We start from the raw sequence: 60,948 nt of genomic DNA, 5'->3' as shown, positions 1-60,948 counted from the left end.
TTTGAAAGAGAACACCAAGATTGGCAAATTCGCCACTGGCGCCCAGTGCTCTTCACAGATGAAAGCAGGTTCACACTGAGCACATGTGACAGATGTGACCCACCGCATGACCGGTTTGGCGGTGGGTCAGTCATGGTGTGGGGTGGCATTTCTTTGGGGGGCCGCACAGCCCTCCATGTGCTCGCCAGAGGTAGCCTGACTGCCATTAGGTACCGAGATGAGATCCTCAGACCCCTTGTGAGACCATATGCTGGTGCGGTTGGCCCTGGGTTCCTCCTAATGCAAGACAATGCTAGACCTCATGTGGCCGGAGTGTGTCAGCAGTTCCTGCAAGAGGAAGGCATTGATGCTATGGACTGGCCCGCCCGTTCCCCAGACCTGAATCCAATTGAGCACATCTGGGACATCATGTCTCGCTCCATCCACCAACGTCACGTTGCACCACAGACTGTCCAGGAGTTGGCGGATGCTTTAGTCCAGGTCTGGGAGGAGATCCCTCAGGAGACCATCCGCCACCTCATCAGGACCATGCCCAGGCGTTGTACGGAGGTCATACAGGCACGTGGAGGCCACACACACACTACTGAGCCTCATTTGACTTGTTTTAAGGACATTACATCAAAGTTTTGAGGGTGACTCCAAATCCAGACCTCCATGGGTTGATAAATTTGATTTCCATTGATAATTTGTGTGATTTTGTTGTCAGCACATTCAACTATGTAAAGAAAAAAGTATTTAATAAGATTATTTCATTCATTCAGATCTAGGATGTGTTGTTTAAGTGTTCCCTTTATTTTTTTGAGCAGTGTACGTTCTTCAGGGTGGAGATTTATTTCTCGCACATTGCTTTTGATCATGTTTCAGTGCCAACGGCACAGTCACATTGCTAACAAAGGCCCGCCGGCGTATCTTTGAAGAACACTGAGTGGGGTCCATTTGTTGTTGCTGACTGGTTGCGATTTCACTTTCCAAGAATATGCTAGCCACAATAAACTCTGCTTCCACTGGTTCAGTTTTGGTTAGATTCAACAGGTCGTCAGGTGCTAGTGGCTGGGTTAACAGAGGTTCAGGTGCTTGTTGTGATGTTACCCTCGTGCTGTTGGTGCTTGTTGGTCAGCAGGAGGCGTGGGGAATGTGCGGGTATTACAATCGGTGGTCGGGCCTGTATACTAGTCGGTGAGCTTGGCATCGCTCTCGACATGATGGTCCTCCGTTCTTTTGCTCTTTGCAGTGCCCAGCCATTTTCGGATATCCATGCTGATCAAAGCTTAGCCAATTAGCATTCATTATTCAGTGTGCTGCTACCAAAACTTAACAAAGCTAATAGCTACTAGCTAGCCTATTATTAGCTGTAGCTGTCTGCAAAAGTGTGAGAGAAAAAAAAACGCCCTGGGATCCAATGAGCTTCCTAAACAAGGTAATGAAGGTGGTACCTTATGAAATTGCATAGCTAGATGCCCAATCAGAATGCATTTGATTTATTTTAATGACTCGATATTACATTATTACATTTCCCTTCCCTCACCCCTCCTCAGATCAAGAGTTAACACCCGGAATATAGCCTCTGTCCCGGTCTGCTCTACTTGCAGGCCCAGTAGTGCTATATTGGCAAAACCGGGCAGGGTAATTCATTTACCATTTGTTATGTTTATGGGAAAACAAAACTGTGGGGGCACAAATTCTATCTGGGGGTGTCCATGCCCGGCTTTGCCACCCCGTAGAGCCAGCTCTGATTAGACCTACTTAGACCTACCTTTCAACACTAGAGTGGAAGCATTTAATATACACATACACACCCACACATGCCACGTTGGAAGCTTTACACATGCATGAGCCCATGTAAACATGTGCGCGCATGCACACTCACACACACACACCGCTGACAGAAGGCAATTTACATAAAGTAGACCACGTGCACACTGCACACACACACTCTAACGCACAAGCACGCATGCATGCTCACACACACTCACCTGAACAGTAGAGGAAAGGGAGAGTGGTGGGGGGTGACAGTGGCAGATGGGTTATATTGGCGAGGCACTTGACATGGGTGTGTAAACACCAGAAGGCTCATAATGAGTATATATGACCCTGTGTACCACAGAGGACCATAGTGCTCTCTGTCTCTCTCTCTCTCTCTCTCTTTCTCTCTCCTCCACACCTGGGTATGACGTTAGTGTTTTTAAGGGTTTCCTTAACAACAGGTGAATCTCATGATCCCAGACTGCCACAGGATTAGAGAGGATCAAACAGAGGATTGACAGAGAGGGGGAGTGAGAGGGAGATGGAGGTAGTCTGAGATACAGAAAGGTCAGCGGTAGGAGGGGGGAAAGAATAGGTTGATGAAGTGAAATGTGCTGGGAAAGTGAGGGGTGAGAGACGGGAGATAGACAGAGAGATAGAAAGGTTAGTGTGTGGGGGATGCAGGAGGGAATGGGGAAAAAGTAGAAGGGATGGAGAAAGAACAGAGAAAATGAGGTTATCACAGTGGGTGAGATGGAGAGTAGAGAGAGGTGGACAACATGAAAATAGGAGATGGAGGACTATCCTCTCTCTCAGTAACTGTCAATATACTGTTAATATAATGTTTTTATTGAGAGGTCAGACAGTGAAATATTGAACGTCAGATTCAGACCACTGCCTTCCCAACTAGCACATAACGTTCTGAGATCCATATGTTCCTTAGAGCCTTGTGAGAGCGTGGTTTTCCTATGATTCTTTTGCATACAACCTTCCCACACATTTCTTGGAATGGTGCAGGATAGCTGCTTTACTTTGGAACATTCTCTGCACATTTAAGGAACTTTACAAAAAAAACGTTATTAACTTGGTATTTCATTACTTTAACAGAACGTTTCCTAAAAGGTCAAACATAGATCGATTTAATTTACATTTTGGTAATGTTCTAGGAACATTCCCCCACTGGTTTGACATTGGGAATATTCTCAAATAGTTCATAGAACTTAAAGAAACAGTGTTCTTCTGTGGGAAATTCAGTATTTCAGCATAACGTTTCCTACGGGTTTCCTCATGGTTCTATTTAAAGTAATCATCTCAAATTGTTCAAGAACGTTAAGAAACAACATTCTTCTGTGGGAATTTCAGTACTTCAGCATCACGTTTTCTCATGGTTCTATTTAAAGTAATATTCTCAAATTGTTCAAAGAACGTAAAGAAACAACGTTCTTCTGTGGGAATTTCATTACTTCAGCATAATGTTTTCTTATGGTTTCCTCATGGTTCCATCTAAAGTCATGTTCTCAGAACATTAAGAAAACATTCCATAAAATCCACAAGTAAACATTAGTAACGTTCAAAGAATGTTATTTAAAAACATTTGTGCTGAGCGATTAGTGCTTTTTGAGGGAGGTTCGGTTTCGGTTCGATTATAAAAACATAAATCATGTTTTTTCAATTTCGGTTTCGATTATTTGGGTTGAATGCTGTAACAACACAGAATAAAACAATTAATAAAAGTCCCATGATGGTAGTAACTGTCCATGACTGCTTATCACTTATTAAGACCGGAAAAGTAGATGCGCAATGGATTATGTTCATTGTAGTTAATTACCACATTTTATGCACTGAACTACACTACCGGTCAAAAGTTTTAGAACACCTACTTATTCAAGGGTTTTTCTTTATTTTTAAATTGTTCTGCGTTGTAGAATAATAGTGAAGACATCAAAACTATGAAATAACACATATGGAATCATGTAGTAACCAAAAAAGTGTTAAACAAATCAAAATATATTATATGTTTGAGATTCTTCAAAAAGCCACCCTTTGCCTTGATGACCGCTTTGCACACGCTTTGAATTCTCCTAACCAGCTTTATGATGTAGTCACCTGTAATGCATTTAAATTAACAGGTGTGCCTTCTTAAAAGTACATTTATGGAATTTCTTTCCTTCTTAATGCGTTGAGCCAATCAGTTGTGTTGTGACAAGGTGTGTGTGTGTGTGTGTGGGGGGGTATACAGAAGATAGCCCTATTTGGTAAAAGATCAAGTCCATATTATGGGAAGAACAGCTCAAATCAGCAAAGAGAAACGACAGTCCATCATTACTTTAAACATGAAGGTCAGTCAAAACGGAACATTCTGCAGCGATACGCCATCCCATCTGGTTTGGGCTTAGTGGGACTATCATTTGTTTTTCAACAGGACAATGACCCAACACACCTCCAGGCTGTGTAAGGGCTATTTTACCAAGTAGAGTGATGGAGTGCTGCATCAGATGACTTGGCCTCCACAATCCCACGACCTCAACCAAATTGAGATGGTTTGGGATGAGTGGGACGGCAGAGTGAAGGAAAAGCCGCCAAAAAGTGCTCAGCATATGTGGGAACTCCTTCAAGACTGTTGGAAAAGTATTCCAGGTGAAGCTGGTTGAGAGAATGCCAAGAGTGTGCAAAGCTGTCATCAAGGCAAAGGGCGGTTGGAACCAAAAATCTCAAATTTGGACTCCAGACCAAAGGACACATTTCCACCGATCGAATGTCCATTGCTCGTGTTTCTTGGCCCAATCAGGTCTCTTCTTCTTATTGGTGTCCTTTAGTAGTGGTTTCTTGGCAGCAATTCGACCATGAAGGCCTGATTCACACAGTCCCCTCTGAACATTTGATGTTGAGATATGTCTGTGACTTGAACTCTATGAAGCATTTATTTGGGCTGCAATTTCTGAGGCTGGTAACTCTAATGAACTTATCCTCTGCAGCAGAGGTAACTCTGGGTCTTCCATTCCTGTGGCGGTCCTCATGAGAGCCAGTTTCATCATAGAGCTTGGTTTTTGCGACTGCACTTGTAGAAACGTTCAAAGTTCTTGAAATGTTCTGTATTGACTGATCTTCATGTCTTAAAGTAATGATGGACTGTCGTTTCTCTTTGCTTATTTGAGCTGTTCTTGCCATAATATGGACTTGGTCTTTTACCAAATAGGGCTATCTTCTCTATACCCCCCTACCTTGTCACAACACAACTGATTAGCTCAAATGCATTAAGAAGGAAAGAAATTCCACAAATTAACTTTTAAGAAGGCACACCTGTTAATTTAAATGCATTTCTGGTGACTACCTCATGAAGCTGGTTGAGAGAATGCCAAGAGTGTGCAAAGCTGTCATCAGGGTGGCTATTTGAAGAATCTCAAATATAAAATATATTTTGATTTGTTTAACACTTTTTTGGTTACTACATGATTCCATATGTGTTATTTCATAGTTTTGATGTCTTCACTATTATTCTCCAGTGTAGAAAAACCCTTGAATGAGTAGGTGTTCTAAAACCTTTGACCGGTAATGTATGTAGAATACTGGCCTGTTGGAAACTACAACTTCCTATTACATCGCACAGTACAGACTGGATCTGATTTATCTCTAGAGAAACTGTGCAATGTTCACATTGAGCTCACAGAACAAAACCGAACGAAATGGAATTCAAATAATTGAACCGACATTGGTCGAATAGTTGTTTGAAAACCGTAAAATAACTGACATTTCGGTTAATCGCTCAGCACTAAAAAACATATACATTCCGTTCTCAGCATCAACAAAACGTACTCTATCCTCTATTTTGTTAAGTGTTGTCAGGTGTGTTGGCCGCGCCCACTAATTGGCCACACCTTATCTTCACGAGGGCATGTTTCCTTTGAAATGGGGTCTGTTTGAATAGACTAAAATTAACAGTTTTGTATGAGTTAAAAAAACATGGTATGTTAGCTCCATCCTAGTTGTGCAGTTGACTAATTCCATGGATAGAGAACAGAAGATCATAGGTTTATTGTCTGTGCCGCATGATTAATGCCTAAGCAAATGATTTTCCATGTGTCCGATCTGTGTTTGGAGTTCAAAACAGTTAACCCAAACTGATCTAGCAGCGTTAGTAAACGTCTTATTGAAACATTCAGTGTACGTTTTAGGGAAGTTATTCAAAAACCTTCAAATAACCTAGAATGTCTGTTGTCAGAACGTTAATAAAACCTCTCAGGAAAACCATAATAAAACTTTCTCAGAACCTCCCTGCAACCTAACAATTCATGTTCCCAGAACAGGCAACATTTTCGCTTCCATTCTCAGATTATTTATAAAACGTTCTGTTTTACCAGTCAGGAAACTTATGACTTCGTTCCCAGAACCAATGGGAAATCAAAAACGTACATTCCCACAACTTCCAAGAAACCAAATGTGCTAGCTGGGATTGCACTACCAAAGTCCATTACCTCTGAACTACACTGTGTGTGTGTGTGTATCACTGGCATAATGCAGTTTCTCTGGACCCCGCAAGGTCAGAGTCACCCCACCCCCCCCCACACCCACCCCCTCCCTAACATAAAACAAAATAGAATATGTCAGCCAGACAGCCTCTCACAAAGTATTGAGACATGTTTATCGACTCGATGATAGGGTTTCTGTGGTGCCAGGGCATGTATAGCTTTGCTTTAGCTAATGGATAAATGTTTATTGGTAGGCCTATTTGGTCCTCATTTTCTCATGTTAAGCCTAAAATTTCATGAAGCTACATATCGCAGTCTAAATGCTGACATTTAGATTGCTGACTGGTGGCAATAATTGAATTACTTGTTCTGTAATTAAAGTTGGAAATTCAAACATTGCCGATTGTAAAATAAGTGTTAGATGTAACAGAATACTAATCAGCCTCCAATAGATTTGTTTGTATATACAACTGTCCTGTATAGGGTACCTGAATATGCATGACATGAGCCATCCTCGTGCTCTTTCCCAGCTTGGATAGAAAGTTGTTGTGAGAAAAACCAGTCTATTAATGCCAAATAATACAGTCAGTCCACCTTCAAAACACTAGCTTACTAGGGATTGTTTCATTATGCAGTGTAATATCTATAGCTATATACTGTATTTAGCTGCTTTTTAGCTGCTATTTATAAACTTTTATATAAAAATTACACATCAAATAGCCTAACAATGAGAAAAAAAAGTAGTCGGCTTGAGGATCAATTCAGCCACTATTTATTGCTGACCTCAGCGGGTTTTGTCTGGCTAATAGCTTACACAAATGGCCTGCAATATTCAAGGTAAATTAAATGAAATCAAATTAAATCCAACTTGAAAGACTCCCCTGGTCTCCTGAAGGCCTCCTTTTTTTGTGTGCAAATGTTTCACCACGGCCTGCAGGTCCAGTATGTGGGTCCGACTGTTTTCCATACTGAGTATTGCCAAACCAGACAGTCTTTCCTGAGACATTGTGCATTATACTGTATGTCCATTGCGCTGCACACAATTTCAATTTAGTCCTGAATGATGCATGCCAAGATATACCAGAGATAAAGGACTGTTGATATTGCAACCACACAACTCAAACGCTGGTTCACCAGTATGAACGAAATCGCAAACCGCTTTTTTTGGTTCAAGCCCTCAAGAACTGTTGTCCACTAAAGATGATAATCTGTTTGCATCTGCCTATTTATTGGCTGTCCATTATCCAGACGACCTGTCCCCGGAGCTTCCTATACAGTTAATCTCTTTCCGTAACGTGTTGAGGCCGGCAATTAAGGAGAATGAGAGTCTCAATTAAAGATGTTACAGAACTGCTGTATTTGAAGCACCACTCACTTCTGCCCAGTTTCCCTGATGTTGCTACAGCATAAAGCTGTTTTTACCATCCCTGTAACTGTCACTTCTGCGGAGGGATCGTTTTCTAAACTAAAATTCCTAAAGAACTATCTAAGAAGCATTAGACTCTCGTTCAGTTTTGAACATCTGAGTAAGCTCCACTTATTGCACATGCGCCGTCGTACCCTTGACCGATATTTGTTCACCGATATCCCCTTGTACTTTCAATCATTAAAAAAATTATTCAAGGTCCAAGGCACTTTTTCTGACGCCCAAGAAACAAATACTTAGCTTCCTAGTACATATTGAAGTTAAAAAGGTTTATGAATTATTTTAGAGGGTTACTGTCAACATTATGTATTAAATTGAAAATAAAATAGACATCGATTAGAGGTACATGGGCCCCAAGAGCTCTGTGACCCCCCCACCTTGCGGGGCTGCTGGGGTGTCTGGTATGCCAGTGGTGTGTGTGTGTGTGTGTGTGTGTGTGTGTAGAGAGAGAGAGAGAGAGAGAGAGAGAGAGAGAGAGAGAGAGAGAGAGAGAGAGAGAGAGAGAGAGAGAGAGAGAGAGGTGGGAAGCGAGTGAGGGAGGATATAGGGCGGGACGCAGGTGTGTGCCCTCTCTCTCTCCATCTCTTTATGCAGCCACTGATGGTGAAAGGATGACTTCTCCCTGGAGCAGGACCCTGGCCACAGTGAGTGTGACACACACCTTTAAAGAAAGGTTTTCTCTGCTTACTGCTGCTGTCCTTCACTGACCCCTTTTCTGTTTAGCTTTCTTCCTACTGTCATTTCAGTATGCACACTCTTGTCTTTATATTCAATTATGTTTCCAGCTAGGGCGTTATAGTGATTGAAGACATAATTATATAATGTCATGTAATGGTTAGGGAATTGAATAAGAGCCAATTCCCCTTGGATTATTGGTGCAAAGTGTTAAAGAAACAATCCTGGTTAAATGTATGACATTATGAACATGGATACTAAGAGGATTTAATAGCCGACCATAAATTGTTGTAATTCGGTTCAGCTGGAGTTCAATGTGTCTAAAATAATGCACAAGTAGTTTATCCTGTATTTCCCATTAGCTACGTCTATATTGCTCATACGTTCTCAATTGCTGCTGTCGTTGTCCCTCGTTTCACCTCATTCCATGTCTTCCCTCTCCTCTGTCCTATATTTGGCCACTTCCTTCACTCTCTATTTAATATTTGCAGTGCGTTTCACACGTTGGTTGAACAGGGAAAGGTACATTTTAAATATGATATAAACACATTCACAGTATTTTTGTCCGCAGCTACAGTACATGTCAAAAGTTTGGACATACCTACTCATTCAAGGGTTTTTCTCTTGGCATTCTCTCAACCAGCTTCATGAGGTAGTCACCTGGAATGCATTTAAATTAACAGGTGTGCCTTCTTAAAAGTTAATTTGTGGAATTTCTTTCCTTCTTAATGCGTTTGAGTCAATCAGTTGTGTTGTGACAAGGTGGGGGGTATACAGAAGATAGCCCTATTTGGTAAAAGACCAAGTCCATATTATGGCAAGAACAGCTCAAATAAGCAAAGAGAAATGACAGTCCATCATTACTTTAAGACATGAAGGTCAGTCAATACGGAACATTTCAAGAACTTTGAACGTTTCTTCAAGTGCAGTCACAAAAACCAAGCCCTATGATGAAACTGGCTCTCATGAGGACCGCCACAGGAATGGAAGACCCAGAGTTACCTCTGCTGCAGAGGATAAGTTCATTAGAGTTACCAGCCTCAGAAATTGCAGCCCAAATAAATGCTTCACAGAGTTCAAGTCACAGACACATCTCAACATCAAATGTTCAGAGGGAACTGTGTGAATCAGGCCTTCATGGTCAAATTGCTGCCAAGAAACCACTACTAAAGGACACCAATAAGAAGAAGAGACCTGCTTGGGCCAAGAAACACGAGCAATGGACATTCGATCTGTGGAAATTTGTCCTTTGGTCTGGAGTCCAAATGGGAGATTTTTGGTTCCAACCGCTGTGTCTATGTGAGACGCGGTGTGGGTGAACGGATGATCTCCGCATGTGTAGTTCCCACCGTAAAACATGGAGGAGGTGGTGTTATGGTGTGGGGGTGCTTTGCTGGTGACACTGTCTGTGATTTATTTAGAATTCAAGGCACACTTAACCAGCATGGCTACCACAGCATTCTGCAGCGATACGCCATCCCATTTGGTTTGGGCTTAGTGGGACTATCATTTGTTTTTCAACAGGACAATGACCCAACACACCTCCAGGCTGTGTAAGGGCTATTTTACCAAGAAGGAGAGTGATGGAGTGCTGCATCAGATGACCTGGCCTCCACAATCCCCCGACCTCAACCAAATTGAGATGGTTTGGGATGAGTCGGATGGCAGAGTGAAGGAAAAGCCGCCAACAAGTGGTCAGCATATGTGGGAACTCCTACAAGACTGTTGGAAAAGCATTCCAGGTGAAGCTGGTTGAGAGAATGCCAAGAGTGTGCAAAGTTGTCATAAAGGCAAAGGGTGGCTATTTGAAGAATCTCAAATATAAAATATATTTTGATTTGTTTAACACCTTTTTCGTTACTACATGATGTGTTATTTCATAGTTTTGATGTCTTCACTATTATTCTACAATGTAGAAAATAGTAAAAATACAGAAAAACCCTTGAATGAGTAGGTGTGTCCAAATTTTTGACTGGTACTGTATCTGTGGATCTGCCTACAGCATATCATCATTATTGAATGTACATGATGGAGGTTGAATTTTGATTTCATTGGGCCAACATGTGGAACAAATACATTTAGGCCTGATGTATTTTGACACATCATATCTATAGAAGGGTGATGATAGTTCAGGACTTCTATTTACATTTTAGTCATTTAGCAGACGCTCTTATCCAGAGCGACATACAAGAGCATTTAGGGTTAAATGTCTTCCTCAATGGCACATGGATAGATTTTTCACCTAGTCGGCTCTGGGATTTGAACCAGCGACCTGTCGGTTACTTGCCCAATGCTCTTAACCGCTAGGCTACCTGTCACCCAACAAACCTTTCCAAATGTCAAGCCATAGATACAGTAGTTCACTTCACTCATCAAGCTGACAAGGTAGTTTACCACAGTCACAGTCTGTTCCCAGTGGTCAGCTCGTTCCTGTTCCCTTCCTTAGCTTGCATCTCATTCAGACACACAACGCTATGATGCTGATGAGTAGTTTGAACAGTCTGTGTCAGTGCTGTTTCCCCTGAGAGCAGATGTGATGTCTTTTTCAGTTTGTGTGACGACATGTGCTGGCCTGTGTTGAATGTAAGGTCGTAAGGTATGCTCTCCAGAGAGAGAGAGAGAGAGAGAGAGAGAGAGAGAGAGAGAGAGAGAGAGAGAGAGAGAGAGAGAGAGAGAGAGAGAGAGAGAGAGAGAGAGAGAGAGAGAGAGAGAGAGAGAGAAAGAGAGAACATTATGTCTGCTCTCAGGGGAAGCAGCACAGCACTGACACAGACTGTTCAGACAACCCATCAGCATTGTGTGTCTGAATGAGATGACTTGGCCTGCCAGGCTGGTTCTGAGTCATCACAGCTGCCATTCTAAGGGGAGGCCCAGTGAGTTCTGCAGCCAGGTGATTCACCAACCCAGCACCAGACAAACACAAACTATTAATAGATTAATAATAAAAGGGATACAATAACATAAATTATTAAAACATCTTATTCTTCCCTCTAATCATTTTGTGTGCCTTTCTAATTATGTACATCCCTCTTTCCCTCCTCCTATCTCAGTCCATCCCCAACGGGAGCAGCTAGATCATACTTCAGTTCCTTCCATCCCTCGTTCCATCCCTCTCCCACCATCATGCCGGCCATAGTGAACCTGCTCTTCAATACGGTGTCCACCAACACCACCATCTCCTTCTCCCTGGTGCTGCCTCTGGTCAGCGTCCTCTCTCTCCTGGTGGGGGTCGGAGGTCACCTACTCATGTGGCTGGTGCTGATGCGTAACCCTCGGCGACGCTCCAAACCTAGCTCCGTGTTGCTCCTCAACTTGAGCCTGGCTGACATGGGCGCCCTACTCACCCTGCCCTGCGTCCTGCTCAGCGCCAGCTCCCAGGACTGGCAGCTAGGGGGCGGTATCTGTGTGCTGCTGGGCTTCATGACCTCCCTGACGGCCGGAGTGGATATATTTAGTCTGGCCGCCTTGTCGGTGCTCAGGTACCGCATAGTGGCCCCACCTGCTAGACCGCCCGCCAGCCCCACACAAGTGTGAGTACGGAATTAAACCATTCATCTGCACACAGTTAGGCCCACATCAGCTATGTAACCTCCTCTCTACCCCTCTCTCAGAGCCGGCATCGTGGCAGTGATCTGGTTAGTCTCTGTCACCATGGCCCTTCCCAAGGTCACATACATCCAATTTGACAGTGGCTGTACATGGTCTGTGGGGCGTGGCCAGTGGCTGGGTTTCCTGGTGCCAGCCTTCCTGGTCTACTACGTGGCTCCGCTCCTCTGCATCGCCCTCAACTGTGGCCTCATCATCACCCATCTCCACCGCTGCCGGGGCACACTGGCCGCAGACCGCCGCAACAAGAAGGCCACGGCGCTCCTGATTGGCTCCACGCTGGTCTTCGCCATCAGCTGGCTGCCCTACTACGCCCTGGAGTTTGTCAATGTCATGTCCCCCTACGTCAGCTTCGTTGCCTCGCCAATCAGTCAACATCCCTTCGGAGGTGGAGGGGGTCTCCCGTTGTCCTCCTCCTCCCTCAACTCGTCCCTGTCCCTGTCCCCATCCACAGATGGGGACGCGGAGGTGTCTCTCCTCTGGGAGGTGGCGTCCCTGTCGGCCATCTTGTTGGTGTGTTTGGCGCCCTGCTGGAACCCGCCCCTCTACTTCCTGTTGTCTCGCCCGGCGGTGCGTCAGCTCCGTGCCCTTCTGCCATCGCTGAGGAAATGCTTGGGAAGCCTGCGACCGCCTATCACTCCCGCGCCACCACCCCGTTTTCCTCACCTCCGCCCTCTTCCTACTTTGTAACTACACACCACACCTTGCCACTCAGGCTGATCCACACACAATGCAATTACACAACAGATTGTGATTACATACGCTGAGTGTACAAAACATTAGGAACACCTACTCTTTCCATGACATAGACTGACCAGGTGAATCGAGGTGAAAGTTATGGTCCCTTATTGATGTCACTTGTTAAATCCACTTCAATCAGTGTAGATGGGGAAGGGGAGGAGACAGGTTAAAAAATGATTTTTAAGCCTTGAGACAATTGAGACGTTGATTGTGTATGTGCCATTCAGAGGGTGAATGGGCAAGACAGAAGATTTAAGCGCCTATGAATGGGGTATGGTAGTAGGTACCAGGCGTACTGGTTTGAGTGTGTCAAGAACTACAACGTTGCTGTTTTTTTCACGCTCAACAGTTTCCCGTGTGCACCAAGAATTGTCCACCACCCAAAGGACATCTAGCCAACTTGAAACAACTGTGGGAAGCATTGGAGTCAACGTGAGCCAGCATCCTTGTGGAACGCTTTCGACACCTTGAAGAGTCCATGCCCTGATGAATTGAGGCTGTTCTGAGGGCAAAAGGGGGTAGGTGTTCCTAATGTTTTGTACACTCAGTGTACACGCTTACGCAGTTTGGGGCACAATTACTTTGCTTCTAACAGCCTATACCTTTTAGCCTACTGTTGGTGTGTGTGTGTGTTTGAGACACTTTAACCAGAAGAAGAGTTATAGCGTCATAAATGTGAAGGTGTGTCATAAAACCAGAGACTTAGAATCGTACAATCTTAGGTTTCCAATCATGTTGCAAGTGTCACTTAGCAACTCATACTCGTCACACAGATAGACTAGGTGGGGGACTAGCAGAGAGAGGGAGAGGATTAACAAAAGGAAGAGAGCAAAACCAAGACACAGATTCTGGGGGCTGATCAAGCGGTATGTGTGTGTGTGTGGAATAAAAATGACATTAATGAAGGCAAAAGTGGGTGAAATATTGTTAGCATTTCTCTCACAGAGAAAACAACAACATGTTTGATGGGTGAGACCCATTTATGCCATCAGTAATTCAACAACATGGTTAGTATTCTAAACATGCCTCCCAAACCAATAGGGGAGAGTGGGGTATGTTGAGCCATTTTTTACATTCAGCATCACTACGTCAAGGGAAATGAAGTATTCCTTCTAACAAAGATATCTACATATATTTCAGAACGTTGTCTATCCCTGGATATAATCATGTAAACATAACAGTTTTGAAAACATAGTTTGCTCCAAAAAAGTGGTCTCTTGGCACAACTTACCCCGGGTATGGGGTATATTTAACATTTTTAACATTTAAGTCATTTAGCAGACGCTCTTATCCAGAGCGACTTACAAATTGAGCATAGGGACAGGGTAAGTTGATCCGCCTTGGGGTAAGTGGGTGATGGTGTCTTGTGACAGTGGGTGATGGAGCTGGTAGGTCAAAGTTAAATTCTTGTAATGGGGGTGTGGTATATTGTATATCTTAAATGTATGCCTACATTCAGATATAGATCTCTCTGTTCAATATCACTTACCCTTCCATTTCTTGACCAGTTGTCTGGGACAGGGATGATATTTCGATGTGCCAATTCGTAGGCATGTTCTCTGCATTTGAGGCTACTAAGCCCATAAAACTGGTCCGCAAAATTCTTGATACATTTAGCAATCTCAGACTCCATGTCATCAGATAAGACCTTGTGTGCCTCTGCTACTATATCATAGCCTCTCTTTCGCACAGGTACATGTTTGTTTTCTTTGTACAGTACCTCTTCAGTATCATTCAGTCTATTTTGTCATCCCTCGCTGCTGCTCGATTGGACTTCTTTTTTTCTTCCCTTCTCTCACTTCCTTAGCTGCTCTCTCAAGAACCTCAAGGGGGGCTAGACCCCTGCTTGTTTTACATTTGTCTACATGGGGCATGATGATGTCTGCTCTGTAATAGTACAAATGCACTATCTTGAGTTCAGACACATTGCAAAACAATTCTATGCATATTATGCATAAAACGGACAAAATATCATCAGAATTTGTATGGGGTATGGTGGCCATTGTCTCAATTTACCCAAGGCAAACATTTTGACTATATTAGCCAACACAGCTACAAGGATGCACTTTCATGCTAGGTTTAGTACCTCGTGTTGTAGCTTATAAAGACCCCAACTGATGTTTAAAACAATCTTAAAATGATCCACTTTGGTTTAGATACAAGCACCATCAAACCTATAACACAATAAATTCATTTGACTTTTTGGGATCTAACTTGCTTACCACTTTTTCCATGTGCTTTCCTCTTTCACAGAATCATTTTGTGTACGGTTTCCTAGAAACAAGGGGTGGCTCAATTAACTCTTTGGCTCAGCTTACCCCACTCTCCCCTAATACAAACAATCCTGAACAATACTGAGATAAGTAGGTCCCCTGTAGCTCAGTTTCCCACCGGGGGCCAGAATGCAAAATGTATGCACTCAGTAACTGTAAGTCACTCTGGATAAGAGCATCTCCTAAATGACTAAAATATAAAAAAATAAGTGTACTTAGCATTGCTCCTTCATCTTACCGTGCCCCCATGGGCTTATTATTGTCTTTGTTTTGTTGACGAAGCAGAGCTTGGGAGCGTTGCTCATCGTGCAGTACACAGCTGCTGTTCTAAAGTGTGTGCAATGATGTCAGAGTGAAATAAACAGTGTTCATTTTTTGCAGTATCTTCTTTGTGGTTGTAATATTTCAAACAGCCGTGGCAGTTTCACCATTAAGGATGTCATCTTTAATTGCATGCTGTGCATAATCTTAAGGGGAAAATATTGTGTTTTAATTTACAGTATAAGAGTGAAGAGGTATGAATTCAGTGTATATGTGACTGTTCAATATGTTAACAAAAGGAAAAATAAATGTGCCTTTGAATGTATTATTGACAAAATAAATTATTCTAAATGTGTTTGAAATCTTACTTTCGAGACTGGCTGCACATAACACATTGGTCATGCTTTATACATTGGAGTTCTCCCTAAACCAATCCAGGCCAGTAACCTTTTGGCCACTCCATTAGAACAGTGTTCTCTCTGGGGATTTGAACTACCAACCCACCGTAATAGTTCATTTCCCCTCTACTCTATCTCACTTCAGGGACCCAATATATAGGCAAGACCTATCCAAGTACTGTATATATAATAAACTGAAATCCCTGTGGAGCTTTCATTGAACACAGAACAAAATGGTAGTGAAGTGAGCAGTGGATGAGGAAGATATACAGTATATTGCAGAGGAGGTTGGTGGCCCCTTAATTAGGGAGGACGGCCTAGTTGTAATGGCCGGAGCGGAATCAGTGGAACGGTATCAAGTTCATTAAACACATGGTTTCCAGGTGTTCAATGCCACTCCCTTCGCTCCATTCCATACATTATTATGAGCCGTCCTCCCCTCAGCAGCCTCCTGTGGTATAGAGAATGAGGTTCGTGTTCAGGATGAAATAAGGACTCCCCTCCTCTGGTAGCTAGGCTCTGTGGGGGTTTATTACATCATATCCACTGGATTACTGCAGGAAATATAGACCCATAACCCCATTACTAAGCCCTATGACACACAGGCAACACACAGAGGACACACACACATAAGTGGTCCTCTGTAGCTCAGCTGGTAGAGCACGGCGCTTGTAACGCCAAGGTAGTGGGTTCGATCCCCGGGACCACCCATACACAAAAAAAAAATGTATGCACGCATGAATGTAAGTCGCTTTGGATAAAAGCGTCTGCTAAATGGCATATTATGCACACACAAACAGCATGTCATATAGGCTATTTGTTAGGCTTTCAGTCGGCATAGTAACCTTGATGAAAGACGTTCCTCGACTTATGAGCGCTGATAGAAAGTGTCTTGTTTTGGACAAAATAACTCATTAAATGTACAGGGACAAGAGGAGCAATCTCCACACTTGGGTCTGGTCTAATAATACAGCACAAAGGGCATCCCATGGATTTAAAGTGGCTTGGTTTGACAAACAGACTCTCCAAGGTAATTGGATTTGGACGTTAGGCAATTCATATTGAGAGACAGCAAAAGTCTGATTTAAAATTCATTGGGAAGGTTGGAATCACTTTAGCTTAAGGCTGATTAGATAGGCTAATCAGTTGTTTTGACTTTGTGTGTGTGTGTGTAGGTGTGCATCAGTGAGTTCGTGCGTGCGTGTGCTTGGCGTGCGTGTTTCAGTTGCACTGAAATTCAGTCTGAGAGAACGTTCAAATCCCAGTGTAATCTAACAGCGCAATGACATGGAACATTTACTTCCAAACAGGGACAGCTCCAGGCATGAGCGACATCAGCTCAGTTGGGGTCTTAACTTACTGTTGAGAGTTAGAATAGTAGAATACACAAGGTGCAAGTTCAGAATTTGGTTGTGTATCAGCAGTTTTTCTTATCAGCAGTGGCTGCATAAGCAGCCACTCAATTAGCCATGTCAGCTAACAATTTTTAGATTAGTAAATTAGTCTAGCCGGTTATCATGGACGAATACCGACCGGGCCCAGGGGCCCTGACCTCCAGGGGTCAAATGTTGATTTTGTTAGTCAAATAATACTCACAGTGGTTGTAGAGGGTGCAACAGGTCAGTACCTCAGGAGTAAATGTCAGCTGGCTTTTCATAGCCGAGCATTCAGAGGTCGAGACAGCAGGTGCGGTAGAGAGAGAGAGAGAGAGTCGAAAACAGCAGGTCCGGGACAGGTCAGGGTTCCATAGCCGCAGTTGAAATTGGAGCAGCAGCACGACCAGGTGGACTGGGGACAGCCAGGAGTCATCAGGCCAGGTGGTCCTGAGGCATGGTCCTAGGGCTCAGGTCCTCCGGGAGGAGAGGGAGAGAGAGAACTAGATGGAGCATACTTAAATTCACACAGGACACCAGATAAGACAGGAGAATTACACCAGATATAACAGACTAACCCTAGTCTCCTCCACCGCATGAGCCCGAGGGGGTGCAAAACCAGACAGGAAGATTACATCAGTTACTCAACCCACTCAAGTGACACACCCCTCCTACGGAGGGCATGGAAAAGCACTAGTAAGCCAGTGACTCAGGCTCCATAATAGGGTCAGAGGCAGAGAATCCCAGTAGAGAGAGGGGAGCCGGCCAGGCAGAGACAGCAAGTGCGGTTCGCCGCTCCAGTGCCTTGATGTTCACCTTCGCACCCCTGGGTCAGACTACACTCAATCATAGGACCTACTGAAGAGATGAGTCGTCAGTAAAGACTTAAAGGTTCAGACCAAGTCTGCGTCTCTCACATGGTGTCACGTTCGTCTAATGACGGGTCAGACCAAGGCGCAGCGTGATATACGTACATGTTTATTTACACTGAATAAACACACGATAAAACAACAAACAAATGAAACGTGAAGTCCTAAGGTTGTACATACAACAAACCTTACCCGGAACAAGATCCCACCACTAGACAGTGCCAATAGGCTGCCTAAGTATTGTCCCCAATCAGAGACAACGAGCGACAGCTGCCTCTGATTGGGAACCACACCGGCCAACATAGAAATACACATTCTAGATAATAAACATAGAAAACGCACAACAAAGAATATACACACCCTGACTCAACATTTAAGCGTCCCCTGAGTCAGGGCGTGACAGTACCCCCCCCCTCCCAACATAAACATAACAGGGTAGGGGCCGGGTGGGCATTCCGCCTCGGAGGCGGATCCGGCTCGGGGCGTGATGACCTCTCACTCTCCGCCTCCCTGTTGCGCCCCTGGTCTGGTCTGGACCTTGGCGCGTTGCTTCCCCTCTCCTTCCTCCCACGATACGCCAGGCCCTGTCTGGACCCTGGTGTGGGAGACCCCGAACCTGGAGAGGGGCTGACGTCATGTTCTGGACTGGAGCCGCTGACCGGAGCTGGACTAGGCACCGGTGGAGCGGACTGCTCTGGCTCCGGAGTGGAGCCGCTGACCGGAGCTGGATCAGGCACCGGTGGAGCGGACTGCTCTGGCTCCGGAGTGGAGCCGCTGACCGGAGCTGGGCTGGACCCCAGTGGAGCGGACTGCTCTGGCTCCGGAGTGGCGCAGCTGACCGGAGCTGGATCAGTCACCGGTGGAGTGGACTGCTCTGGCTCTGGAGTGGAGCAGCTGACCGGAGCTGGATCAGGCACCGGTGGAGCGGACTGCTCTGGCTCCGGAGTGGAACAGCTGACCGGCACTGGATCAGGCACCGGTGGAGCGGACTGCTCTGGCTCCGGAGTGGAGCCGCTGACCGGAGCTGGTTTTCCCCAGTGGAGCGGACTGCTCTGGCTCCGGAGTGGCGTAGCTGACCGGAGCTGGATCAGTCACCAGTGGAGTGGACTGCTCTGGCTCCGGAGTGGAGCAGCTGACCGGAGCTGGATCAGGCACCGGTGGAGCGGACTGCTCTGGCTCCGGAGTGGAACAGCTGACCGGCACTGGATCAGGCACCGGTGGAGCGGACTGCTCTGGCTCCGGAGTGGAGCAGCTGACCGGTGCCGGACCAGGCACCGGTGGAACGGGCACGGGCTGGAAACATGCTGTACACTATTGATAATCCTAGCAGCCCATTAATATGGAGCAGGCAGCATTTTGTCAGGCTGAGCTTGCCGTTAATGAGCGCAGTTATCTCAGTGATTTGTCTGCACTGTGATTCTCTCACACACACGGCTCTCGCTCTGATGTTTTGATGAGACTTAATTAAAGTCTGCAGATTAAAGCTCATCTCCACTGGCCCATTGAGGAGTGCTAGCTCGTCTCCCAGTCCGCATTCCGTCCTCATTCAGTCCGCATCAGTCTTCCTCTAACCAGTACATGTTGCCTCGCTACCACTGCTGCTGAGGCTGGGGCCCAGACAGACAGAGAGATAGACAGACACAGGAAATTGCTTTATCAGCCACGCGAGTATCTAACAATCAACCACAAGGAGTGACTGGGGCTCTTGTTAATTATCCCTTTTGTGTAGTGAGTGTGTTGGAGGTGGTTCAGTGAAACGTTGTTCATGTGATAAGTAACTTCACCTTGCCTGAGACCTGCAGACCTGTGTTATCTCTCAGAGAAAATGCCTGCAGGCTTTAGATTAGTGGGCTAACACAGTCTTAAGGTGTATAGACGCCCCGGTCTAATAACCAGCCGGATACAGGATCACCACAGATACAGGGTGAGTCATGGGAGTACAAACCACTATAAGGTTATAAGGTCATATAACCTTATAGCCTAAGCCCCCGAATGACACAGTCATAAATAATATGATCATAAATTGATGCAGCTTCTAATATCCAATGGATGAGGACCAATAGGTTCATATGAGTTCACAGTCACCATATCAGAGCAATTCACTAAATTTAGATGTTGCTTGGAGCATGAAAATGCTACTCAATTTCCATCACAAACATTCTCCAGAAAATTGTACTTTGCTTCCCTCCAGCGGCCCGAACAATCAACGGAGGCAGAACGCCTCCCGGTTCCATTAAATGAAATGCGCCATTTAAAGCCAACCGTTTTGAATAGATGGTCAGGTCAGCAATTTGTTAGAACTGGTATAGGCCTATGTCAACTCCGAAAGGCGTGGAAGATTTTTTGGGAGAGCGGTCAGGTAATGCAGGCAGTGACAGCCAAGACAATACATATTCTCAGTCAAGGACGCGGCCCTGATGCATACTTATTCTAGTAAAATAGAGAAAGAGGAGAGAGAGAGAGAGAGCGAGAGAGAGAGATAGAGGGGGAAGAGAGAGAGAGAGAGAGAGAGAGAGAGAGAGAGAGATGCACTGTGAAACTCAGGTATACAATTCAGAGAGAGAGAGAGAGAGAGAGATGCACTGTGAAACTCAGGTATACACTGGAGCGCATTCTTGGACGTGGGACAAGAGGAGGGGATGAGGAGGGGGCGTGCTAAAGGTTTTTTTTCGGTGCACGAGAAAAGCCGCTTAGTCATAACACTCCCAGGAGCAGGTGTAGGGCAGGCCACCTAGACACATGCGTTGCATTCTTCTTCAATTAAAATCTACACATCGAGACCAAGGGACTTCTGGAGGACTTAATTGCGCCGAAAAATGGTTTCGCAATGTTAATTGATATTAGATGCGCTTCTTTTGTTCACCCGCATCTATACTTCCCGTTGTGACTGTCTAGAGAAGCACTAGTGAGCTGCGATCGCAAATGACTTGACATAGATAGTGATGGTCGCAGTTAAACACGTTCTTTGTGAAAAATAGAGGAAGAATTGAACACGATGACAGACCAGGTAAGGTGACAGACATTTTTTCAGCATCACCTCGCTGTTTATGTGTGACCAAACGTTTTCTTTGAGTTCAGTAGGCTATATTGAATTATTACACACCGGTGCGCTGTAGGCTACACATCCTCTTTAGTGGAAACACTGTCACTTTGTTGATGTTCACAACTCACACTATCCCCCTCGTCTGTCATCTTCAAAAGGTGCGGACACTCAGTTGTGAAATGTACAGTATGTAGGCCAACATCAATGAGTATTTGTTTCTCTCTTTTAGAATAAATTAACCTAATTAATGTTATCATTAGTATGTTGTTGCAGTATAATTACTCTAAACGTGGAATTCCAACACTGCAATTAAAATGTGAACACCAGTGGGTGAAATAATAGTGGGCCTAATTATTGCACTATAGGGGCAACACCATAGTAGCCTAGAGGCAAGAGTAGGCTAATTGATGTTCTACAGTGGTAATATTAATAACAGAAGCAAACAGAAATATAGCAACAAAGCATTGCCTTTACACGTCTGTACTGTAATATTTGTTATTGCCTCATGTGCTCTATGTTTTACTGTTTACCCTAGTTATCACCTGTCAGTCAGTCAGGGTGAGATTAGCTGATGACATGCTCCCCTCTCCCTTGTCACAGAATCTTCTCTGTGTCTTTCTTTATCCCTCCCCTGAGTCTCCTTGTCCATGATTAATTCATTAGACCCTTTCAATTAGTCTAATTGGTTCTGTGCCTGAGTCCAGCAGTACACTCTATCCCTGTGTGTCACTGAGTGGAGTGGAGCTTCTAGCTCAACCACAGGCACACCTGCTCCTGGCTCTCTGTTGGCTGGTTGTTGGCTCACAGGGTGAGTGCTCCACCTAGACTAATTGCTGTATTAATATTGATGGCGGCCATCTGACTGACCTGGTGCTGTACACACACTGAACGCTCCCAGTAATGCTTTTGTTTAAGGCAGACTGTTGGCTGTGTTATCCTAAGCGGCCCTTAGTGTTGTTGAAATCAGAGAGCAGTGAAGTCTCTATACTGTGCGTGCTTACTGTACGTGTGTGTGACATGAAGGGATGGGAGGGAGGAGGGGTCATGGACATTAATGTTTTGACCTATTTTCTGCTAATGCAGCCCAGAGTCCCATCAGTCACTGTACTATGCTGTACAGCAGAGTTTCCCAAACGTGTCTCCATAGTAGTAGGCCTACTGTATCAACTATTTTTGTCACATGTAACACTTCCTCTCCTGTATTAACATGCTCTCAGCTTCATTCTCATAAGGGCCATGTCCATTGGGGTGTGTACTCACTACCTTTCCTGTCTTTTACTCACTACCATTCTTGTCTCTCTCAGTACAGTATGTTTCTCACCACCGCTCCCCCTCTGAGAAGAGGAAGCACACCTCTACCAATCAAGCACCAGCTGAGGCGGGAGGAGGCTGTATCAGAGGACCATGATTGGATACCAGGGATTGACGAACCGGCCACGCTACCAATCAGTGACACCCTTTGCCAGGATGAATCATTTAGTCAAGCGTCGGAGGGGTATCATGGGAGTGCTATAAGGATCGTACTACTTGGGCAGAATGGGGTTGGAAAATCAGCGCTGTCTCTGGCCCTGGCTGGAATGTCAGACAGCTCAATGTCTGTGGACTCTGAAACAGCCTGTGGTAAAGTTATTCTGTGTGTGTGTGTGTGTGTGTGTGTGTATGTATGTGTCGTGCGTGCTTGTGCGTGCTTGTGCGTTGGAGTGTGTGTGTGCAGTGTGCACATGGTATCTACTTTATGTCAATTGCCTGATGTCAGCTGCCACAAAAGATCAACAGCATTCTGAGTCGTGATGTTGAAAGTTACTTTTCCCATTTTCTGAGTGCACTCTCAAGGCTGAGAGATGACAAGACAAATCACCATTCGTCAGCACTGTGTGTCATTATGCTGTCTTGAAGGTCAGGGTAATAATAACACCAGTCTTGGGACAAATACTCAATCAATCAATGCTCCAGCAAAGTGATGGGCACACTGCTCTGTAGGAGGTGCTGCCAGAGACATGTCACGAAGAGGCAATCCACACAGGATTTAGATCCTAGGCCGCATGGAGAGTCAAGGTGTTTTCTTGTATTTAGCTCTTTCTGTAACCTCAATGTTTTATCTGGGGCACCCTACTGTAATCTACAATAACCGTGTCCCAGATCTGTGACAACTCCTCAGGCTGTCATTGTGTAATACCAGGTATGGGCCCAGGTTAACTGGACCAGTCCAAATGGGCTGAATGACTCCCAGTACTGTATATCCACTTCAATGCGTTTTTTGAGCTTGTGTTCCTATGTGTTTGAGTGTCACTATGTTGATGTACTGTATGTGTTTGTGACAAGCATGTTTGTTTCCAGGAGAAGGCTACAACCGCACAGTGTCAGTTGACGATGAGGAGAGTTCAGTCATCATTTATGACAACTGGAAACAGGTGAGCTATTTATTGCACTCTCTACACTGACATTCTATTAATGTGTATGTGTTATACCACCTCTCTCTAAAAGTTGTTTTTTGAGTTCTTTCAAATGTCAGGAAGAGTGTGCGTGTGGGTGCGTGCGTGCGTAGGGTTGCAGAATTCCGGGAACTTTAAATAAAATCCTTGGGCTTGCAGAAATCCTGGTTGGAGGACACTGGACATCCTACTTATTCCCTCCTTATTCTGGAAATCCTCCAACCGGGATTCCGGGAAACCAGAGAATGTTTTGAAAGTTCCCAGAATTGTGCAACCCTACGTGTGTGAGTGTATGTAGCCACCCTGAGGCAGTGGCAGACCGTTTTTTTTCTTACCCTTTTTTATTTAAAATGTTCACTTACAAAACTTGAAATTGCTTTCATTCATGTGATTTGCTGCAGATATTTGTAGGGCGATCATGCCAATTCTTCTATTCATTACCTATTACAAATAGCCTGAATGCGTACAGTCATCTCACTTAAGGCACAATTTGAAAGTGATTTTGAATGTGCTTTGAATGAGATGTTTTGTCGTATTCAGTGAATTATAATGAGGGTAGTGGAGCACAGCTGCTTTAAGGCTCATCTGTGTTATGTGGTGTGTGTGTCACTGAGGATTTCATTATGACAAAGTGCACACAGTAATAGTATAATATGAACCATGTAAAAGCCTTCTGTGATGATGGTACGGTCAGTGCAGTGCTGTGTATACAGCGACGGGACCTAGGGCTCGATTCAATCCGTATCTTGGAAGTTCAGCGCTATAGCGCGATTGGAATTGAAAGGTAATTTCCGATTGAGTCGTCATATGCAGCGTTTACCATGAATGCAGTCTCTGCGAACGCGGGAACATTGCCTTTACATTTTAATTGCGCTATAGCACTGAACTTCTGCGATGTGGATTGAATCGAGTTCCTAGTCTGTCTCTATACCAGATGTCCAGCGTACCTGGTTTGAGGAGTTAGCGAAGTAACTTTTGTCAACTCTGATTTCAACTCGGGATAACAGGTACCACCTTTTAGCCAGGTAAATTTCTCAGGGCTAACTCCATTTATCCTGAATGAAGTGTCTGAGCCGTGAGTTGAGGACCAATGAAATCAGATTCCCTCCCGCTCACAAAGATTGCGTCATCATCCCCTTCATTTGAGGAAGACAAGTGATTCAATATTTTATTAATCAAATGTTATTTGTTATTTTTTAATAGTATTGTTGAAATACCTATCACATTACACATTTAGTAATGACAGAATGCATTTGAAACTTCACGCAGAGTAAAACTTTAGTGTGACTTAATAAATTATTGTATCGATGGGGAAAAAAGCGACGAGCAATATCTATCAATACGGATGAAGCCTGAGCTGGAATGTGAAACTAACTGAAGCTGGCTAGCTTTACAAAAACCCTCAGAAGATCTAGCTTGCATTGTAGGATAGCCCTCAGGAGTCCTCCTTGATTTACTAAGTCTGAATTATTTAAACCTAGCTCAGGGGAACTCCATTTAAAGGCATTTCGCAATATCTTTCACTTCTTTATATCTGTCTGGTCTCCCTTTCTCCAGTACCTCTCTCTCTCTCTTTCTCCTCGCTACATCTCTTCCCGAGTTGACCTCTTTCCTACAGCTGTGTCGTCATCTCAAAATCCATCTCCCGCTCACTCTCTTTTGTGTGCTCCCTTTCATACTCAGAACTGACCCTTTTTTGTTGAAGTTAAGTCTCTCTGAAAGTCAATTACATTTGTTATTCTCTGCGTGTTAATGCAAGCGCTGGTATTAAGCCATGGCAACATAAGCAGGCCAGCGGGATTTGGAGCTGCTCCAGCCCAGCAGCAGCAGAGAGAGAGGGGACTGGACCAGCTCCCTCTCCCCCCCAACACACACACACACACACACGCATAGACACATATGCATGCACACACACACGCGCTGTCACACACACCCTCCTTTCACTGCTTATGCTTATGCCACGACAAGCTTCCCATCAAATGAAATGACCCTTGACACTGACAGGAGCAGCAGAGCAGTGTGTGTGTGTGCAGTGTGCGATGACCTCTGAGGACTTTGACTAGCTCCAGAGTCCTGAGCTAGTCCCCTATTCCATGAGTGCCCCACCCTCCCCAGGTTACCATGGTGACCAGTGGACTGAACAAATCCCCCACATGGATCAAATCATGTAGAAGCATTGGGCTGCAAAGCTTCTGGCTCCCCGGGGAAAACATTGGTTTTATTTTAGCTTCATGTACAGTACTTCATCATAACCCAGCTAATTATAGTTGGGTATTTTATCGGATACAAAAAAAAAATAGATAACTACTGTATATGGTGATTTATTGTGGTTCCTTGATTCCCAGCTGATTCACACCTGCTGTTACTCAAGTTGCACTTTCCTCAATGTCAAAGCAACCGAGTCACACACTGTAGGCAGCTCTCACAGTCATCCAGCTATATCATCACAGAAGATTTCACAGAGTACACAGCGCTCAGAGCGTCTACACACACACACAGCGGCTCTCCGAGCATCTCTTCAGCTAGCCATGGGACTTGGAGTGCTCTTGACGTCAGGGAGAAGAATTGCTTAAATAAGTCATCCAGCTTCCTAAAATAGCCAGTGCATGCTTGGCCGTGACCTGACAGGCCAAGGATTTCCTCTGTACATGTTACATTTAATGTACCATTGGTCGTTCTCTGTGTACATCATTCACACAGCCAATCAGCCACCATCTTTCACGGTGAATGGGAGGGGCCAAGGTGTTTTGATGGCTGTGGGTTGGCTCTCTAGTACTTCCTCTCTCTAATGACAGGCTATTCATCTGTATTCACCACCAGGCTTTCTCCATGCTGAAGGTCTGAGCCAGCTGTGAGTGAATGGATCTCAGTGTGGAGCCATTCATTACTACACCAGTAAGCCTCTCAAAATACACTGTATGTCTGCTGGAGGTGTCCATAATCATTTGATAACTGTTAAGTGTAATATTTATGCTAGAAAACCTTGGATGGACTCTGAGGTCAGTTGAAGTCGGCCAGTACATACACTACATGACCAAAAGTATGTGAACACCTGCTTGTCGAACATCTCATTCCAAAATTATGGGTATGAATATGGGGTTGGTCCCCCATATGCTATAACAGCCTCCACTCTTCTGGAAAGATTTTCCACTAGATGTTGGAACATTGCTGCGGGGACTTGCTTCCATTCAGCCACAAGAGCATTAATGAGGTCGGGCACTGATGTTGGGTGATTAGGCCTGGCTCGCAGTCGGCGTTCCAATTCATCCCAAAGGTGTTCGATGGGTTGAGGTCAGGGCTCTGTGCAGGCCAGTCAACTTCTTCCAAACCGATCTCAACAAACCATTTCTGTATGGACCTTGCTTTGTGCACTAGGGCATAGTCATGCTGAAACAGGAATGGGCCTTCCCCAAACTGTTGCCACAAAGTTTGAAGAACAGAATCGTCTAGAATGTCATTGTATGCTGTAGCGTTAAGATTTCACTTCACTGGAACTAAGGGGCCTAGCCCAAACCATTACAAACAGCCCCAGACCATTATTCCTCCTCCACCAAACCTTACAGTTGGCACTATGCATTGGGGCAGGTAGCGTTCTCCTGGTATCCGCCAAACCCAGATTTGTCCGTCGGACTGCCAGATGGTGAAGCGTGATTCATCACTCAAGAGAACGCGTTTCCACTGCTCCAGGGTCCAATGGCGGTGAGCTTTACACCACTCCAGCCGACGCTTGCCATTGCACATGGTGATCTTAGGCTTGTGTGCAGCTGCTCGGCCATGGAAACTGATTTCATGAAGCTCCTGACGAACAGTTATTGTGCTGAAGTTGCTTCCAGAGGCAGTTTGGAACTCTGTAGTGAGTGTTGCAACCGAGGACAGAACATTCTTACACGGTTCAGCACTCGGCGGTCCCGTTCTGTGAGCTTGTGTGGCCTACCACTTCGCGGCTGAGCTGTTGTTGCTCCTAGACGTTTCCACTTCACAATAACAGCACTTACAGTTGACCGGGGCAGCTCTAGCAGGGCAGAAATTTGACGAACTAACTTGTTGGAAAGGTGGCATCCTATGACGGTGCCACGTTGAAAGTCATTGAGCTCTTCAGGAAGGCCATTCTACTGCCAATGTTTGTCTATGGAGATTGCATGGCTGTGTGCTCGATTTTATACACCTGTCAGCAACAGGTGTGGCTGAAATAGCCGAATCCACTAATTTGAAGGGGTGTCCACATACTTTTGTATATATAGTGTGTTAGCCATTTTGTACGGAGACAAGGATGTGTGTGATTCTGTGGTGTGTGGTTTTTAGAGTGTGTGATGTTGTGTTTATCTGTGGAGGGTCAAGTCTTGTGGTGTGTAAAATCATATTTTCTAGTAAGGATTTAGGGATGTGTTTTGTGTCTGTATAGAGAGGTCAGTGTGCAGTGGTGTGTACAGGTATTTGTGAAGAGATATTTGTCTTTACAGTGATGTGTGTATTTGTTAGGCTGCACTGTTGCGTATTTATGTAGACAGGTCATTCTGTTGTTCTGTATGTGTGTAGCCTGGTTGTTGTGACAGGCTGTTGTCGTGCATTTGTGTAGACTGGTCATTCTGCATTGTTTTTGTTTGTGTAGAGAAGTCAGTCTATATCGTTGTGTATGTGTGAAGGGAGGTGGCAGTTCTGCAGTGTAGCGAGGTCAGTTTGTAGACTTGTATATTTGTGTATGTAGAGCAGTCTTATGTATGTCTGTACAGAGCGGTCAGTATCTATTGTTGTGTGTCTATGCTGCATGTGTGTACAGCCGGAGCTGACCTCTAATGCTTGTCCAGAGGGGTGTGGCGCCTCAATGCAGCCCCAAGAAACCAACCCAGCACTCAGCTACACTAAAGAGCTACATCCAATTATCAGATTTTGACTCCTCAACCAGAGGAAGGTCTCTGGGCCTATATATCTCTATCTCCACTCCTCTCTCTCTCTCTCTCCTGCTCCATTCATCTTTCTCTTTACCTATTTTATTCTGTCACTTTATTATCTTGTGGTGCTGGACGATCTGGACCCTGGACTTATTTTTTAAATCTTCTTTAAAGAACGACTGAACTTCCTAATTCGGCCTTCTTTCGAAGCTTGGTCATTAAGAAATGCTAGCGGCCATGACTGAAGCCAGTGAGGAAGAGGAGAGGGTTTACTCCGCCCAAAATCACGTTAAGCAGATCATTAATTATTAAGCAAGTGAGGAGTTTTTGTATTCAAATTTAGTCAAGATAAAAATGAATTGCTATTTTGATACATGAGGCTTATTTGATCTAATAGAAGTTTTGTAATGCTTAGGTTGTTACAAGTGTACTGACATAAGTGTGATGCACGTGACATCCCGGCAACCTTGAGAAGAAACACTTTATATCAGAGTTGTCCCTGTTGAAATTCAAAACTGTCTATCCATATTCATGAGGCTAGCATCTCACTCTCCATTGAATACAGGCGGTTGACGTCAACCCCCCTCATCGAATATTCAAATAACGAGATGTATCCACCAATCCAAAGAGAGGAATAGGCGGGAGCTTGAAAAGCATCTCGTCATTATATCCAGTTTCTCTGCTGAAGCCAAACGAGTTGTCTTGGGGGTGTGGTTTGATGTGGGTGTTTCTTGAGTGTGTCTTTCAATCACAACAAACAAGGACAGTAGTGAGTACAGCGAGGTAAGCTAAGCTATCTTTGATATGGAGAGAACAACGTTTTGAAGTTGAGGACTTCTCCCCTCCTTACTGACTCGCCATCTCAAGATGGTCAGCTACATTTTACATTTTAGTTATTTAGCAGACGCTCTTATCCAGAGCGACTTACAGGAGCAATTAGGGATAAGTGCCTTGCTCAAGGGCACATCGACAGATTTTTCACCTAGTAGGCTCGGGGATTAGAACCAGAGACCTTTCGGTTACTGGCACAACGCTCTTAACCACTAAGCTACCTGCCGCCCCAGGTACAGGAGCAATTAGGATTAAGTGCCTTGCTCAAGGGCATATCGACAGTATTTTGACGTAGTCGGCTCGGGGATTCGAACCTTTGGTTACTGGCCCAACACTCTTAACCCCTAGGCTACCTGCCGCCCTAATTCAGTTCTATGTGTAGGCTAAAGCCTGCGCTGACCTTGTGTTTAGCCAAGCTGACAGCAGCTAGTCTAGCTGATATTTCTCTGTCAAATCTGTTATGGCAAGATAGCAAGAGCCAGTCTGGACTGTGTTTCATAAGACACTCATTCTACAACCCCTTATTAAGGTAGCTTGCAACTTAGTTTCATCACGCCATGAGACAGAAGAGGCGACCAAAGAGGGAGCACGCCCCCATCCTCATCGACGGGGCCGCAGTGGATAGGGTCAAAAGCTTCAAGTTCCTTGGCGTGCACATCACTGAGGACCTGAAATTGGTCTTGCCACACCGACATTGTGGTGAAGAAGGTGCAACAGCGCCTCTACAACATCAGGCGACTAAAGAAATTCGGCATGGCCCATAAGACCCTCACAAACGTCTGCAGATGCACCATTGAGAGCATTCTGTCGGGCTGCATCACCGCCTGGTATGGCAACTGCGCCACGCTCAACCGCATGGCTCTCCAGAGGGTGGTGCAGACAGCCCAACGCCTCACTAGGGCCACGCTGCCTTCTCTGCAGGACATCTACAGCACCCGGTGTCAAAGAAAGGCCAAGAAGATCATCATGGACCTCCGTTAACCCAAGCCATGGACTGTTCACTCGGCTACCGTCAGACAGACGGAGACAGTACAGATGCATCAAAGCCAACAGTGAGAGACTAAGAAACAGCTTCTATTACCAGGCCATCAGACTGTTGAACAGACATCTCTAGCCATCTGCCAGGTAATGCACACTCACTCACACAAAACACACACACAAGCTAGCACACACACACACACCTCATACACACACACACACACACACCAACAGCCAACGCTGCTGTCCCATGTTATAGAGACATTGAAGCACTGGTCACTTTCCGTTTCACACTGTGTATTTAAGTACTGCATCCCCGACCATAGCTTATTCAAATATTTATACTACTGGACATTGTATTTTTGTTACACTGTTTATACACACCGCATATTTATTTATATACTGGATTCTTGACATAGCTCACTCTAATATAACTACTGCTGTACATATCATTCTTAGTTTATCTTGTGCATTTTGATAGTGCTATTTGGATTTGTTAATTGGATTCGTCCTGCCATTCTTGATTTCTTGCCTTTTTTATCTTTGTATTTTTCTTTACATTTTAATTGTTTGATATTTGACTGCATTGTTAGCAGCTAGTAACATAAGCATTTCACTGCACCACTATAACACCTGCTAAACTGTGTACAGGACCAATAAATTGATTTGTGAAGACGTGTTACCGTGGAAACGGTATCAACTGCCAGTTGAATGCCCGGTCTTGAGTCAGCGCAGCTGTCCTACAACACAATATGCTATAACTGGCTAGTTTTGTCTCGAGACTGACTTTATGACCAAAATCTTATCCTATATACATTTTGTAGTACATTTTACACTATAATAAATGTTTCTGACTCATATCGATGCCACATAGACCATTTTCAAATGGAGAAGTTGGTTTTTAGGGACAGTTTCTCTTTAATCCCAGTCCCTGTTTGTGTTCCATGAAAGTGTGTGTATGTGTGTGTTTTAGATGTTATGAGGTGGGATTTCTGAACTGATTTCCATGTTCAGGCTGTAAGCTGCTTTACTTTGAGCTCTGATAACTCATCTTGTTTTTGTAAAGAAGTGGCTTTAGGGCAAATAGATGTAATAGTACTAGAGAGTTCATAGTTTAACACAGAAGGAGAAGACAGACAATGACACTGTCTGGGAGACATTATTATAAAGGGATTACATTGTATTTTCTGTAGTAATCTTTATCAGAGTGGCTAAACACACAAGTGAACTGTATTTCTGGAATGTTCTGGATATCAGCCTCAGCTTCCTTTTGAAATAATACTTTTAACTTCACAAAATATTTGCTCTAGTAAATATCACGTAGATTCAGTCTTTCTGTATTGCATTTACGCGTCATACTGAATGAAATTCCTGATATAAATGTCAGGTTGCAGTTGTGTTGCTGTTTACGGCTTTTACTCTGGAGTTTAATAATGTATGGTGAATATATGGTGACATACGCTAAGTGACAAGTTAACTGACTCTCACAAGCTCGCCTAATGTTTATGGGTGTGTGCATGTGAGAGGGTAGTACACATGTGAGCTGTGTGTGTGTGTGTGTGTGTGTATGTATACTTGCACGTGTATTTGTGTGTGTGAGGGGAAGGCTGTATACCCTGACAGATGGCCAGAGCGGCAGCAGTGAAACAGAACAGAGAGGAGCTGACTGACTAAAGGAGGACAAACACAGTGTTGAGTTAGCAAGCATCCCTCTGATGAAAAGCCCTTCACAGTTACCCCGGAGAGCTCTCCGTCATGACGCCGCCAATCGATCTCCAACGTGGCCGTGTTTCTCTTCGCTGCTTACAAAGATTAGTGTCTGTCTCTCCCTCCACAAAGCCCGGTAGTCCCACTCCCCCCTCTGCTCCCCTCTCCTCCCCCTCCTCGTCCCCCGCGCCCAGCCCAGAAGGTGACAGGTGGCCAGGCTCACTTCCATGCCGCTAGCTCCCCTCTCCTCCAGAGGGAGATGGAGTGGGTTCCGGAGACCATGAATTTCCTGCTGTGGAGCTGCAATCCTCTTTGGCTTGTGGGAGCTGTGAATTCTTCAGGCGGAGACTCTCTCCAGAGGGCTGAAATTCACCTTCAGAGTGCTAAAAGCTATATTAGAATGGTTTTGTGGATGTAGGGCACACAGACAGAAACAGACACAGTCAGACACAGGAGAGGAGGAGGAAGGCAGCTCTTCTCCTGTGTGTCTGAGTGAGTGAATCTGAGAGGCCTGTCCTCCAGAGCCAAAGCTTAATATACAGGCCACGACTAGAGGGAGGGAGACATTAATTGAAGCCCAGTGAAACAGTGCTTCAGTGGGAAGAGGCCACTGCTAAAAGGGTCAGAAGTCACAAACAGAAGAGTGATGTTCACAAGGGCACAATGTGTTGTTGGATTTGGGACAAAGCCCCTGTCAGTCCACTCAGCAGAGTACGTAAATACAAAAATGCACACAAAGAAATATACAAATTAAAAGTAGGTTATTAAGAACAAGTCGTCGCTGTCTGATGAAAACCTCTTAGCTCTTTTTGTTTATGTATTGAAAGCAGTAACGCTCCTCAATGTACTCTGAACATTTCATGGCTCTAAGACCAAGAAAATGTATTCAAAGTAGCTTTGGAAGTTTTGAAAATGTGTGTTCGTTAATGGTAAAATATTCCTGAAAAGTTTATGTTTTGGAGATAAGAGGTTTTCATCCGACAGCGACAAAGTGTGTATCATTGTCATTAATGACTCTCTGTGTGTGTTTTGGTGTTGTAGGACCTGTCCACGCTGCAGTGTGAGGTGGTTGTGCTGGTGTTCTCTGTGACAGACAGGAGAAGTTTCCACCGTACCGCCCAGCTCCGCCTCATCCTCAGGGAGTCACTGCCCCACACTCCCATCATCCTCGTGGGCAACAAGAGTGACCTTGTCCGCTCTCGGGAGATCAGCACAGAGGGTAGGGACACACACACCCACTCCATTATCACTAGAGCGGTTTATAATGTACCTCCTATCAATCAATCTACTGGTCTCTCCTTTCCACCTTGTGCCACCATTCTCAGGTGATCACCTACAGTACAGTACAGTGCATAGAGATTTGTATTTATTTAACCTTTATTTAACCAGGTAAGCCAGTTGAGAACAAGTTCTCATTTACAACTGCGACCTGGCCAAGATAAAGCATAGCAGTGCGGAAAAAACAACAACAACACAGAGTTACACATGGGATAAACAAAACGTACAGTCAATAACACAATAGAAAATCTATATTCAGTGTGTGTAAATGTAGTAAGTTATGGAGGTAAGGCAATAACTAGGCCATAGTGCAAAATAATTACAATTATAATTTAACACTGGAGTGATAGATGTGCAGAAGATGATGTGCAAATAGAGATACTGGGGTGCAAATGAGCAAAATAAATAACAATGAAAATAACAATATGGAGATGAGGTAGTTGGGTGGGCTAATTACAGATGGGCTGTGTACAGGTGCAGTGATCGGTACGCTGCTCTGACAACTGATGCTTAAAGATAGTGAGGGAGATAAGTGTCTCCAGCTTCAGAGATTTTTGCAGTTCGTTCCAGTCATTTGCAGCAGAGAACTGTAAGGAATGGCGACCAAAGGAGGTGTTGGCTTTGGGGATGACCAGTGAGATATACCTGCTGGAGCGCATACTACGGGTGGGTGTTGCTGTGGTGACTAATGAGCTAAGATAAGGTGGGGATTTGCCTAGAAGGGATTTATAGATGACCTGGAGCCAGTGGGTTTGGCGACAAATATGTAGTGAGGGCCAGCCAACAAGAGCGTACAAGTCACAATGGTGGGTAGTATATGGGGCTTTGGTGACAAAACGGATGGCACTGTGATAGACTACATCCAATTTGCTGAGTAGAGTGTTGGAAGCTATTTTGTAAATGACATCGCCGAAGTCAAGGATCGGTAGGATAGTCAGTTTTACGAGGGCATGTTTAGCAGCATGAGTGAAGGAGGCTTTGTTGCGAAATAGGAAGCTGATTCTAGATTTAACTTTGGATTGGAGATGCTTAATGTGAGTCTGGAAGGAGAGTTTACAGTCTAACCAGACACCTAGGTATTTGTAGTTGTCCACATATTCTAAGTCAGAGCCGCCGAGAGTAGTGATTCTAGTCGGGCAGGCGGGTGCAAGCAGTGTTCGATTGAAGAGCATGCATTTAGTTTTACTAGCGTTTAAGAGCAGTTGGCCACGGAAGGAGTGTTGTATGGCATTGAAGCTCGTTTGGAGGTTTGTTAACACAGTGTCCAATGAAGGGCCAGATGTATACAAAATGTTGTCGTCTGCGTAGAGGTGGATCTGAGAGTCACCAGCAGCAAGATAATACAGTATTGCATGAAAATGGATGAAATACATACTTACAGATGCAATACATAACTCCTTTTCTTATGAACCCCCACCCTTTCCTAACCATTGTCATTTTAACACCGGCAGTGCCTCTAAACATTCAGCACAGCATGGCTCCCTCCCTTTCCTATGAAAATTGGTCTCTGCTTTCTACCGTTTTCCTCTTTCTCTCTGTCATCATGGCCCGCCTAATCTGTGCCTCTGTATTATGCAATTTGTCGCCTATAACTGTATTTCCATCTGAGAGCCAGAGACAGTTTATCTGTGGTCACCAAAAATCAATTCCTGGCTGCTGTGAGGAGCAATATGGGAAGTGAAATGTTTTCCATTGCAATCTCCTTATCGGAGAGAAAATGGACCCATGTTATTGTTACCGGATGAACCCATAAGCACCAGTTTGGCTCAGTGATTTACTGCGACATGGCTTCCAGTGGATTGAAAAGCACACATTCTCTAGGGCCGGGGAAATAGGTTGGCTACGTTCAGTTTCTGTGGACCGTTGTTCCATTCTGACATGATGCACAAAGTTGATTCTGGAACCACATGAATCTATTCTTGTGGAAATGTCTTTGTCTATGTTTATGTCTCTGTATCCTCATCCGTAATTACCATGCAAAACCCATAGTCACATAGCCTACAGTAAGCAACAGAAAATAGGCCACAACCCCTAGTTGTTGTTTTCCTTGTATTATTATTGAATCATACCTGTTCACAATTAAAGCAGTGACCTCGACCTACTTGTATACGTGTTTATGGACACGTAGCTCTCCCTCCTATCTCATCCCCTGCTGGGTTACTTCAGCTGTATGCCTCGCCTCCTGTTCTGTGTTGTTTTTGGAGACTTCCCCCACTTTATTTGGATGATCTCTCTAGCGCAGAGGGCTGGCGTCACTATCTTAATGTGTGTGTGTGTGTGTGTGTGTGTGTGTGTGTGTGTGTGTGTGTGTGTGTGTGTGTGTGTGTGTGTGTGTGTGTGTGTGTGTGTGTGTGTGTGTGTGTGTGTGTGTGTGTGTGTGTGTGTGTGTGTGTGTGTGTGTGTGTGTGTGTGTGTGTGTGTGTGTGTGTGTGTGCTTTTCACGTGTACCTCTACCAGCACACATAGGCACGCATTCATGCAATCACACACTCACACTTAAAGATACCAGCCGGCAACCACACTCTCACACCTCTCCCGACTCTCTCAGTGTGGTGTGGGTGACACTGCTTGTGCCATGTGTGGAAAACTGTGATAAGGGGATTGAACAGAGAGGAGAGAGTAGAAATGCCTGGGATGTCCATGCTACAGGGACTGGTGTAGGAGAATGTGAATAAAAGTGATTGAGTGGGGACGGTTGTGTGAGTGTGTGTGTGTGAGTCCTATTGTTTTGGGTGAAATCTTTTTTTTTTAGTATAGGTTGTCCAGCCCACCAGAAGAGAGTGGAAAGGTGTCTGTGTGTGTGTGTGTGTGTGTTGTGCATGAGCTCATGCTCAGTCATGGGTTCAGCATGCAGTCAGCGAGATGAATAGAGAGAGAGAGGAAAGGAGAGAGGAGGGTTATTCTTAGGATACTGCTCCTTACCCCCGTGCTCAGCATATTCCCCCTCTGAGAGAACTGCAGTAATGATGTGGTCATCGATATAGAAATGCTACATCTGTCTTACCTCTGCATTCTGACAGGCCTTTGGTATCCATCTATCTATGGTATTCTGAGCCCTGACTCCCTGACCGATATTTGAGCCTGAGTAAGGAAGTGAACTTGCCTGGCTGGTGGACAACTCATCATTCATATTGTGCTTGGTGCTTGTGGTTGAGATTGGTTTAGGTCATAAAATGTATTTATGGAATTACGGTGACATTTATTTCTCTCTCCCCTCTCCTTCTCTCACAGTATACAGTATGTTATTCATTCATTTGCTGTGAGGGTGAAGCTTTCCCATCTTTAATAACACAATGCTGTTGATTGATATCTGCTTGAGCGGCTCTTTGCATGTTGTCGCTGTCTGATGAAAACCTCATCTCCAAAACATAAACTTTTCAGGAAATGTAATAAAATGACCATATTTCCCCATTAGCAAACAATTATGAAACAATTGTTTAAATACATGTTCTTGGTCCTAAAGTCAAATTGAGTTACAAGGTTTTCATCAGACAGCTACGATGTGCTGTTTACTCTGCATTCTCTCCCTCTCTTCTTCTTTGTCCCTGCACTCAATCTCTTTCTCTCTCTCCTCCCCTCCTTCCCTCCTCTCCCTCTCCTCGCCTCCTTCCTCTCTCCTCCCCTCCCCTCCCCTCCTCTCTCCCTCTTTGTCCCTGCACCTTTCTCCCTCCCCTCTGTCTCACCTTATCTTGTCTCATCCCTGCTCTCTGAATCTGCTGTTGGAGTGCTGTGAGGGACACAGAGGCCCTGCTTAGTCATAGAGAACAGTGGCCAACCCTCACATCTCCACGTCACCCAGAGCCACAGCCAGAGCCAGCCACTGCCACCACTACACTATGATCTCATGTTGCGCTGATCTCATTGTGGCTCATCCCTGCCTCAGCTCAGCTCCATTCAATTCAATGTTATTTTCATTTCACTCTTATCAGGTTAAGACTCCATTCAATCAGTTGTTATATGTAGTAGATATTAGGATAAGCCCTGCTGATCTGATCAGATTTTTTCCTTTCCACTAAACATGGCATCTCTATTCTCTACATCCCCACCCCTCTCTATCGCTCCCTGTTCCAGAGGCCCACTCCAGTGCCATGATGTATGACTGCCAGTATCTGGAGCTGTCTGCTTCCCTGGACCACGGTACCACTGAACTGCTGGAGGGAGCGGTGAGGGCTGCCAGGGGCGACTGCGTCGGGCCGGGCTGGACGGAGGGGGACCCTGGGGCAGGGCGCAGGGAGAGCCTGACCAGCAAGGCCAAGCGCTTCCTGGCTGGCCTGGTGCCGCGCTACTACGGCCGAGGAGACCGGGACAGGGGTCAGTACAGAGAGATGAGCAGACACAAGGGCAGCAAGATCCTCCGACAGAAATCACGCTCCTGCCATGACCTCAGTGCAATGTGACACACCAGACGGACTGAGAGAGGGGCGGGTGGGGGGGTGAAAAGGGGAGGGGAAATAATAAAGGAGATGAATTATGGAGGGAAAAACAGGACGGGGGATGGTGAGAAGTGTAGAGATGGAGAGAGAGGGAGGGGGAGGGGCCGACATGGTTAGAAATGAGGCTGTACCTGAGGGAGAGCTAGTGAGAGAGAGAGGTGAAGTCATTAGAATAGCAGGATGAGATGAATACTAGTCAACTCATTATGCAATTTAGAGAAACAAAAACAGTGACATTGGAGAAAGAATCAAGTAAAAAAAAAGGTGATTGGGAAATGATTGTGCAAGATGGAAAATAATTAGTGTCAAATGAACACACACAAGAGGCACGCACTGTCTGATTATGTAGAGACTGATAGAGATCTAATGTAGACCTAGGGCTCTATTCAATCTGTATCGCTGAAGCGTTTCAGATTGCGCGCTAGAAAATGTATTGGTCATTTCCGATTGAGCCGACATATGCAGCGTTTACCGTGAATACAGTCTCCGCTAACGCGGGAACATTGCCTTTAAATTTCAATCGCTGTAATGCAGAATTTCTGCAATACAGATTGAATAGAGCCCTTTATATAGTCCTTGTTTAAAAGCATGCTGTTGCACTGTGAATATAGTTGCAATGATAGGACTTGCCCCATAGGCTCATGTAATAATAATAACAACGTCTTGTATTCCCTTATTGGCCGGTAGCTACGGTATACTGTCCCCCCCTCCCCTGTGATCTCCAATGCAAGGACCTTTATAAAAGCCTCATCCATGCACTTTTTATACTGTGGGTTCCGAACAGATTTCATGTCGCTGCATAATCCCTTTATATCAGGTATAGATTTGGGATCTTTTTATTTGCTGTAGAGCAGGAAATGCTCAATAACCCCACAGAGAAGAGAACTTGGTTGGAGCGGGTCATATTACAGTAGCTATTCTGAAAGTAAATGTAGACTCAGGTCTTGCGGTTATATGAAATCGGGCCACTATCCCATTACACTCACCTTTACACTGACTACATGGTAAACATCCCTGCACTCAGTCATGATCCTATAATAGGATCTGGAGTTTTTCCTCACCAGGAAAAACTCTAGGCCCTACCTAAACTCAGCAAAAAAAAGAAACGTCCTCTCACTGTCAACTGCGTTTATTTTCAGCAAACGTAACATGTGTAAATATTTGTATGAACATAACAAGATTCAACAACTGAGACATAAACTGAACAAGTTCCACAGATTTTGACTAAAATAAATTGAATAATGTGTCCCTGGACAAAGAGGGGGGGTCAAAAGTAACAGTCAGTATCTGGTGTGGCCACCAGCTGCATTAGGTACTGCAGTGCATCTCCTCCTCATGGACTGCACCAGATTTGCCAGTTCTTGCTGTGAGATGTTACCCCACTCTTCCACCAAGGCACCTGCAAGATCCCAGACATTTCTGGGGGGAATGGCCCTAGCCCTCACCCTTCGATCCAACAGGTCCCAGATGTGCTCAATAGGATTGAGATCCGGGCACTTCGCTGGCCATGGCAGAACACTGACATTCCTGTCTTGCAGGAAATCACGCACAGAACGGGTCATGTCATGCTCATTCCTCCGACGATAATCGTGAATCTGACCATCACCCCCGCTGTCTGGACCAGCGACGGTGGGTTTGTGCCCATAGGCGACGTTGTTGCCAGTGATGCCTGGTGAGGACCTGCCTTACAACAGGCCTACAAGCCCTCAGTCCAGCCTCTTTCAGCCTATTGCGGACAGTCTGAGCACTGATGGAGAGATTGTGCGTTCCTGGTGTAACTCGGGCAGTTGTTGTTGCCATCCTGTACCTGTCCCGCAGGTGTGATGTTCGGATGTACCGATCCTGTGCAGGTGTTGTTACATGTGGTCTGCCACTGCGAGGACGATCAGCTGTCCATCCTGTCTCCCTGTAGCGCTGTCTTAGGCGTCTCACAGTATGGACATTGCAATTTATTGCCCTGGCCACATCTGCAGTCCTCATGCCTCCTTGCAGCATGCCTAAGGCACGTTCACGCAGATGAGCAGGGACCCTGGGCATTTTTCTTTTGGTGTTTTTCAGAGTCAGTAGAAAGGCCTCTTTAGTGTCCTAAGTTTTCATAACTGTGACCTTAATTGCCTACTGTCTGTAAGCTGTTAGTGTCTTAACGACCGTTCCACGGGTGCATGTTCATTAATTGTTTATGGTTCATTGAACAAGCATGGGAAACAGTGTTTAAACCCTTTACAATGAAGATCTGTGAAGTTATTTTGATTTTTACTAATTATCTTTGAAAGACAGGGTCCTGAAAAATGGATGTTTCTTTTTTTGCTGAGTTTAAATGCAGCTACTGCAGAGCGATAAGTAAATAGCTCAAAATGAAAAGAAGCAATACTTGTAACTAGGGCCCAGAGTTTTTCCTGTTCACATGACTTGAACTCTGGTCCCTACGTGTAGACACAGACACAGAACCCACTCCACTAACTCCTGGCTGAGTCAGAGCAAGTTGGGTTGCTACAGGGACACAGGAAGACAGACAAAGATGAGGGTTGAGGAGATGACGAGAAAGACTCAACTACCTGTGGCTGTTTCATGTTTTCATGTTAGATAGTTTTTTTACCCGCTGAAATTGTATGCACACACTACATACATACATATAGAACATTTACATATACGGGTAACTGACAAAATAAAGGAAACACCAACATAGTGTCTTAATAGGGCGTTTGGCCACCACGAGCCACCAGAACAGCGAAAATGCGCCTTGATATGGACTCTACAAGTGTCTGGAACTCTTTTGGTGGGATGCGACACCATTCTTCTACGAGAAATTCCATAATTTGGTGTTTTGTTGATGGTGGTGGAAAACGCTGTATCACTGAGATCTTTTCTTTGGTAGCCAAAATAATGGTCACGTAAAAAAATTGGCATTTTTATACGAGCCCCTATGGCTGAAGTCGAGTCCGAGTCACCAGTCGAGTCTCAAGTCCAATTTATAATAGGCCTTATTATGCAATTGTTTCTAGTCACCACCAGATGGCAGTATATATCGGCATTCCCTCATATAGAAACCCAACTAATTTACTATTCATCGCTACCACACAAGTTTACATTTACATTTTAGTCATTTAGCAGGCGCTCTTATCCAGAGCGGCTTACAGTTAGTGAGTGCATACATTTTTCATACTGCCCCCCCGTGGGAATCAAACCCACAACCCTGGCGTTGCAAACACCATGCTCTACCAACTGAGCTACAGGGAACCTACTTTTCTCCGTATTCTTCAGGATTGTTTGTATTAGGGGAGAGTGGGGTAAGCTGAGCCAAAGAGTTACTTGAGCCTTAATTCTAGTCACCGCCAGATGGCAGTATATATCGCCACTCCCTCATGAGGAAACCCAACTAATTTACTATTCATCGCTACCGCACAAGTTCTACTCAATACCTGTGTTTAACTACTCATCTACTACATACATTAATAGTAAGTCAGGCTCTCAGCTACTTTTTTGTTATCGCCCACTAACATTTGTGTAGGTTTTTTATTGCAGAGTGAAAACTAAAGGGAGACTTGTCAGAACCTGGCTATGGGATGGGGGGAGTGGGAGGGTAGAGCGAGACAGCAAATTCAAAGACGGCCTACTTTTCTATACTCAAGGGGATAGAGAGACAAATAGCTAGACTGTTGTTTTACTATTAAACTCAATACTACTGTTTTCAATTTCGTAAAGAAGTTTGTGTTTGTTACCCAGGCAAAGCTAAATAGTAGGCTGGTGACTGGTGGTTACGGGGAAGCAAGAGAGTCACTTGCGCGATGTGTAGCCTATGATCGGAGCCGGAGCGGAGCCTGTGTGCCCACAATCATCGCTTGCTCCCCCGCAGCACACCAGCTGATGTAGGCTGCATGTGCCTGGTGTAGCACGTCCTTCCCACTGCTAGAGAACAGAATCCTCGCTGCTCTGCACACCCAGTGCTGCTTATATTCTGCTTATCATAGTAGACTATCCAGTCCAAGTGCAAATATAAGTTACAAGAAGGCGAGTCCGACTCACCTATGGCATCCTGGTCTCAGAGCATTTTGTATTATTCTGTATGTAAATCCGAGACACCCCATTTAGTATGATATGTTTCGTATGGTATGTATTCATTTTTGATGTCCATCATCCATTTCGTATGATATATTACAAATTACAATTCGTATGATATGTTCTGAATTTGCAAAAAGTATGATATGTTAAGAATTCCAATTTGTGGTGGCTAACGATTGCTAGGTGGCTAATGTTAGCTGGCTGGCTAATGTTAGCTAGGCTAGGAGTTAGGTTAAAGGGTTAAGGTTAGGAGAAGGGTTAGCTAAAAGGGTTAAGGTAAGGGGAAGGGTTAGTTAACATGCTAAGGAGTTGCAAAGTAGCTAAAAAGTAGTAAGTAGTTGAAAAGTTGCTAAAATGCTAAAGTTGTCCATGATGAGATTCAAACACGCAACCTTAGAATTGCTAGACTTTCACATTATACACCCACCCATCCACCCCGACCAACCACCATCCTTTAGTTTTTGCCTTAAGTAACCTTCTGTCTTACGAAACCATACCAAACATAACATATCATACTGTTTGAGTGTCCCGGATTTACATTTACTTTGTTACGTCTAGTCTGAGACCAGGCTGCCAATGGTCGAGAAGGTGAGTCCAAGTCACTCGAGTACTACAACACTGACCCTAAGCATGATGGGATGTTAATTGCATAATTAACTCAGGAACCACACCTGTGTGGAAGCACCTGATTTCAATACACTTTGTATCCCCCATTTACTCAAGTGTTTCCTTTATTTTGGCAGTTACCTGTACATTCACTACCATAGAACAGAGCATTACTGTGGGGGCTGGCCACACAGGCAAACCCAACAATAAGCGTTCTGGAAACGTTGCTCGGATGTCTTGTCAGTGTGTGGCAACAACATTGACATACATTAGCTATACATGCTCACTCATTTGTCACTGTCTATTATTACACACTATTGTCTTTCGAAAGAGAATAAATTCATTTTGTTTGACATCCTTGATGAGTGTTATATGTTCTTGTCTCATTTGTTTAAACTTGCCAGAATGACAATAGTGTGAAACTAACGCAGGGATGGGCAACAAAAAAGATGACCTCGTCATGCGGGGCCACAGTGGCTCTACTTAACATTTACATTTTAGTCATTTAGCAGACGCTCTTATCCAGAGTGACTTACAGTTAGTGAATACATATATATATATTTTTTTTTTATCAAACCCACAACCCTGGCGTTGCAAACGCCATGCTCTATCAACTGAGCTACATCCCTGCCGGCCATTCCCTCCCCTACCCTGGGCCAATTGTGCGCCGCCCATGAGTCTCCCGGTCGCAGCCGGCTGCGACAGAGCCTGGATTCGAACCAGGATCTCTAGTGGCACAGTTAGCACTGTGATGCAGTGCCTTAGACCACTGCGCCACTCAGGAGTTTAACTCTCTTACTGTAACTAAATGCATTCTACCAGTAGCCATACCTAGTCTTTTGGGGGCTACACATTTGCCATGGGGCTCCCAGAAAATGTTGCAGCTTTAAAGCAATTTTTTTGTATTCTACACATTTTGCCATGGGGCGGATACTTTTTTTCAAATGATATACCAAATTTCATGCAATTCTACAAATTTTGCCATGGGGCAGACAGAAACATTTACAATTTTACAGCACATTTTCTGTTATTCTATCCATTTTACCATGGGGTGGAGAGAAATGTTTGCAGTTTTAAAGCTAATTTCCTGAAATTCAACACATTTTGGCATTACTTATGCAACGTTAATATGATATCTGAGTGAGTGACTAACAAAATCAATGGGGTCAGGAGGTCAGGGCCCCGGTCGGTATTCGGATATGATTACTACAAGTGTAGATAGCTGGCTAGACTAACTTACCAATCTTAAAACATTTTTTAAGTGACTGTCAGTGACTGACATAACAAGAGAAAAACTGCTGATGCACAACCACATTTCGAAATTGCACCTTGTGTATTCTACTATTCTAACTCTCAACAGTAAGTTGAGACCCCAACTGAGCCGCCAGTTGCCCATCCCTGATCTAATGTTTAGTAATGGCTTTGTAAAATAAAGTCATCTTAAAAGGGTTTTCTATAAATATTATAAAAAGGCTATTGAGGGCAGGTATGTGCCCTAGTTACATTTTCAACCTCAACACTTTGGGAGATAACTCCAATGTCAAAATGTTGTTGTACTCCTCCAGAAAACTTTATTGGCCCATAAGTCTTCATCAAGGACAATTGTCTTGGCATTTGCCACTGTCCCATGGTGTACCAATACCTACAATCCCTAAAGGAAAAGCAGTGGAGTGTCTCAGTATTGTACAGTGCTTTCTGCTTTACCCTAGTTTGTGGGCAAAAATAACATCATACACCCTGTTTCCTTTCAGAGGGGAATACACAGCCGAAGCCACAGATCTATTGGTGAAAGATAGTTAGCAACTGATGTTCATCGGTGCTAGATCGAGTAGATCCAGGTGAACTCTTGAGATGGAGTGGGAAGATGGGGGTAGGGGGAGATGGGGATGGAGGAGTGATGGTTGCTTGGAGACTGTTGTCAAGGAGACAAGGAGTCCCAGAGTCGTATGGCATCTGTCTTTTTATTTGTTTAGCATCTTTTGGAGTAGGTTGTTTGTTTTTTCTAGAAGAGAGAGGGACAGAAATAGATAGCAGTGAGGTGCAGTCTGTGATAAAGTAAAAGTAGGGGGGAAAAGGATAAGCACATATTCAGCCTAGGGCTAATGAGAGCGATTTAATACACATCTCTCACACACATACACAGTGCACACACGCACGCCTGAACACATTCACAAATATACATTTCAAAATCACACAAACTTTAAAATTGCTGTGGATTCACTGTCACACTGTGAACACACACTGCATAATGATAACCTACAATGTTAGACTACAGGGGTGAAGCTAAGAGGGAAACAGAAAATGAGACACGATTCTTCACTGAAACCTGATCAGTCTCAAATCGTGACGGATGCCAGATACCTTCTCTCCCTTCGATAATGACTCATTCTCTGGGCATAGACAGAAACAGACTGGGCAAATGAGCAGGAGGGATGGGGAGAGAGAGGTATAGTAATATCTATGGCAGAGATAATTTTAATTTGGACTAATCTTCACAAAAAAAAAAGTAAATAACTTTTTAGTAAATTGGAGTACATCTAAACACTGTGTGTGTGTGTGTGTGTGTGTGTGTGTGTGTGTGTGTGTGTGTGTGTGTGTGTGTGTCGGTGTGTTATAAAATAGGTAATTTAGCAGGAGGGAGGGGATGGAGTATAGATGAAGGCAGCAGTACTCCACTACTAATAGCTACCATGTACTGAAGTAACTAAGACATTGAGTAGCATTGAGTGATGCAGCACAGAATCCCAGGGGAATGGATGTGATTTATTTTCATGGAGCACTGCCACATTGTACCCCAAAGGTCAGTGTTCTGCCGTCTCTCATCAGTGCATATACAGTGGCTTGCGAAAGTATTCACCCCTGTTAGCATTTTTCCTATTTTGTTGCCTTACAACCTGGAATTAAAATTGATTTTTGGGGGGTTTGTATCATTTGATTTACACAACATGCCTAGTACTTTGAAGATGCAAAATATTTTTTGGGGTGAAACAAACAAGAAATAAGACAAAAAAAACAGAACTTGAGCGTGCATAACTATTCACCCCCTATTTCCCTGTATTTAGCACCATCCATCATTCCTTCAGTTCTGACCAGTTTCCCAGTCCCTGCCAATGAAAAACATCCCCACAGCATGATGCTGCCACCACCATACTTCACTGTGGGGATGGTGTTCTCCGGGTGATGAGAGGTGTTGGGTTTGCGCCAGACATAGCATTTTCCTTGATGGCCAAAAAGCTCAATTTTAGTCTCATCTGACCAGAGTACCTGTTTGGGGAGTCTCTCACATGCCTTTGGCGAACACCAAATGTGTTTGCTTATTTTTTTCTTTAAGCAATGGCTTTTTTCTCGGGCACTCTTCCATAAAGCCCAGCTCTGTGGAGTGTACGGCTTAAAGTGGTCCTATAGACAGATACTCCAATCTCCGCTGTGGAGCTTTGCAGCTCCTTCAGGGTTATCTTTGGTCTCTTTGTTGCCTCTGATAAATGCCCTCCTTGCCTGGTCCATGGTGGGCGGCCCTCTCTTGGAAGGTTTGTTGTGGTGCCATATTCTTTCCATTTTTTAATAATGGATTTAATGGTGCTCTGTTGGATGTTCAAAGTTTCAGATTTTTTTTTATAACCCAACCCTGATCTGTACTTCTCCACAACTTTGTCCCTGACCTGTTTGGAGAGCTCCTTGGTCTTCATGGTGCCGCTTGCTTGGTGGTGCCACTTGCTTAGTGGTGTTGCAGACTCTGTGGCCTTTCAGAACATGTGTGTATGTATACTGAGATCATGTAACACTTAGATTGCACACAGGTGGACTTTATTTAACTAATTATGTGACTTCTGAAGGTAATTGGTTGCACCAGATCTTATTTAGGGTCTTCATAGCAAAGGGGGTGAATACATATGCATGCACCACTTTTCAATTATTTATTTTTTAGAATTTGGACTATTTTGTGTATGTCCATTACATGAAATCCAAATAAAATTATATTTAAATTACAGGTTGTAATGCAACAAAATAGGAAAATCTTCAAGGGGGATGAATACTTTTGCAAGGCACTGTAGAGCTGATTATGAATACACACTAATAAACAACATAGAGCTTCTGAGGATAGAGAAACACACCACTAAATACAGTGCACTGTGGCTGAAATGGGTTATTCTTATTCATGCAGATTTTGTTGCATAAGAATCGTGTCCCACAGAGTACAGTAGAAACAACGCATCAGGCTAAGTGATTGCATTGTGGGAGCAAAAGTGGCAAATCAACCTCAGTATGGTCTGAATGCCCACTAAATGGCCACTAATCCCCCCTAATGTTGATTAATAGCAGGTCAAGAGGCAAGAGTAAAGCCATGTGGTTTTTAAGCTCTTTTTGGCTAGGGAATTCAGAATGGGTTTATGGCATTAGTACTGATTTGAATGGTTGGACATTGGCCTATTGTTGAAAAAAAATCATACACAATATGAAGAGAATAAACTAAACTGACCGTATTGATGTAATCAGGTCAAAATTACATTTCATCAATTGAACCTAGACCAGGACCTCAATCATAGAGAACAAGCTTTGAGTTCGAAATCAATAACATATCATTTATTTTACCGCCAATGCCATCAGCCTATAAGCCCAATATGACAGAAAAATAACTCACAATTACATGATGTACACAGAATTATCCATACAGATATGTGCTTTATGAGCGGATTAATGGTGATGTCAATGCATTATCATTATCTGATTATTTGCTATCACACTGCCATCTAGGGGAGAGTATAGAGCATTGTGTGGCCATATTGGTCTATTCTTCAAATGCTGAGTTGGAAAGAAGAGGTCCTTTTTACCAGACCTTCATAAAACAATCAGGTAAGTGCTCCCAGTTCCAGTTGCAATACCCCTATGACAGGTGCTTTCTTGTTGCAATACCATTATGACCAAGCACATAGTGGAACATCATTAGATTGACAATGGTGGAGGATCTAACCAAAACATTGATTAACCAATACATGTATTGATTCTTAGCAAAAAAATATCAAATAAGCATGACATCCTTTTCGAATAGTGCAGATTTGATGCAAGTATAAAGCACTCACATTAATCATTGAAGATTTGTTTGTAAATAAATAGCTCCTTCAAAGAAGTGCTTCCATAGATTGTTAAATCTAATAAAATGTGCAGTAAGTAAAATCAATTGCCTATTTTAGGGAAACCCTGGGTGAAAAAAAAAGTTGAGTATTCTATCAATCTCAAGTGACAAACAGTCCTCCTCCTTTCCTTCATGCCTTATCTACATGAGCTTGCAGATGGCTCTTAAGCTGATCTGTCTTGACAACCTTTTCCACATACATCACACTGGTGTGGCCTCTCCCCAGAGTGGATCTTCTCATGCCTTCTGAGGTGTATCAGCTGGGTGAAGGTCTTCCCACATTGGGTACAGATGTGTTTTCTCTCTCTCCAGTGTGGCCCAGCTGGTGGCTCACCAGCTGCCCTAGGTAGAAGAAGGACTCTCCACACTGAGCAGTGGTAGGGCTTCTCCCCACTGTGGAGCTATTGGTGCTTCTTCAGGAACGCTACTGAACTGAAACTCTTCTCACAGTCAGGGCAATCATACAGCTTTCTTTCACTTTGGTGATTCCGGACATGGAGTTTGAGGCTGTTGGTGAGCTAAGGGTTTTCCCGCAGTATGGGCATTTGTACTCTTTGGCACCGGAGTGGAAGTCTTGGTGTTTCTTGAAAGTGTATTTTCTAGTGAACGTCTTGCAACACTCACAACAGTGAAATGGTCCCTTGGTGGAGTGAACGATCTGATGTGATTTCAGAGTACTAGAATTATTAAAACCCATCCCACAATAATCACAGCTGTAAAGTTTCTGATTGGCATGACTTTTCTCGTGCCATTTGATGCTGTCAAGCCGTTTGAAGGTCTTTCCATACTGCAGACAAGAGAAGGGTCTGTCCTCTGAGTGAGTTTTCCGATGGCCTTTCAGAGTGGCCGAGTGGCCGAGTGGCGGAAACTCTTCTCGCAAATGGAACACTTGTATGGTTTCTCCTTGGTGTGGCTACGGAGGTGTAATGCCAGATCACCAGAGCAGCTAAACCTCTTCTCACACTGGGCAGAAGGGTAAGGTTTTTCAACTGTGTGAGCTCTGTGGTGGTTTTTCAGAGAATTGAGATAGCTGAACATCTTCTCACATAGGGTACATTCGTGTGGCTTCTCTCCGGTGTGAATTCTCATGTGTGATGTGATGTGAAATGAGAGGCGAAGGCGGAAAGTTTGCTCACATTCAGAGCACTGAAACAGTCTGTCTTCAAAGTGTATCATCTGATGTGTAACAAGCTCATGTCCTTGCCACATTTTTAACAGTGGAAGGGTCTTTTTCCAGCATGTTTGTACATATGATACTCAAGGTTAGACTTTCTGGTGAATGTTATGTCACACAGAATGCAGGAATAAAGCTTTTCTCTAGTGTGAAGAAATGTGTGCTCCTCCAGATGGGTTACAGTCTAGGCACTGATGAGGTTTGCATCCAGTGTGGGCTCGCTCGTGTTTTTTCAAGCCACTCCTCTTGGTGAAGCCCTTTCCACATAAAGTGCAGTGATACGACTTCTCTCCTGTGTGGCATCGGCCATGATACAACAAGGCACTTATCTTTGTGAAGCCTCACACTGTAAGCAAGGAAACAGCTTCTCACCAGTATGGAGTCGCATATGAAGCACAAGGTCATCCTTATTAGCATAGCTCCTCCCACATGTGGTACAATGATGAGGCCCATTGCGTTCATGGGTGCGTTTGTGAGGCTTGAGCTCACTTTTGCTTCCAAAGCTTCTCCCACACTGAGCAGAAGGCTGTGGTGGAACGACAGGCACGTTTCTGACTGGATGTGTCTCATCTGGTTTAGTGTCTGAGTACAGCTGACCTTTGGTGACTGAGATTCTCTGTAGTCTGGACCTGTGCTTGTTACATCTTCATAACTCGCTGTATGGGGCTGGTTGAAGTTTTGGTAATAACATGGGAGTTGGAACACTTATGGATCTTGGTAGGCCGACTGTAGGCCCCTTGTTCCATCTTAATCAGACTAGAAGAGAGTAAAGAGATGTCATAGATAGGACAAGTGAAATGCTAAAAATAGAGAACAATGTAAGAAGAGGAGACATATACATACCACTATATACCTTTTCTTTCTTCACAGCTCATTCTGTTGAATTTAGAGTAAATATCCACAAATAACATATGTGATGTTTGTGAGAAAAAAAACCCAGAGAATATACATAAAATAACATGAAAAAAGTTATATGCACAACCAAACATCTTGAGGATTCTGTTATTTGATAGAGGGTCAGTCTGGCTCTTACATCCATGGTGATAGGCCTCAGCTCTATCCTCACACTTAATCCCATCAGTCATGATAGAGGAAGCTGATATCGCCTCTTCAACTGGCTCAGCTTTCACCTTTACCATCGGACAACTCTGGACTTTTTACCTTTGGCAACAGGCGATCAGGATGGGTTGTCTTTTAATTCTTTATAACCTGTGTCCTCAAACTTTCAGTCATATTGTTGGTAAAGCTTCTTAGGGTTGTTGTATTTACAAAACAAGACTTCTCTCAAAGAAACTGGACATTCAAGGGTGGTTGAGCTTCTCCAGTGATGATGCAAGCAGTTCTTGCAGAAGCTATGGCTAGACCTTACATTTTACCTCCAATTCCAAGGCCTCATTTATTGTCAAGAGCTAAATATTTGATGGAGAGCCTTTGTTGTTTTCCAACTTTCACCTCCTTTGACACACACCAGATAACCTTTTAATGAGGTGCCATCAACACACCTGCTGCTCAGGGCCACAATTTCCTGTTAGGTCCTTTCCTCTTGATAATACACTGCTCAAAAAAATAAAGGGAACACTAAAATAACACATCCTAGATCTGAATGAATGAAATAATCTTATTAAATACTTTTTTCTTTACATAGTTGAATGTGCTGACAACAAAATCACACAAAAATGATCAATGGAAATCAAATTTATCAACCCATGGAGGTCTGGATTTGGAGTCATCCTCAAAATTAAAGTGGAAAACCACACTACAGGCTGATCCAACTTTGATGTAATGTCCTTAAAACAAGTCAAAATGAGGCTCAGTAGTGTGTGTGGCCTCCACGTGCCTGTATGACCTCCCTACAACGCCTGGGCATGCTCCTGATGAGGTGGCGGATGGTCTCCTGAGGGATCTCCTCCCAGACCTGGACTAAAGCATCCGCCAACTCCTGGACAGTCTGTGGTGCAACGTGGCGTTGGTGGATGGAGCGAGACATGATGTCCCAGATGTGCTCAATTGGATTCAGGTCTGGGGAACGGGCGGGCCAGTCCATAGCATCAATGCCTTCCTCTTGCAGGAACTGCTGACACACTCCAGCCACATGAGGTCTAGCATTGTCTTGCATTAGGAGGAACCCAGGGCCAACCGCACCAGCATATGGTCTCACAAAGGTTCTGAGGATCTCATCTCGGTACCTAATGGCATTCAGGCTACCTCTGGCGAGCACATGGAGGGCTGTGCGGCCCCCCAAAGAAATGCCACCCCACACCATGACTGACCCACCGCCAAACCGGTCATGCTGGAGGATGTTGCAGGCAGCAGAACGTTCTCCACGGCGTCTCCAGACTCTGTCACGTGCTCAGTGTGAACCTGCTTTCATCTGTGAAGAGCACAGGGCGCCAGTGGCGAATTTGCCAATCTTGGTGTTCTCTGGCAAATGCCAAACGTCCTGCACAGGGTTGGGCTGTAAGCACAACCCCCACCTGTGGATGTCGGGCCCTCATACCACCCTCATGGAGTCTGTTTCTGACCGTTTGAGCAGACACATGCACATTTGTGGCCTGCTGGAGGTCATTTTGCAGGGCTCTGGCAGTGCTCCTCCTGCTCCTCCTTGCACAAAGGCGGAGGTAGCAGTCCTGCTGCTGGGTTGTTGCCCTCCTACGGCCTCCTCCATGTCTCCTGATGTACTGGCCTGTCTCCTGCTAGTGCCTCCATGCTCTGGACTCTACGCTGACAGACACGGCAAACCTTCTTGCCACAGCTCGCATTGATGTGCCATCCTGGATGAGCTGCACTACCTGAGCCACTTGTGTGGGTTGTAGACTCCGTCTCATGCTACCACTAGAGTGAAAGCACCGCCAGCATTCAAAAGTGACCAAAACATCAGCCAGGAAGCATAGGAACTGAGAAGTGGTCTGTGGTCACCACCTGCAAAACCAGTCCTTTATTGGGGGTGTCTTGCTAATTGCCTATAATTTCCACCTGTTGTCTATTCCATTTGCACAACAGCATGTGAAATGTATTGTCAATCAGTGTTGCTTCCTAAGTGGACAGTTTGATTTCACAGAAGTGTGATTGACTTGGAGTTACATTGTGTTGTTTAAGTGTTCCCTTTATTTTTTTGAGCAGTGTATAAACAAATCCTTATTTTATGGCAGTTTTTATGGTAGTTCGCAATCCAACTTATGTTGCAAGCAATAAAGGATTTTGGTAACACTTTATTTTAAGGGTCCATAGTAAACCATTTAGAAGGCATTTACAAACTGTTTGCTCACCATTTATGAATCATGACTCCCACATTTGTAAATGTTAGTAAGCTAGTTATTCACACATGTATATATATTTAATTAATCATCCTGTGTTGTGTGCTTATTCTTTTATCGGGTACTACAGGATTGTCTACCAATGGCATGCCCATCTTTTTGTGGGAAATTACACTGGTCACTCAGATATTTATAAAGTATACAGTGCCTTCGGAAAGTATTCAGACACCTTGACTTTTTTAACTTTACAGCCTTATTCTAAAATGGATTTTAAAAATAACAAAAACTCAGCAACACAACACCCCATAATGACATAATGAAGTGAAAACAGGTATTTTGAAATTTTTGCAAATGTATTAAAACTTAAAAACAGAAATACCTTATGTACGTAAGTATTCAGACCCTATGCTATGAGATTCAAAATATAGCTCAGGTGCATCATGTATCCATTTATCATCCTTGAGATGTTTCTACAACTTGATTGGAGTCCACCTGTGGTAAATTCAATTGAGCATCACATCTGGAGGAAACCTGTCACCATCCCTACGGTGAAGCATGGTGGTGGCAGCATCATGCTGTGGGGTTGTTTTTCAGCGGCAGGGACTGGGAGACTAGTCAGGATCGAAGCAAAGGTGAACGGAGCAAAGTACAGAGAGATCCTTGATGAAGACCTGCTCCAGAGCGCTCAGACTGGGGGCGAAGGTTCATCTTCCAACAGGACAACGACCATAAGCACACAGCCAAGACAACACAGGAGTGGCTTCGGGACAAGTCTCGATGTCCTTTAGTGGCCCAGCCAGAGCCCGGACTTGAACCCGATCGAACATCTCTGGAGAGACCTGAAAATAGCTGTGCAGCAACGCTCCCCATCCAACCTGACAAAGCTTGAGAGAAATGGGAGAAACTCCACAAATACAGGTGTGCCAAGCTTGTAGCATCATACCCAAGAATAATCGATGCTGTAATCGCTGCCAAAGGTGCTTCAACAAAGTACTGAGTAACGGGTCTGAATACTTATGTAAATGTATTATTTCCGGGAGTTTTATAAATAATTAATTAGCAAACATTTCTAAAAACCTGTTTTTGCTTTGTCATTATGGGGTATTTTGTGTAGATTGATGAGAATTTTTTATTTATTTTTTAAATCAATTTTAGAATAAGGCTAACGTAACAAAATGTGGAAAATGTAAGTCTGAATACTTTCTGAAAGCACTGTAAATGGCACTCACTTTAGATTAGGGACTGCAACAATACTTTACTAATGATTAGTAAATTATTTATTAATGTGAGAGTAATGATTGATCAACGGTGAACACAATTTATAAATGCCTTATTACAGACCCTTAAAATAGCGTTACCAGAATTTGTATAGTAAAAAATGTGTCTATGGATTTTAATGAGTGAGATTTGGACATTAGTGGACATTATCACTCATAATCATGCATACAACTGAAGAGTGGATGATTTAACACTTTTTTATTTGATCATGTAGAAAAATCACATAGAAATCCCATAGAAGACAATTCCCAGAACCATCTCATCTTCTCACTCCAGAATGTCACTAAAGAGCTTCCTTTTCTTTGATTCGCCCGTCTGCACTTCCTGCCACTGGGTCCGCCTCTTCACAAAGTGGGTCAGGGCAAATTTGGCCCAAACGTGACGAGCAAACTGGCCTGATCTAAGCTGTGTCTCACAAGGCACTGAGAGAGAAAGAGAGAGGGTGAGAAAGAGCAAGAATTACATTAAAAACATCAAAGCACATGGTTTAAAACAGCGTTTCCCAAACTCGGTCCTGGGAACCCCAATGGGTGCACATTTTGGTTTTTGCCCTAGCACTACACAGCTGATTCAAATAATACAAGTTTGATGATTAATTGATTATTTTAGGGCAAAAACCAAAACATAAACCCCTTGGGGTCCACAGAACCGAGTTTGGTAAACGCTGGTCTAAAACTCCCCCCAATGTGGTCCAACCTAAGACAGAATTCCATTATATTCTTGCAACAACCCCAAACACAATTAAATCAATACTAACCAGTAAACTGTGAGTAGCTACTAGCATCCCCATTCTGGGTTGACAACTTAACTTCAGCAACACTAACACATTTTGTAGATCTTACCTAATTCCTTAGCAATGCTCTGTCTCTGGGGGACAGTGGCGCTGTTCCAGATTGCCTCCAACACACGGCTGCCATACCTGGAGCAGGCCATTTGGACATACTGGCCCTGGGAGCCAAGTAAGGACATGGCAGGGAGAGGAAATAGGGGATTAGGAGATTTGGGGACTGCTGTGAGAATGTGATCAAAGAAAAACAGTCAGCTTTGGACCATGACTAACAGTGAGAGGAAGTACTTTGTTCAGGTTTTCATCTCTCCAGCAAGTCCTACCTCCAGTCTCCTCAGGATCTTTCCCCTCCCCTTATCGCTGGAGGATGTCACCAGGAGCTGCAGAACGTGGCTGCCTGATTGGTCGGTTCCCAGGGTCAGGTGGTCAGCAGGGGTCAGAGAGCGTAGGCTGTTTAGGAGCAGGGAGCGGTCTTTGAACTTGGCCAGTGACTGGACCAGACGGGAACCATGGTAACAGATAGAGGATAGGGGGCGCTAGGGAGGGAAGAGAGAATACAAAAGACGATAGTGTTGGTCTTTTTATGGACAGACACACAATATGCTTGGAGTCAATAAGCCTTGGTGTCAGATCCAAAAGTGCATTCAGAACATCAAGTTAATGTAGTAACTTTGAGACCAATACCTCCGTTTGTGTGTCGCCCTCTGCTGTCTCTGAGCTGTAGTACACCTCGTGTGTGAGCAGGGATAGGAAAAGAGGCAGGCAGGCGGTGTGTCGAGAGGCAGGTTCAGCACAGTGAAAAGCATTAAGGAGGCGTTGCATCATCTCTCCCTGTTTCTCCTCCCGCTCTGCACAGCTGTCTGTCAGCTGGACGATCACACCCATGTGACCTGCTGCCAAGATGGCCTCCAAACCATCGGCTAGCTCATCAAACACCTTCAGGAACTGTGGAGGAGAGGAAGGGAGAGAGAGGAAGGAAGAGACTGAAATAGTGGAGGTAGAGTTACTACTGTCATTGTAAACGTTTGTTCTGTTTTATCATGCACTCTGATAAATACAGATGAAATTCATCAGTATCTACCATCTTATGGATTTCAGGACTAATAGTATGGTATTTGTATGAATAATACTACTATGTAACCATGATGTATACATATAACTTAAATCACAGCAATAACTATAGGGGGTATACATATTGGCATACCACTTTGTAATTGGTGGAGGCTGCTGTCAGTCTCTGTATGGGGAAGTTGGCGATTGGATGGATGGCCAGGGTGACCAGCTGACCCTGGAGGTGGTTCTTATAGAGGTCCCGGAGCAAGGCCTTGTGGGATAACTGGAGGACTATTTCAATTAGCCGACTAGAGGCTTGATCCTTCAGAAAGACCAAGAGAGGACTAAGAGAAAGAGGCAAAAGAGAGACAAAGACATAAGATATCCAAAAGTATAAAAAGTAGGGCCGGGGCGATACCAGTACAGCGATACTCGTTAGTAGTTACTAGTAGTTGCCTAGTTAAATAAAATAAACAGTATTGTGGCAAGGAAACCAAACATGAAGTGGATTTAACTTCTTTAGGAAAACAGCCCTAATGTTGCAAACAAACATTATGTTGTCATCCAGAGTCACATTTATGTATTTATTTCCCCAGCTACAGCACACAATATTTTATATCCAGCAGGTTTTTAAAGCACCAAAGAGTCAGCTTCGTGTTTTCATTTTTGGCCCGTAAAAAAATATTGCGATACTGGTATCGTCCCGCCCTAATAAAAAGAGGAATTCTCACTGACCTGACTCCAGGAGCAGAGCTGAGTGATGTCAGGTACTCCACGATACCTTTGGTGAGCAGCTTGCAGAGCTTGGGTCGGTTTCTGTGACACACCGTCAACATGGTCTGGAACACTGTACTAGCCACTGCATCCGTCACACACACTGACGGAGAGATGGAAGAGCAGCGATATATAATGTAATGCCCTTGTGACTTGCTTGCACGAAACATCTCCAATAGTATGTACTATGAAGATCTACTATGAAGATGTACTGTGAAGTGCAATGAGGGGTTTCAATGTACTGTAGCTTGATGACAGAATAATTACCATTGACATTGTCCATCAAGGAGGTAGACAGTGTTTTTAGTTCCCACCAAAATGATGTGGGCGTCTCAAAGTATGTCAGCTGAGTGGTGACATTCCTGTCCTTTACACCTGGAACAAAATACACAGACAAGATAAGTTATTGTGTGTATGATTATGTGTTTGGATAATCGTGTGTGTGTGTGCGTGTGTGTACCTGGGCGTGCTGTGTCGGTGCGGGCTGGACCGAGGCAGCCTGCCAGTACATGTATGAGCGTGCGGGCCACGTGGGAGCCATGTGTGTGTCTGATGAACTCTGCACAGTGCTCCATCACCACGTGACACAGGGACAGAACCTGGGCCTCTAGTATCCCACAATCCTCCCCTTCCATCTCTGAATCTCCATCTGTGGTAGCTGACTTGTCCTCCTCCGATGAGCTCTTTTCTAAGAGACAATATAAACAAGGAGATTTATTTCATGTCATTCTATTGTAACTATTATATCTTGACATTTCAGGTGCTAGGTGTTGTTTTCAGACTGGTCACATTTAGACCTACCTCTCCATCTGGGCATCTGTCTGAGGGCGCTCTCCACGACATGACCCCCACATTTGTCACATGACACCCTCTTGAAATCTGACCCCGATTCTCCGCCAAGCTCAGCCAGCACCTCCCCCACCTGGCCGGGGCTAGCCAATGGGAGCAGCCGCTGGAGGGTGACACTTCCTGTCACATCCATGGCAACCAGGGCGGCCTGCCCTTTGACCTCCGTCAACACGTTCTCCACAAAGAGAACTACAGGGGAGGAAGAAATTATGACGTGAAGCTATGTCGTAAAGGTCACTGCATTGTATGCTCATGCAAACATTTATGCACATAATTGACACAATCTCCTTCCCTGTGCAAGGGCTCTCACCTCTCTCCTCGTCCTCTGTGAAGCCTTCGCTGAGTCTCTCTCCCACTCTGCGGAAGTAGCCCACACTCAAGGCATCTAGACGCTTCCTGGCAACTCCTCCATCCCTACTTCCTCTTCCACCCGCTCCTCCTCTCTTTCTCTCTCCATCTTCTCCTCGTTCACCTGCTTCTATTCCTCTATTTTTCTTTTCATCTTCTCCTCTTTCTCCCGCTTCTCCTCCTCTCATTCTCTCTCTATCTTCAGGATACTTCCTCTTCAATCCTGCCTCTCTCGACTGGTTGTTTTCCTCCATCTTCGCCAGCATTTTAAAGTAAGTACACAATTGCAACTTGATTCATTCTGAAAGAACAATGTGCATGTTGTTGAATAAGATGAAAAACAAAAACCCCTTGGTCCCTCTTCAACTAATACTGACCAGCCATGAATGAGACAAGCGGTGCGTTCATATATTCGCACTGGCCATCTACTCCGATTTCAGAGCGCTCTTGTCTGTGTGCCAGAGCGCAGAATAACTGAGGGATTTACGAACGATCAACGCGCGTTGAATATGGCCGGTGTCATCAAACATTTGTAAAACAAACGTCGGCAAAAACGCGTAAATTGTTGACAGCAGCACAGTTTCAGTCACCAATGCTCTAGATAAAATGAAAACAGCCTAACCAGCTCTGCTAGGGCGAGTGAAATGGTCAGAGTGAGGTGTTATCATTTTTGTCTGGAAGTAGCTAGCTAACTTTAGCCAGTTAGCTTGGGTGCTTGACTGCCGTTGTGAGGTCAGAACGCTCGGATCAACTCTACTCCTCCGCCAGAGCGTCCATGAACGCGCCGACAGCGTAACGCTCTGAATTTACGAACGCCAAGAGCGCACTCTGGCACTCCAGATTGAATTTACGCACACACCCAAAATATTTTTGTCAGTTGAAGACACTTTTGATTATTAAAAACAACCTAATTTTAAGGAGCTGTCAATAAATTAACAATCGGAATCTTCTTCGGTTTAGCTAGCTAACAACAAGAAGAAACTGTTTTGGTTTAGCTAAAGTTAGCTAGAGTAGCTAGCTAACAAGAATAACCCATGGAAGAAATAGCTAACAAGCTAAATCACTGCGACCGTTCTCTTCCCGTTCAAATCGTCGAAATCTTTATGATTGTCTCATAACCAGCTATATGAATCAAAAACAAGACACACAAACACATAAAAGTTAGAAAACGTAACCACCAAGCTAGCTAACAGGACAACTCACATGTGAAACGGTGGTCTGTTGTAGGCGCGTGATGATGACGTCAGGTCGATTTCGTGCATTTTTCTCATCAACCAGCAGGGGGCTCTTGGGTTTGTTTCATTATCCCCAGGGCAACTGAACAAATCATGAATTATGGTTGCTGGTTGACAATTACAGTAGGTCTGACTGTATGAATGGGCTCTTTAATTGATAAAAAAAAATATCATTGCCACAGTGTCTAATTTCTCCTGAGTCCAGACATTTCATCACATTACAGTAAAACCAGTGGTGTAAAGTACTTAAGTAAAAGTTATTTAAAGTACTAAAGTAGTTTTTTGAGTATCTGTACTCCACTACATTCCTAAAGAAAAAAATGTACTTTTCACTCCATACTTTTTCCCTGACACTTGTTACTTTTTGAATGCTTAGCAGGACAGGAAAATGGTCAGATTCACGCACTTATCAAGAGAACATCCCTGGTCATCCCTACTGCCTCTGATCTGGCGGACTCACTAAATACAAATGCTTCATTTGTAAATTGTGTTGGAGTGTGCCCCTGGCTATCCGTAAATAAAAAAAATAAAAAATTATGCCATCTGGTTTGAAAACAGGAATTTGAAATTATTTATATTTATATTTTTACTTTTACTTTTACTTGTGATTCCTAAGTATATTTTAGCAATTACATTTACTTTTGATACTTATGTATATTTCAAACAAAATACTTTTTGACTTTTACTCAAGTATTTTACTGGGTGGCTTTCACTTTTACTTGAGTTATTTTCTATGAAGTTATCTTATTTTTTTGCTCAAGTATGACAATTGGGTACTTTTTCCACCGTTGTGTAAAGCACACAGTGAGGCCAACACCCTCATGATGTCACCAGGTCATTATCTAGAACTTTTGAATGCAAAAAAATCCCTCCACTCCCCTGACGCAAACCCTCAGACACAATAAAGACATGACACAATAAAACATAACATGCACACAGATCATCTGTTTTCCTCCTGTATTTCACAATTCCCTCTCTCCCTTCCTGTCCACATTAATGTTGCTCTACTCATCTATAGGCTCTCTGGGCTATCTACAATATATTTTAATTCCATACACTTTCCGATGTGGCGTTGTCCACTTGGCTGCCAATCAAAATGATTATCGCTCAAATGTTCTCGTTTCCTATTAGTCTAAGGCATCACTTCCTATTGAATGTTCTCCATTGTGTTGCTTTGCTTTCTTAAAAGCCAGCCCAACATAAAATAAGTCACTATATTAAACATTGTTTTCCCATTTCCGTTTCATTTCAGGCCTCAGAACATATGGCTAAAATACCCATGCTCTTCAATATGCTCTCTTGAAATATTGGGGAATTCTGTGAATATTTAAGCTCTTTCAGATTGTAATGGGCTGTGATCAATGTTATAAATACCAGCCCTGACCCAACCCATATCCTGCTAGAGAAACAGTATGACAATCCAGTGATTATATAGAATCAATACCTTAAATACCTTTACTTTCCTTACACCTACAGTTGAAGTAGTAATCCCCCCATCAGGAATGGGAGCGGTCCGAATAACTCAGTTATTGTTTAACAAAGAGGTGTCGATAAGGCACATACCAATCCTTGACCCTCAGCCTGAATCACAAGAACTCTCTGTATTTCTAGACTGTGTTAGCTGTACTGTAGTAGGACGAGACGCGTTTGAGTATAAATATGCGATTTGAAGAATTGGTCGTTTTTTGAGCTTTTGTAGGACAACATTTTTGTATTTTCCTTTACCATTATTCTCGTCCACTCATAATAATGGATCGTATTGGGACTCAATTCAGTGCATCCAGATTTTAATCTTCTTCATCACATTTAATCACGTCAACATAATGTTAAAGGTATTATTTACAACAACAACAAAAAAAAAATAGAGGCGCACACTCTATACAGTGCATTCGTAAAGTATTCAGACCTCTTTACTTTTTCCACATTTTGTTACGTTACAGCCTTATTCTAAAATTGATTTTAAAAAATGTTTTACTTAGCAATCTACACACAATACCTCATAATGACAACGTAAAAACATGTTTTTATAAATGTTTGCAAATGTATTAAAAATAAAAAAACAGAAATATCGCGTTTACATAAGTATTCAGACGCTTTACTCAGTATTTTGTTGAAGCACCTTTGGCAGCGATTACAGCCTCGAGTCTTCTTGGGTATGACGCTACAAGCTTGGCACACCTGTATTTGGGGAGTTTCTCCCATTCTTCTCTGCAGATCCTCTCAAGCTCTGTCAGGTTGGACGGGGAGCGTCGCTGCACAGCTATTTTCAGGTCTCACCAGAGATGTTTGATCGGGTTCATGTCCGGGCTCTGTCTGGGCCACTCAAGGACATTCAGAGACTTGTCCCGAAGCCACTCCTGCGTTGTCTTGGCTGTGTGCTTAGGATCGTTGTCCTGTTGGAAGGTGAACCTTTGCACCAGTCTGAGGTCCTGAGTACTCTGGAGCGGGTTTCATCAAGGACCTCTCTGTACTTTGCTCTGTTCATCTTTCTCTCTATTCTGACTAGTCTCCCTCTCCCTGCTGCTGAAAAATAACCCCACAGCATGATGCTGCCACCAGCGTGCTTCATCGTAGGGATGGTGCCAGGTTTCCTCCACACGTGACGCTTGGCATTCAGGCCAAAGAGTTCAATCTTGGTTTCATCAGACCGGATAATCTTGTTTCTCATGATCTGCGTCTTTTAGGTGCCTTTTGGCAAACTCCAATCGGGCTGCCATGTGCCTTTTCCTGAGGAGTGGCTTCCGTCTGGCCACTCTACCATAAAGGCCTGATTGGTGGAGTGCTGCAGAGATGGTTGTCCTTCTGGAAGGTTCTCCCATCTCCACAGATTAACTCTGGAGCTCTGTCAGAGTGACCTTCGGGTTCTTGGTCACCTCCCTAACCAAGGCCCTTCTCCCAAATGTTTTTGGTACCCTTCCCCAGATCTGTGCCTCGACACAATCCTGTCTCAGAGCTCTCCTTCGACCTCCTGACTTGGT

General features: G+C 44.2%; 2 protein-coding genes across 3 annotated transcripts; one reads left to right on the top strand and one right to left on the bottom strand.

The window, feature by feature from the left end:
- The first annotated feature begins 20,378 nt into the window (after positions 1-20,378).
- LOC121581116 (GTP-binding protein REM 2) lies at positions 20,379-37,403 on the top strand. The gene is made up of 5 exons (XM_041896505.2): positions 20,379-20,838; positions 22,179-22,494; positions 23,212-23,285; positions 32,753-32,930; positions 37,061-37,403. The coding sequence occupies exons 1-5, from the start codon at positions 20,827-20,829 to the stop codon at positions 37,384-37,386; spliced, it is 906 nt and encodes a 301-aa protein (XP_041752439.1). The 5' UTR covers positions 20,379-20,826; the 3' UTR covers positions 37,387-37,403.
- A 15,704-nt stretch (positions 37,404-53,107) lies between these two features.
- On the bottom strand, positions 53,108-58,011 carry LOC121581115 (nucleolar protein 9). Of its 2 annotated transcripts, none has more exons than XM_041896503.1 (11): positions 57,939-58,011; positions 56,698-57,036; positions 56,340-56,576; positions 55,999-56,226; positions 55,806-55,913; positions 55,500-55,641; positions 54,916-55,108; positions 54,396-54,656; positions 54,035-54,247; positions 53,767-53,872; positions 53,108-53,346 (listed from the first exon to the last, which is right to left on the bottom strand). In XM_041896503.1, the coding sequence occupies exons 2-11, from the start codon at positions 56,999-57,001 to the stop codon at positions 53,192-53,194; spliced, it is 1,947 nt and encodes a 648-aa protein (XP_041752437.1). In that variant the 5' UTR covers positions 57,002-57,036; positions 57,939-58,011; the 3' UTR covers positions 53,108-53,191. The 2 variants fall into 2 exon arrangements, with proteins under 2 accessions (XP_041752437.1, XP_041752438.1); XM_041896504.2 differs by lacking the exon at positions 57,939-58,011 and adding an exon at positions 57,113-57,417.
- Between the last annotated feature and the right edge of the window lie 2,937 nt (positions 58,012-60,948).

Source organism: Coregonus clupeaformis, chromosome 14 (genome assembly GCF_020615455.1).
Source record: "Coregonus clupeaformis isolate EN_2021a chromosome 14, ASM2061545v1, whole genome shotgun sequence".
Taxonomy (NCBI): domain Eukaryota; kingdom Metazoa; phylum Chordata; class Actinopteri; order Salmoniformes; family Salmonidae; genus Coregonus; species Coregonus clupeaformis.
The sequence above is the reverse complement of the archived record's forward strand: the minus strand, read 5'-3'. Positions and strand labels throughout refer to the sequence as shown.

Bases quoted from the DNA above. Each gene is read 5' to 3' on its own strand.
- LOC121581116 (XM_041896505.2), top strand. The intron at 22,495-23,211 runs GTAAAGTTATTC...GTTTGTTTCCAG, and splicing joins GGACTCTGAAACAGCCTGTG to GAGAAGGCTACAACCGCACA. The intron at 32,931-37,060 runs GTAGGGACACAC...TCCCTGTTCCAG, and splicing joins TCGGGAGATCAGCACAGAGG to AGGCCCACTCCAGTGCCATG.
- LOC121581115 (XM_041896503.1), bottom strand. From the start codon at position 57,001: ATGCTGGCGAAGATGGAGGAAAACAACCAGTCGAGAGAGGCAGGATTG. The intron at 55,642-55,805 runs GTAATTATTCTG...TCTCTCCGTCAG, and splicing joins CTTGATGGACAATGTCAATG to TGTGTGTGACGGATGCAGTG. The intron at 53,347-53,766 runs GTAAGATCTACA...TTTCTCTCTCAG, and splicing joins GAGCATTGCTAAGGAATTAG to TGCCTTGTGAGACACAGCTT.